At 44.3% G+C, this 71,668-nt stretch overlaps 2 protein-coding genes across 34 annotated transcripts in view; one reads left to right on the top strand and one right to left on the bottom strand.

Moving 5' to 3' along the window:
- Nucleotides 1-3,698, top strand: part of UROS (uroporphyrinogen III synthase) — a 23,177-nt gene extending 19,479 nt beyond the window's left edge. For 19 of the 30 annotated variants that reach the window (XM_043926050.1, XM_043926079.1, XM_043926072.1 and 16 more), the window contains 2 exons: nt 1,669-1,717; nt 3,172-3,698. In XM_043926050.1, coding sequence (XP_043781985.1) covers nt 1,669-1,717; nt 3,172-3,416 — 294 coding nt within the window. In that variant the 3' untranslated portion in view covers nt 3,417-3,698. The other 11 variants (XM_043926054.1, XM_043926051.1, XM_043926058.1 and 8 more) reach the window with 8 other exon arrangements.
- A 13,248-nt stretch (nt 3,699-16,946) lies between these two features.
- On the bottom strand, nt 16,947-48,276 carry EDRF1 (erythroid differentiation regulatory factor 1). 4 transcript variants are annotated; one of them, XM_043926188.1, is made up of 25 exons: nt 48,036-48,276; nt 46,366-46,574; nt 44,360-44,426; nt 43,600-43,725; nt 42,409-42,533; nt 42,012-42,168; nt 38,934-39,035; nt 38,541-38,662; nt 37,722-37,833; nt 35,865-36,012; nt 35,667-35,775; nt 35,250-35,361; nt 33,756-34,016; nt 31,435-31,506; nt 30,894-31,044; nt 29,074-29,262; nt 28,621-28,821; nt 26,976-27,194; nt 24,594-24,817; nt 22,875-23,033; nt 22,551-22,700; nt 20,990-21,143; nt 19,384-19,499; nt 18,204-18,355; nt 16,947-17,799 (listed from the first exon to the last, which is right to left on the bottom strand). In XM_043926188.1, the coding sequence occupies exons 1-25, from the start codon at nt 48,141-48,143 to the stop codon at nt 17,631-17,633; spliced, it is 3,714 nt and encodes a 1,237-aa protein (XP_043782123.1). In that variant the 5' UTR covers nt 48,144-48,276; the 3' UTR covers nt 16,947-17,630. The 4 variants fall into 4 exon arrangements, 3 of the variants coding, with proteins under 3 accessions (XP_043782123.1, XP_043782124.1, XP_043782125.1); XM_043926189.1 differs by having other exon boundaries at nt 16,947-17,796; XM_043926190.1 differs by lacking the exon at nt 38,934-39,035.
- Between the last annotated feature and the right edge of the window lie 23,392 nt (nt 48,277-71,668).

Below are 71,668 nucleotides of genomic sequence, written 5' to 3'. Positions count from 1 at the left end.
ACTCTAGGAGTTGGCAAGTAATCCCAGCACTGTAACGGGGATGCTCTTAAAGGGCCCGAAGGGGACTGGGGAAGGGGTACCGGTGTGACTGGGAGCCCCCAGCACAGGCCCCAGCACTCCTGGGGGTCGGGACTGTCTCTGCCTTATAGACTGGTTCCCCACTCCCACCCCACCCCCAGGGAGGTGCCCAGAGCCGGAACACTGGCCTTAGCGCTGGGCTGTTGGGGGCCTGGTGGAGAGTGGGCTGCCCTGCTCCAGGGGCCCCGTCCACAGCCTGGGTCCATCCCCGCGGGCCGTGTGGGTCCAGCTCCGTGGACTCTGTGGGTCCAGCCAGGCCCCTGGTGATGAGTCTCACAGCAGGGCTCTCTAGACTCCCCCCTGCTCCTGTGACCAGCCATTTCAGGGGGAAAAAAAGGCTCATGTGGAAATGTCATCTTGTGACCAGATTGCTTCTGCTGAAATTATGCCTGCTATTGGCTGGTTCCCAACTTCACGGTGTTTCTTTCTTTCTTTTTTTAATGTTCGTTTAGAGAAAAAAACAGCTTTATTGAGATATAATTCACACACCATGAAATTCACTTTTTATGACTTAAATATGTACCTTTTAAAGTGTGCAATTCAGTGGGTTTTGGTAAATTCATGGGGCTGTGCCACCATCACCCTCTCGTTGGGGAGCACTTTCATACCATGAAAGGAACCACGTGCCCGTGAGAGTCACTCCGCAGCCCCCAGCCACCACTGGTCTTCTCCCTGTCGGCGGATCGCCCCGTGCTCTGGCCTTCTCGTACAAACGGAGTCACACCATGTACAGTCTGCGGTGACTGGCTCGTTTCACCTGGCCTGATCGTTTCAGGGCTCACCCGTGTCGCCATATATCGGTTCTTCATTCCTCTGTGTTACCAGACAGTCCATTCTGTGAATATACCACCTTTCATTTATCCGTTCATCAGCTGATGGGCATTTGGATTGTGTCTTTTTTGAGCCATCATGAGTAACAGCTGAACGCCTAAGTACACGTGTGTGAACACATGTCTTCATTTCTCTTGAGTGTACCTATGAGGAGAGTTGCTAGCTCATATGGTGATGTTATGTTTAACATTCTGAACAGTTGCCGAACTGTGTTCCAGAGTGGCTGTACCATTTTGCAGTCCCACCAGCAATGTATGAGGATTCTAATTTCTCCATATCCTTGCCAACCCTTGTTATTTTTTTTGTCTTTATGATTACAGCCGTTCTAGTGGGTATGAAGTAGTTTCTTAGTGGTATTGGTTTGGATTTCCCTAATGACTAAAGACACTGAGCATCTTTTCATGGGCATGATGGCCGTTTTGATACCTCCTTTTAAAAAAAATTTTTTTTAATTTATTTTTTAAAATTTATTTTATTTTATTATTATTTACTTTTTTATTTTAGAAATAAATATTATTATTTATTATTTTTTAATTTATTTATCTTTGCTTTACAATATTGGTTTGATTTCTGTCATACATCAATGTGAATTAACCTTAGTGAAAGTGAAAGTCACTCAGGCATGTCCGACTCTTTGCGACCCCATGGATCATACAGTCCGTGGAATTCTCCAGGCCAGAATACTGGAGTGGGTAGCCTTTCCCCTCTCCAGGGGACCTTCCCAACCCAGGGATTGAACCCAGGTCTCCCACATTGCAGGCAGATTCTCTCCCAGCTGAGCCACAAAGGAAGCAGTCTCCACCAACACGTATGTCCCTTCCCTCTTGGATCTCTCTCCCCCCTCCCGCCCCTTCCCACCCCTCTAGGTTATCACAGAGCGCCAGTTTGAGTTCCCTGGGTCATCCCATTTTGGTATCTTCTTAAGGGAAGCATCTGTTCACACCTTCGCCACTTTTTAACTAGGTTATTTGTCCTTTTGGTGTTGAATTGTAAGAGTTCTTTTTTTTTTTTTGGAGGCAAGTCCCTTATTAGATACATGATTTGCACAAACTTCTTCCCATTCCATGAGTTGTCTTTCTACTGTGTTGATGGTGTTCTTTGAGGCACAGAAGTTTTTTTTAACCAGTGTTTTATTTTGCTGCTTGTGGTTTTCATCATGTGTCTGCGTTGCCTCGTCCACGGTCATGAAGATTCACTGCTGTGTTTTCTGTTGTAGTTTTAGCTCTGACATTGAGGTCTCTGATCCGTTTTGATTTGAGTTAATGTTTGTGCATGGTGTGAGGTAGGGGTCCAACTTCATTCTTTTGCCTTAGGGAGGTCTCTTAAGGGGTAGCTGCTTTGTGGGAGGGGTGGGAGTGTGGGGGCTCCAGGAGCCCCAGCTTCTGTGCGAGCAGCCTCCTTCCTCGCCCCCCACACGCCCCTGGAGAGGAGCGTCAGGCCACCGCGTCCTCAGACTGTGTGAAGGAGGTGTCTCGTCCTCTCTCCTGCCAGCCTGCCTGGGGAGGGGCGGATGGGGGTGCCGGGCAGGGGCTGCCATCATCAGGGGGCTCACTGTCACAGACGACTCCCGGGCAGGTCCCTGTCCGTGTGAACGCAGAGGGGGGTGGGAGGAGCACCTTCTCTCTGCCTGAAGTTGTCAATCTTCCCATTTCACCCCGCCCCCCGCCCCGAGCTAGCACTGAGAGGCAGGGTGATTGAGCCCCTTTCACAGATGAGAAAACTGAGGATCGAAAAGGCTAAGTGACTTGTAATGACAGCTGGCAGGGGCCAGAGTCACAGCAAAAACGTGGCCCAGGCCACTGAAGCTTCTCACCTAGGATAATGATGGTCCTGTGACCACCGACGGTCACGCGGCGTGGCTCTGTGCCAGGCACGGGCCAGGTGGTTACACGTGTTGCTCATCTAATCATTGGAGCAGCCAGACGAGCAAAGCTGTTAACCTTTCTGCTTCATGGAGGGGGGCGGAGACCCAGAGAGGGTGGGTCACCCTGAGGCCCCTGTCCTGTGGAGCTGCCACTTGCACCTGACCCCTGGCTCCAGGCCCCGGTCTGGACTGCTCTGCCTCCATGGGGGTCCCGGCTGCCGCCCCTGCCGCACGGAGAGCCCCTTCCCAGGCTTCGTTCTGTGCTCCCACCACGGCGGTCCCGACTGATTCCAGACATCATCCTAACAGGGTGTCCGACGGGCCCTGCACCCACCGCCCCCCACGTCCCCCCGCGAGGCCTGTGGCTCCGCTGAGACCCCTCTGTCTTCTCCCTGCAGTTCGCGGCCATCGGCCCCACCACGGCCCACGCCTTGGCTGCGCAGGGCCTGCCCGTGAGCTGCACCGCCGAGAGCCCCACGCCACAAGCCCTGGCTGCTGGCATCAGGACGGCGCTCCAGCCCCACGCAAGCTGAGTGCAAGGCCCCAGCGCCCTGCCCGGGCTGGGCTCTGCCTCCAGGCAGAGCCAGGCATTGGCAGGGCCTCCCGGGAGGCCGCCGCCCTCCTGCTTCTGCCTCCTGCCTGAGGAGAACACCCCCGGCCCTGCCCAGCACCCGGGACCAGACAGGCCATGGGGTCAGCATCAGGCCTGCAGGCACCTGGCGACCCCCCCAGGGAGGCCAGCGCGGACCCTCGCCTGGCGCACACGGCTCCTCCGGCGGCGGGAAGGAAGCCAAATAAAGCTCGCTGGCCACTCGGGCGGACCGTGTGTTCTTGTCACTTGGCTGTGTTTGGGGAAGAAGCAGATAAGCCTTCGTGCTGAGAACTGACAAACCTGGCATGAAGAATAAAGTTTGCTGTGTATGAAGGAGTTTTATTCATCTTGTACCCAGGTGGCGCTAGTGGTAAAGAATCCCCCTACCCATGCAGGAGATGCAGGAGATGTGGGTTCCATCACTGCGTTGGGAAGATCCCCTGGAGTAGGAATGGCAACCCACTCCAGTATCCTTGCCTGGAGAGCCCCATGGACAGAGGAGCCTGGCAGGCTACAGTCCATGGGGTCGCAAGGGTCAGACACGACTTAGCGACTCAACCACGACCACCAAGGGCTAGTCAAGACGTTCAGGCAAGGCTTTATTGGGGCTCCGGGGGCTACAGGAGGGAGCAAAAAAAACCAACAGTTTCACTTGCTCGCTCCCCGAGGTGGGGACGGGCTGTTGTTTATATGAGGGTAGGGGTGCGTCCAGGGGTCAGGCTGCAGGGGTGGCTTAGGTGACCTGCCCACCCCTTTGGGGGTGTCCAGGGCAGGGGGCACGCTCGGTACCCTGTTCTTGCTCCTGACACCTTGTTTTCTGTTCCTGGCTCTTCAGAAATGGCAGTTGGGGGTTTTTTGCATCTCGTCCATAATTTGCCCCAGCTGCGCATGCATGGAGTTTTTAGTGCCTTAGAGTTTCTTTGTATTTTGTTGCCCAAGGACACGTTTGTCCAGGTGCAGGCACTGCAGGAAAGAGTCCCGCGTCCCAGGCCCCAGCCTCCGTGCCACAAAAGATGGTCGTGAGGGCTCAACAGAACCTGGACTGGGTCAGCCGGTCCTCTGATCACATGCTTGAGGGACAGAGCAAGGCCCAGTTGCTATAGAAGTCTCTTAACAATTCTGTACTTTTAGCTAAGGCAGGGTTGCAAGCATAAGCCCTTAGGGTTATAAGCGGAATTTTGAAAATTATACCTAAAACTCCTTTTAATATTGCTGAACCACAGGCGTCTGCCTTAGTACCTGAATAATTGCAGTGAACAGAGTTTTCCTTCCCGTCTTAATTTTCTCTTCTCTTTGTATGTTCTCGAGGGTGGAAGCCACTGCCGTGGCCCTCGGAGTCTCTCTGAGACCAGAGGTGCGAACAGTGGAGGAGGCAGAAGGGAGTCTGTTGTGACCTGGGCGGAACCCCGTAAACACCTCACTTGTAAGTGAATTTGTGCAGGACAGTGAGGTGGGGCGGGAGTGGAGGGTGGTGGTCGCTGCCTTTCCATAGAAACCAGGGAAGAATTAGACAAAACTGTTACCAACAGTCACTTCAGGGTTCTAGAAACTGACCTGAGTCAGGCAACAAATTGAGAAGCCTTTATTCTTTCTTTAAATTTTTAAAAAAATACTTGTTTTTTCGTTATTTTGGCCGTGCTAGGTCTTCATTGCTCTGCAGCATGTGGGGTTTTAGTTTGCCACCAGGGATCAAGCCCACATCCCTTGCATTGGAAAATGGGTTCTTAACCACTGGACCACCAGGGAAGTCCCAAGAAGCAATTTATGCTTGAAAACCTGCTTTTTGGGTCAGAGCAGCAGGAATGGTCTTGGGCAGCGGCCTAGAGATGCTCCCTGCCCCCGTGCACCCCTGTGGGGACCAGCAGCCTTGCCGCCCTAGGTTGGGGTGGCAGGCAGAAATCCAGGGCTTTTTCAGCTGAAGGCAGTGAACCCTGCAGGCAGTGAATGGGGAAAGGCTTCCCCACTGCTGCTTTGCTGGTCTGAGCTCTAGGTCCCAGTTGGGAATCGAGCCTGGGTCTCCTGCATTGCAGGCGGATGATTTACCAACTGAGCTATGAGGGAAGCCCAGGATGAGCAGCAGACCCGTCAGAATGTAATGGGGGCCTCGTGGGGACCAGAGCGCCCCAGGAGGGCTGGCTTAACCACTGGGGTCGGGGGCGTGCCCGTGTGCCCCTGACACAGACCAGGGGGACTCGCAGGGTGAAGGGCGTGTCCTAAGACTGATCCTGGCGTTGGTCGCACAGACTGTACACTTGTCCCTGAGGACTGAGTATAATAATTTAGAGGACACTGCCTCATACACACGTTTTTCTCTATAATGTCAAAGTGAAATAGATCAGACCCTGAATCCAGAACCGTGGCTGCACGTCAGAACTACGCATGGTGCTTCTGAAAAGGGAGCTGCTCCCTGCCCCCTGCCCACTTCTACTTAATTGTTTCCTAGGGGAAGGGCCAAATCACAGGCGGTTTAGAGCCCTCCAGGTGAGTCCCACCTGCAAGCACGTCTGAAAACCATCACACCTGGTCGGGGTGCGGTCCCTGGCAGACCTAGAAGCTGGGGGAGTCTGAGACGGGCACTGAGCGATGGAGGAGGAGAGGAGACAGGCATCTGAAGGCAGACGGGGAGACAAAGGCGAGAAAGTTCTGGGTCGGGGGGTGGGGGTGCTGCCAAAGAAGGGCTGCGGAGCGCGGAGGGTCTGGGGAGGGTGAGAGTGGGGGTGGGGGCAGAAGACAAGGATTCGCTAAATGCCTTCTGTCCACATGACAGCCTGATGTGACCTTTTGGAGAGGAGGTGACCAGGGTTTAAGGTGAGGCAGGACAGGTTGGGTTAAAGATGGAGATGGGTTCAGGGTTAGGAAGGGTTGCAGCCGACCTGATCCATCAGACACATGGGAGCCAGGCAGCGAGGGTGCGGGTTCCCGGCCGGGGCTGTGAGCGGGGAACCCGTGTGTTGGCTGCTGGGCTGGAGTGGGTCTCCTGTTCACAGTTTAGAAGGTGAGGGCGGAGTAGGCAAACGTGAATTTGTAAATGAGGGGGAAGGACCCGGATTCCACAGATATTGGGGGCGGCAAGAGTAGAAACCCAATAACTTTCAACTCAGGACAGTGAAACCCAGAGAGGCCACACACGGTCCCACTGCCCCTTGCCCAGGGGGTGACCGCTCCTCTTGAGAGTGACCGCACCCAGGCCCAGAGTTATGCTGGGTCATCATCTGTGGTCTGGTGGCTGGGAGAGGGGAATGGCAGCCTCAGGACAGGAGCTCGCCAGGCACAGGTCTCATCTAGGAAGGGTCAGCATTGAGGTTGGGGATGTGTGGGGCTCCTCCCAGGCCCAAAGTGGCAGCCAGGAACGGGCATGAGGACTGCATCCCACACAACCCTGATAGAGTTCCCGCCTCTAAGCTCCCCATGTCCTTAAAGGTCAGAAAGGACAGAACATGGGGTGGGAGAGGAGAGAGCAGGGGAGAGGCTTTGAACACGGGCGCTGTGGAGGGTTTGCTGTATTGTGATCCCCCCGGACATGGGCTCTCGTGTGCCCACCCCAGCCAACTCCCAGAGTGTTGGTGAAGGAAGACCTTTGAGAAGAGAAAGAGCATTGGGCAGGAATCTATGTGCTGAACTAGGGCTGGGCCCCCGGCCCCGGTGGTCAGCAGTGAGTTGAAGATATTTCCTTTGGACCTCTTAGCTGAGCTCCTAATTTCGGGATGTGTTCTCAGGCACCATTCCACATTTTAGGGGCTTTAACTCATTCGTTACATATAACAACTCACTTAATGAGTTAAAATAATAGCCCCGTGCCAGCTATTACGTTAAATGCTGATGCAATTATGTTCAATGTGAGTGGGTGGTAAAATAAAGACATTGTGATATATATGGGTTTTCAGAAAATAAACTAGCAGGAAATTATTTTACTAAACATTCTAAGGCGTAACATACTGTTACCAGTAAGCAAAATTAATGCTATTCATGATTTACTGCTGTGTCTGAGAGGTTTATCTGGCGCAAAGGTGACAGGGGGTTATTACCCCTGACACCTAAGGAGTCTGGGCTGTGTGCTGGGACCCCGGGGTGAGAGGCGGCTCCGACCCAGAGGAAGTGCAGACACTGAAGGGACCAAGCCAGGAGGCAGCCGGGCTGACTGTACTTCCCGAGGCAGGACTGTGGCCGGGAGATGCCGGGGTTACACCTCTCTGGACTGAGGGCCCCCAGGGCATCTCTCTCCGAGACTCTGTCACCGGGGCTTTGACGCTGGAATTCGCGGAACCTCAGGTTGACCTGCTTCCAAACCGGGTTTCTTGTCTTTTGTGTCAGCGTCATTGCTTGTTACATTTTCCTTCAGAGATTTTATAAGAAACATTCGATTACTTAAAAAAATCCATTTCTTGCAATCATCAGAGGTCCTCAGCTAGGCAGTGGCGACCTGTGACACCAGCCCTCCACCGTACCTCTCTGTTCCTCTCCCGAATCCTTACCCCACCCTGTCCTCCTCCGGCATTTTACCAATGAGAAGCGGCGTGGCACAGGTCTAACGGGTCTGACCCGACAGTGTCTACATGGGCTCCAGGCAGGAGACGCAGGCACGATGCACGGGGACCGCCACGCAGACACCCAGCCTGGGCTCTGGGGTCCCCCCGTCCTCACAGGGGTGACTTCCCCACACTGGAGACGTTCCTTTTACCTGCTGCAAAAGCGCTCCTTGACTCCAGATAAAGTGAAAACCGTTTTGCAAAGACCTGCACCCCATGGTCAGATCAGCCGGGATCTCCACAGAGCTCAACACCCCCAGAGTCCTGTAGGCCCATCTCACCATCCCCAGGGCCACAGACGCCCCCAGGGCTCACCGACTCAGGCAGGAGGAGATCAACTCAGCCCATCCTCCCAGTAAGCAGAGGCAGAGAACTCATCACAGCCACCCTGACAGCCCCTAGTCTGCAGGGCCTGGACAGACAGGATGGAGGGCAGCCAGCCAGTGTGGAATCAACCCGCTGAGCGTTAACCTGATGGGGCCAAGTGACAGCAAAGCAGCGCAGACCCAGCGGCTGAGAACATTCCACTTGTGAGCTCACAGCCCCAGACGGGAAGGGGTAGAAAGCCAGATTCTACCCTCCCCACCTTGGTCCTCTCAAACCCTCCTGCCGTTCCTGACCTCACCCAGGGCGCGGCCACAGGGCCGGGGATGACCCCTCTCAAGCACGAGCTGCAGGATCCCATCTGAGGGTTGGGAGTGGGGGGGAGGTATTAGCTGTTCTTACCTTCTTCTCTTCCTTCACTGACTTTGCCACTTTGTAGCTAAGACAGATGATAAAGCACATCAGCAGGCTGGCGGCCATCAGGAGGCCCCCCGCAACAGTGATCATAATCTTGAAGTCAAGCCTCTCAAGTATCATCTTGTGGCCAAGCGCACACCTGGGCAGGAAAGTGCCGGGAAGTGCGTGAATGCCCCCCACCCCAGCCACTTAGCAACCTCCATGGGCTTCCTTCAGTGGAGGGAGAGTTATCCCAAGCCACAGAGCCTTCTGCGTGTAAAACGTGGTTGGATCTCCCTAAGCTGGTCCAGGGTGGGTGGAAGGTTTACTCTAGACAGAAGGAAGGACCCCCGTGGGAAGAATCTCTCTCTCATGGGCAGTAACGTGCAGCTCCACATGACAAACAGGCTGTCCTTGGCCCACGGCTTTGCTCCCAAACCCTGCATGCATCCTAAGTCGCTTCAGTCGTGTCCAGCCCTCTCTGACCCTATGGACTGTAGGCTCCTCTCTCCATGGGATTCTCCAGGCGTGAATACTGGAGTGGGTTGCCATTCCCTTCTCTGGGGGATCTTTTCAACCAAGGGATTGAACCTGAGTCTCTTAAGTCTCCTGCATTGGCAGGCGGGTTCTTTACCTAGGAAGCCCTTGAAATTCATTGAACTTTCAGAATCAGGCTTACAAATCCCCTGTGGGAATAACTAAGGGAATGTCTCCCCCTCCCCCCAAATGTTATGTGTACACTGCTGAGAATACGTGAACCCATTTTGTAAATGAATTTTAGGGGGGGAAATGTCAATTTTCCCCACTGACAAATGGGTCATGCCACCTCAGTATTTAAGGAGATTCTAGAAACTCCCCTCCAGACCTTCTGCAGGCTCAGAGGTGGAGAGTGTCCTGCACAGAGGAGCCGGCCTCTCCAGGAACCAGGATCCCCCATCCCTTGTTCTGTCTTTATTGTCGACTACACGCCTCGCTTGGCTCTCTTTCCTCCGAAATACAACTGAGTTCCTCAAAATCCAGTTTACCTGGAATGAGCAATTTAATCAAACGCTCTGAGCCTTAAGAAGTGGGTCCCTTCAAAGGCTTGGTAATCCCTGGAGAGAAGAGAAGTGACTCCCGGAGAAAAGCCAATGATTCGAATGGTAGCAATGCCTCCCTGAGTCCAGGCGTCCTGAGCTGTGTGAAGCCAAATAAAAGCAAAATGAATCGTCGGGAACAAGATGCTTCAGTAATGAATCCCCCCACACCCACTTCTGTGATTCTTGGAGGGAGCTTACTGTCACCACAAGGAATACCTGACTTCCAGACGCACCGTCTTGTGCCAGAGCTCAAGGGAGGGACAGGTATGTTCTGGGGCTTTGAGACCCATTGGGCTGTGTGACATCAGCCCTCAGAACACCAGCTTCTGGTCACAGAGTTCTGAGTTCTGTCCCGGGTTTAGGTTTATTTTCGCCTCCCAGGAAAGACTGTCTGGATAACAATTTTCATCATTTTGTTCCAAGTCCAGAAGCTTTGCACGTTCTTGTTTCCCCTAGAGAAAATGTTTAGGGTTTCTCTTCTAATCAAGACATAGTTTGAGATTTCAATAAAAAGCTGGAAGAAAACCTACCATGTACGGAGGTCAACAGTGTCCTCAGACCCAAAGAGTTCTGGCCACATGGTGGACAACTCAGATCTGTGTTCACTGACATATATTGATCTAGTTAAATCAGTTGATAAATGTAACTGACATAGATACTTGACATATGTAACTATATACATAGTTTTATAAATGGCTGTATATAAATAAAACATAGTTGACATACATGTCAGAGTTTTATGTATGGTTATGTATGTTGTACAGAGAGCATACAACAGACAGTATAGTTAAGAACTGTGTACTGACATTAACAACGTGCTGTGCGGTGAGAAGACACTAGAGTTTGGTTCTGGTCCTGATCGCATTTCTCTGATCGCAAGGCAGGGAGAGCCTGCCAAGCCAGTTCCGCTAGAAGAGAGGGTTCCTTTAGCTACAGGAGGCATCTCGCAGAAGCCCAAGGGACAGGAAGGGAGTGGGGTGGGCCTCCCGGGCACAGCTCCAAGGCCGTCTCCCTGGGCGCCTGTCTCTGTGTGAACGTTACTTGTCATAGTCACGTGGGAAGTATGTGACTACGAGATGCCTGCACGCATGACACTTTATGTAGCCTCATTCCACCTTTCATCTTCGTACTTTTTGTTTTACTGCAAGTTTTTAGCTTCCAGACAAAAGCTAATTTCAAATTTAATAAAGAACGAGGCCACAGTTGAAAATATGAATGCCATCTGGGTAAATGTGATGATGATAAAGGGTTTGAATTATGGTACTGGGGAAGACTCTTGAGAGTCCCTTGGACGGCAAGGAAATCAAACTAGTCAATCCTAAAGGAAATAAACCCTGATATTCATTGGAAGGACTGATGCTGAAGCTCCCATACTTTGGCCACATGATGCAAAGAGCCGACTCATAGAAGTCTCTGATGCTGGGAAAGATTGAGGGCGAGAGGAGGAGGGGCAACAGAGGATGAGATGGTTGGATGGCATCACCGACTCAATGGACATGAATCTGAGCAAGCTCTGGGAGATGGTGAAGGACAGGGAAGCCTGGCATGCTGCAGTCCATGGAGTTGCAAAGGGTCGGAGACGACTTAGCAGCCGAGCGGCAACAATAGTTATTGCTAAGTTTTTTTTTTTTTAGGGGAGCACAGTTATCTGGTTTATTTATTTATTTTTTTTAATTAGTTGGAGGCCAATCACTTCACAACATTTCAGTGGGTTTTGTCATACATTGATATGAATCAGCCATGGATTTACACGTATTCCCCAGCCCGATCCCCGCTCCCACCTCCCTCTCCACCCGATTCCTCTGGGTCTTCCCAGTGCACCAGGCCGGGTCAGACGCTTTTCTTTTTCTTCAGTTGGTCTGTGAGGGAGGTGGGGAGGGGGTTGGCTGAGGTTGCGGACTCAGGAATCCGAAGGAAGGCCTCAGGTTTGGCTGCCAGAAGCTGAGCCCTGGGTAGGGACGCCAAGGCCCTCACCCCGGGTGAGGCGGGTTGGAGATACAGGTCAGCTGGGGCACGTGGAACTCCAGGGTCGGGGGGCGGTGGGCTTCATGGAGCAGGATCTGCTGCAGCTGCCAAGCAGGGAGGAGCAGGGTTGTTTTGCGGGGCGGCAGGAGGGAGGGAGGTGGGGGACCGCAGTGACGGAGAGAAGGCCGCGGGAGCCTTCCTAAGCCCCAGTGCTCAGGGCAGAGGCAGGCTACGTGCGCACACCGAGGGCCCAAAGTCTAATCGCCACCACGATTTTGTGGTCGCCGCTTTTACCCCCCTGGACACCCAGAAATAAGTCGTGGGCCCATTCTTGGTCTGAAGCCTAGTAATAGACCCACATGGCTTTATTTTTAAGTAACTTTATTTACTTATCGGGTGTGCTGGGGGTTTGTTGCCGTGTGGACTTTTCTCTGGCTGCAGCAAGCAGGGCCTACTCTCTAGCTGCGGTCTGCAGGCTTCTCACTGCAGCGGCTTCTCTCGTCGTGGAGCACCAGCTCTAGGGCGCTGGGGCTCAGCAGCTGAGGCTCCTGGACTCGAGAGCACAGGCTCAGTAGTTGTGGCCCACGGGCTTAGCTGCTCCTTGGCCCGTGGGATCTTCTCAGATCAGGGATCAAACTCATGCCTCCTGCATTGGCAGATGGATTCTTTACCACTGCACCACCAGGGAAGCCTCTCTATATATTTTTTAATATTTACTATATTAATACTAATGTTTATACATAATATATTATATACATAAATTTATGTTTAAATTAAATACATTTATATATAAATTTATATATACTATATAAATTTCAAATTTATGAATTATAAATTTATATTTATTATATAATTATATAATTTATCATATATAAAATATAGTTATATATTATATATTAAATTTAATTATTAGTTATTTATATTTAAAAATATATCATTATATAATATTGTCTTAACATTTATATTAATATTTAATATCTATTTTAATATTTATCTATCTGCTACATCAGGTCTCAGCTGCGGCTCCAGGGGCCTCTCACTGTGGCGCACAGACTCTCTAGTTGCCGTGTGTGAGCTTAATCTCTCCCCAGGGCATGGGATCTTAGTTCCCTGACCTGGAATCCAAACCTCGAGCCCTCGAGCCCTGCATTGCAAGGTGGATTCTTAACCCCTGGACCACCAGGGTAGTCCCAGAACGACGTTGCTTTAAAGTGCTCAAAAGAGTTTAGAGGCAGGAGCCGAAACCGGAAGAACTTGCATGCAGCTGTTGGCCCAAAGAGCCACATGTATAAATCTGGTCTTCCTTTTCCTTCACAGCACACAAAGGAAGAATTACATTAGTTCAGTGACATAGAGAAATGGTCTCAGGGTGGACTTTTATGGTTTGGATCTTTCGAAGTTGGGAGCAAATCTTTGGGCACCTTAGTAAGTCCAGAATTTATATTGGCAGCACTCAAAGAACCTCAGAGATAGAATTAGGCCGTCACGGGGGATTTCTGTAGCACAGCTGTTTCACTCTTGGCGCTTTGGAAACATCTTAAATTTAACTTGTTGTGAATACTCTAAATTCAAAAGTCATCCCAGTTGGAGCGAATTACACCTTTAGCCAGACACGTGTCACACTCTTCTCAGTGGTAAACTGTTCCAAATATATTGCATATTTCGTCGCGGAGGGATGTAACTGCTTTTGATGTTTTGTGAGTTGTGAACTCAAAAGTGTTAGTCTCTCAGTTGTGTCTGACTCTTTGTGACCCCGTGGATTGTAGCTTGCTAGGTTCCTCTGTCCAAGGGATTCTCCAGGCAAGAAAGCTGGAGTGGGTAGCCATTCCCTTCTCCAGGGGATCTTCCCGATCCAAGAATTGAACTCAGGTCTCCCACATTGCAGGCAGATTCTTTATCGTCTGAGCCACTAGGAAAGCCCCCAAACTCAATTGGATTTATTCTATTGATGCTGACATTATACCAAATATTCAGGATGAGGAACTAATAAGCACAGCTTAAAACAATCCTGTGCTGTTTCCGAGCATGAAATTAGCATTTGGATCTTGAAATGAAATGAAGCAAAATTACAAAATATTAATTCATAGGACTGTCACTTGGGTGGAATTTCAGAGTCCCAGTCCGGATCCCTTGTTCAACCTAGGCTATCTAAATTGGGGTGAATTGCTTCAACTCTATTCTGGCTTCTTCATTTGTAAAAATGGAGCTAGTGGTAGATCTAGGTGATTCTAAAACTCTGGATTAAAGAAGAATCCAATAATAAGCATCATGATTTTTTTTTTCTTTAAAAAGAGAGGTTATATTGATCAGGATAGGAAAATGATTCATGACAACCCATGGGCTCCTAACATATAGAAGAAAAATCTTTAGACTACAAAGGAAGGAGAAGAAAAATAAGATATTTATGTGAAAAAGACTGCATGCTTTTTGTTGTTTTTGCTTTTGATAAGCCGTCATGGGCTTGGAACCAGTCATACCCTAACTGCGCCGAGGACACACAATAGAGTTGATTCCTGGGGCCAAATCCAGAGGAGAGTCAAGACCTGAGGGACCACTCAAGAGGCTTCCCTCAGCCAGGTGCTGCAAGGCCTGCTTTCTCTTGGAATCATGGCAGAGCATCATGGTTGGCTGAGCCGTATTGAAGTTGTCTCTGTTGTTTCCTGTGACTTAACAGTAATAAACCACATTAAAACTTGTTTGGCTCTCAGAAAACCAACACTGGAGATATGACAGTGTTAAGGATCAGGTCCACTCAGAAGATGAACGAGGGAGAAACTACTCCAGATTGATTTCAGAAGGATTCCCTCACATCCCAAATCCCTGGATGTTGCCTTTTATGACCGAAGAAATCAGTTCATTGACTTCTTCAAAGGGTTCTTCATAATAAAAGACTTTACAGTCTGGTGTTTTCTGTTGTCCTTGACTGGAATTTGTCAGATGACCACATTCTTAGTTAGAAGCTGTCCTCAATTACCGCGGATCTATATATACGGCCAGCTTCCCAGGTGGTGCAGTGGTAAAGAATCTGCCTGCCATGAAGGAGACATTAGAGGCACGGGTTTGATCCCTGGGTCAGAACATTCCCCGCAGAAAGAAATGGCAACCGACTCCAGTATTCTGGCCTGGGAAATCCCTAGGACAGAGGAGCCTGGCGGGCTACAGCCCATGGGGTCACCGAGTCGGACATGACTTGGTGACTGAGCACATATGTCTACGGCCATGGCAGACGATCCCATCATATGGAAAATTGTGAAGAACTTCAAGCCCCCAAATCTGGTGCAGCCACAGGTGCAGCAGTGCTTACCTCACTGCTATAAATTAACCTAAACACCAATGATTTCCAGAAAAGCCAGCCTTAACTTTCTTTCCAGGTGTTTGCATTGATGTGAATAGGAATCATGTCCTTGATCCTTATCCAGTGAAGATTACTGAGGTTTTCCCCAGGAACAGAGACACAAAACCGTGCTATTAATCTAGATTCAGCGGACTACTCCTACAAGACTCACCACTCAGTCTTCTTCCTTGAAAGCAACACTTAACTGAAGAGTTGAGGACAAATAACAGATTCCTGATTCCCTTCAAATGGCATATTTCTGTTTCAGAGCAGTGGCTTGACGTTTGTGACGTCAGCTCCTCCGACCTGAACTCGTAAGGAGAAAAACAGGCAAATGGAGAGACAGGGGATTTCTAGGAGAATAAGTCTGATTTATTTTACAAAGAAAACAAACCAGATTTTTAATAACTGAAACAAATATGGCTCCTTAAAACTGAATGGGAAAAGCATTACAGGCTTTTCTGTCCATAGGATTTCCCAGCCAAGAATACTGGAGTGGGTAGCCATTCCCTTCTCCAGGGGATCTTCTTGACCCAAGGATTGAACCTAAGTCTCCTGCACTGCAGGTATATTCTTTACCACTATGCCACCTGGGAACTCATTAGCCCCCAAATTAGGTATAATCAATGTATGTGTCCAGGTTTAATCAAGAGTCTTATTCCATGTGTGCTTATCACCAGGGGAGACAAAGTGACAGCTGTCCTGCTATGAAACATTGTAGATTCTGTACAACTGCTTTACAATTTAGGCCGAATTTGCAATGCTTCAATAATTCATTTTTGAAAAACTGATGTGTAAATCTGTCCTAAGGACAAAGCAAACTAAATAACTACAAAGGGAGCTTCCCTGGTAACCCAGGGGCTAAGAATCTGCCTGCCCATGCAAGAGACATGGGTTCAATCCCTGCCGGGAAGACTCCACATGCCACAGGGCACCTAAGCCCCTAGAGCTATTGAGCCTGTGCTCTACAGCCCAGGAGCTGTAGAGCCCGCGCTCTGGAACAAGAGAAGCCACTGCAGTGAGAAGCCTGAGTACAGAAACTAGAGAAAATGCCGTGCAGCAACGCAGACCCAGCACGGCCAAAAATAAATAAATTGTAATAAATAATTACAAGGAAGTGGGAAAACAGCAAGTGATAGTTCTACCAAGTTACGACAGATGTCAACTCACCAGTGAAAACACCTGGAAATCTCAGTGTATGAAAAAGCAGTCTACAAAATTCAGCTTGAAAGTCACTCAGTCGTTTCTGACTTTGCGACCCCATGGCCTATACAGTCCATGGGATTCTCCAGGCCAGAATACTGGAGTGGGTAGCCTTTCCCTTCTCTAGGGGATCTTCCCAGCCCAGGAACCAAACTGGGGTCTGCTGCACTGCAGGTGGATTCTCTACCAACTGAGCTATCGGGGAAGCCCTAAACACAAGCTTATTCCAGACAGTTTTCTAGCCCAGTTCGGATTCCTCAGAGGGGTGTGGCTGGCGAGCAGAGGGGCAGCATGGTGAGACTCACACACAGATGCTGCGCAGGGCGACGGGGAAGTTGGCAACAGCACCTCCTCCCGCCCTCGGGCCAGGCCAGCAGAGACATGGCGGCCGGGCAAGCGCTTGTCTACAGGGGCATCACACACATAAATCCAGACCGTCAACCCCACAGGAAGGAGTATATGCCTGACTTATGTATCACATTATCTTTCTCGAAGCTGAGATCAGTTAACTATGACAAGGAAAGCCTTGCATGCTCCAGGCACTGGAAAAAAAAGAGTGTGTTTTAAGCAACTGGACAAGAGCCACATAGCAGCAAATAATGAGTATAATATTCTAGTGAGAATTCAGGGGGTGGCAGAAATTTTACTTATTATTAATGTTTTAATCGTCACTTTGTAAAATGTATTAAGTAAACCAGTTCAAGTCAAAACTCGGTGTGAAGAATGTGAAATGGAAAACTACAGAGACATTTTAAATAAATAATTTATTTATTCAAAATAGTTTTCTTAACCTTATTCACAGTTTCAAGTTTAAAGTGAAAAAAAAAGGGGGGGGTGGGGGGAGAGGGGGAGGTACCTATCCTTGATCAACTGTCATACAAAGTCAAAGTAAAGCAGATCTGTTCAGAACATGCACTAAAGACAGACTTGCACAATGGCTGGTCTTCTAAAAATCCTGTACTGAAGCTTAAAAAGGGGAGGCTTTTTCTGTGTGACTGAGAAGGAAACACTGTGGATGCACCGGAAGTTTCTTTAACCCACCTGAACCACTGAAATCATTTGGATAAAAGTTCCCTTGACCAAAGCAACATTTATCCAAGATAATTATCTCTTAAACCCACGTAGCTTAACATACTTCAAAAATAGTTAAGTGTTAACTGCCTCACAGCAAGTCTATTAATACTGAGGTACCACGTACTTCTTAAAAGAAATGAACGCGGGAACTCTGACTGTGATGCTGGTGCCTCTGAAGAAGCAGCCAAAGAACTCTGCCATGGTTGTTTGTCGTGGGAAATGAGAACTCTGTGTCTCCACCGCTGTGCCTGTTTTAAGTGGGTATTTCCCTCATATTTAATGACACGGAGCACCGAATGGAAACGCTAGTACCGAGTGCAGAAGGCACGGACAGCATCTCTGCGGATGCGGCCCCAGGCGGGAGTCACTGGACAACGGCGCTGCTGCCTCCGCCGCGAGCCAGCTGGTCCAGCAAATGGATGAGGAGGTCGACTCTTTCCAAGAGAGAGGCGTTTTTGTTCGCAGTGGCTCTCAGGAGCTGGGAGTAAACCTGCCTGTTGGTTTTGAGGACTACGTCTTCATCAAGGTTACTACTGGGTTAAAAAAAAAAAAAAAGAGAGAGCAAGAGATGAGGAAAGAGTGACGCCCACCAGGAGCTGTAAAAGAAACCCAAGAACTAAACATTGACAGCCCTGTCGTCACTTTTCATGGAAGCAGGGATCCTGTTAATGCCAACCTCATACCTACTTTCCCAAATCGACTGCTCATGGGCCTGTTCTTAAACACTTATTTCAAAACATCAATTAAAGCCAATGATTATTCTTTTCATAAATATTCGGGTGTCTACCATGTACCAGGAACTGCTCCTGGTCATGAGCAAAACAGACCTGGGTTCCCAGCCCTCATGGAATCTGCGTTCTACTGAGGAAAGGCTGGGCTAGTACCCACGTATCTGGGTAAGGCGTGGGGGGAGGAGCTCCCACATCATTTACTTTACCTCGTTTTCTTTTTAGTTGAAGACAGCAGCTTGATGGACTGAAGGAGAAGGAACGACAAGCGTGATTCAAATATACTGAGCAGTTTTGTCACTTCTTCTCGATTAAGACTAGGAGAAGAATCAGCAGCTGGAGGGGTCTCTTCACTCTTAGGCTAAAACCAACAAAAAGTGATTTCAGCTCAGCCACCCCACAGTTACTGCTTCATACTGAAGTGGTGGCGGCCACAGTTGAGTAATCCAGCAAACGTGTTAACCAAAAACAAAGGCAAACCTGAGAGGACTTTGTCCAAGGACAGCCCTGTTGGCCGCCTTGTCTCGGCCTCCTCTGCCTCCCTCCCGCGGGAACCTTCTAATAAGACTAAATCACGTGAAACAACTGCCTCAAACCTAAACGGCACGTATGTAGAAGAAACTAAACCTGAACAAAACCCTCCTGACTTTCCAACACCACATGCTCAAGGAGCAGATGGAAACCGGTCCCGTGTGGTTTGAGAACCAGAACCTGGAAGGTTGTAGGATGGAGGCGTCATCCTATGGAAGCTTTCAGCCACAGAGAAGGTAGCATGAATGCACGGATGCTGGGCAAACCGAAAAAGCCTTTCTAGAGAGCCTGCTTAAGCCCACTCACCATTCAGCTACAGGCAGTTTAGTGGAAATTATAAAAAAAGGTACAGAATTTTTTTTCTCTTTATTCCCAGGGCCTTATTAATTAACCAAGGTCTATGTGGTTATTTAAAGAAACAATTTTAAAATATAAAAGATACACTTGCAAATTAAAGAAGTGTTTAATAATTCACCAAAAAAAAATAAATCAGTTAATGTGGTTTTATGCAAGTGTTAGTCGCTCAGTTGTGTCCAACTCTTTGCAACCCCATGGACTGTATCCTGCCAGGCTCCTCTGCCCATGGGGATTTTCCAGGCAAGAATACTGGAGTGGGTCACCATGCCCTTTCCCAGGGGATCTCCCGACCCAGGGATCAAACCCAGGTCTCCTGCATTGCAGGCAGATTCTTTACCATCTGAGCCACCAGGGAAGCCCCATGCAAAGCATATATATTTATGTGTTTGTATACATATACACTATACACACATGTGCATGTATATGCCCACTGTACACACTCACAATGTAGCATTTACTTTAAGACACACAGAAAACTGATAAATCTTTTTTTCCATTTACCTGATCAAATTCCTCCGCAAGCTCCTTTCTGATAAGCTGGAATGCATGCTTAGTTCTCACCATTATATCAAGTGCCCCAGATAGTGTTTTTAATTTTCCAACATTGCTATTCTGACCTAGAGTGGCAAACACAAAATGATCATTCCTTTAAATATAAATAGAGAAACCCATCCAATGTATTAATGAAAATTCTGATTTTCCAAACACTGTGAAGGTAGCTCATGAAAATCCCAAGAAATCTAAATCCAACTTCTGCTTAGTAATTATCCCTAGAGAAAAATAGTAGAACTAGTGAAAGCAATAAACAATCATTGTTTTCTTATCTATCTGGTTTCATACTCAAAAGTAGTAAACATTTTTTTAAAAAGGAATTAACTATACTTATCATCACAGCAAATTTGTTCCCAGTATCTACTTTTAAAAAAAAATAAAAATGAATCCTACTCATTCTAAGGAATTCAAACGTGGAAAATTCAAAGACACAAACTACAAAAGACGACCTCCCCAGACGACCCCCAGAAAGAGCTACTTGCTGTTCAGCTATGCATATACTGCCCAAAATTTTAAAAGATGCTTTTAGTAAAAGGTATTTCTTCCTTTTTAAAGATCTTTTTAATGTGGACCATTTTTAAAGTCTTTATTGAATTTGTTACAATATGGCTTCTGTTTTACGTTTTGCTTTCTTTAGCTGTAAGGCAAGTGAAATCTTAGCTCCCTGACCAAGGATTGAACCTGCACTCTGCACTGGCATTGGAAGGCGAAGTCTTAACCATTGGACTGCCCGGGAAGTCCCCCTAGTAAAAAGTATTCCTAAAAACTGTTTTGAATAGGTAAAACATTCTTAAAATGTGTAACATTCACGTGGGCATACGTGGAAAGCCACCCCGCCGGTCTCCCCAGAAGGGACAGTGCCATCAGTTTCGTGTCCATCCTTCCAGAGATACCACATAAACAGGTGCATGTACGTTATGTATTAAATTCATTTTAATTTTATAGAAGAAAATAACTGAAATGAAACCAATAGAATTGCTGTATTTCAAATAAATGTTTGTTTCTTTACCACACAAAAGATACTTCTCACAAGATGCTTCTGCAGAAAGGGAACGGCTGAACAAGGTAGAGGAGTGAGTTTAGAAAAAAACACTCAGTGGTGGAGACCTAGCCCATTCCAAGCTGGGGAAAATGACAGAACAAAACATCTCACTTTACCCCTCCTGCCCTCCCATCTCATCTCATTCAGGCTCCGAGGTTACCATGCAGAGGGACTCAGTGAGGCCACCACACCTCCACCACTGCTTCTCCACTCCTACCTTGTTCATGATGGTCAAAATCTTTGTCTAAAGTAACTTGTCACAATTTTTTTTTTTTTCAAATAAGACATCCTGGCTGTATTCCAGTATTTCTAGTCATTAAACATAATCTAACACATTTATGTTTTAAAAAGCATTTCAAAAAAAAACGTCCCTATCCAAAGACATTAACTATGGGCAAATTCAAAAGAAGACAGCATTACTTACATCCAAGAGCGATCCACAGGTCTGCCTCACTCTAAGACAATCCAACACTAAGCCAATGCATACAAATCTGAGAAATAAAGAAGACTTACTGGTCATCTGAAATTCTGCAAAGGCTACTCTTTCTAACTGTACTCTAAGGAGTTCACACGGAGCGTCTTTCAGAAGCTGAAAAAGCTTTCCAGCTTTGCTGTAATGAAGGTCTGCCAGCACCCGGTGCTGCTTCCTAAGCTGCTCATCACCAACCTAGAACCAAAAATAAAATACATCCTAAGGCTTGGGCTTCACAGTAACCACTTCACCAAATCTCTGGATCACTAACTGCTTTTCAGCGTTTTGTTAAGTCCCAGAGCTGTAGCTCTTACATCTGGGTCTTTCTTTGGTTTTTGTGTGTTATGTGAGGGAGGAAGCCCAGCTCCATCCTTCTGCGTGCACGTGTCCAGCTGTCCCAGCGCCAGGGAGCTTCCCTGGAACCCTCTCACGCTGGCATCTGCCGTGAGGATATTAGGCCATCTGGACAAATTTAAGTTTAGGTTGGGGGCCTCCTGTGGCAAGTGAAAGAGTCTAGGGCCAGCTCAGAGTAGAGAGAAAAACCCTCTCCAGGTTAAGCTGGGCCTCAAAGGACAATATTCTCAGGATAAAGGTAACCCAGAAGCAAATCCACCCCCAAGGGACTGCAAGGTAAGCTGTCTTAGTGCTAAGGAAGGGAAAACAACAAAACCATTAAAAAAACATCCCTGAGAAACTATATAGGCACAAGACTCCTGGCAGAAGTCACGCTCTCTGAAGGAAGCCACCTCAACCTCAGGCCTCAGATTATTCCCAGAAATACATGGGTATTTGAGCACCAGGATTCATGTACAAGACTGTTCATAGTATTGTTTCTAATTAGCCTCAAACGAGAACTACCCCAAAGTTCCGCTATCATAGGATGGATAAATAAACTGATATATTCATTTAATGAATCCTACTGAGCTAAGTAAATGAACAGTTACACATCCACCTGGAAGAATCTCCAAAATGTGATGTTAACTAAACAGCAGTAAGTCACAGAAGAATATATACAGTATGGTTTGTTCTATCAAGTTCAAAACCAGATAAATTGTAAACATACTGCTTAAGTGATAAAACACAGAAAAAGTACAGACATAATAGAAAACCCGGGACAGTAGTTAATTTGGGTGGGTACTGAGAGAGGCTCAACAGGGGGAAGGGGCACCCAGAATGCACCCGAAGGACTCTTCCACTCCTTAACCTCGAGGTGAGGTACACAGGGCTTTCCTCTGTTATTCCTTAAACTGTACAAGTGCTTCACATGTATCTTCTGTGTCCTCTGATACGCATGCTCTATTTCACAGTAAAAATTTTTAAAACTGGGTGATGGATACTTCAAAACTGGCACAGAACCATTTCTATAAAGAGTAACTACATTAAAAAAAAAAAAGATTAAATAATACACTCAGGCAAATATCAAATTTTGCAAACTAAGGCCTTATCAATTGTAATGGAAAAAAATACACAACATGGGGAGAGGGGAAATACCTACCCTCCAAGCTTTTCTGAAATGGCTACAAGAACAGATGGCGTTTAACATCTATACAGAATGTAAGAAAAGCAGCACTTCTAAGTGGACTGGAATCGGAATGGCAATACCTGGTTCCTCAGGCAGCTGTGGTACATGGACGCCAGCCTGTGATGGATGGTTGCAGCTCGGTACTGACAGAGGGGCTGTCGGGCGGACACAGATTCCACATCGCAGTATTTCAGCGACTTCATCATCGCCTCACTGACTTCTTTCTCAATCTATGTATTTTTTTTAAGGGAAAGGGAAAAAATGACCATCTCATAATCTTACATAAGAATTTTTAAAAACAAATACAGGCTTTTCCTTGACAAGCAGTAACAGATGCTGTGTATCTGTTAAACAAAGGAATATATAAGGTTAATACTTCTTCATGATCCAGCAAATATTATTACCTGCTCTTGAGCTTTTCTAGATAATGGAGCATAATCTTGCTGTAGAGTTGCCATCGTAAAATAAGTAGTGGACAGCTCCCAATTTACCGAGTCCCAGACAGCTGGGTGTATGTCCCGTGTTCCCAAGGACCTTAGAGCTTTCAGATAGTAATCAACAGCCTGTGAGGGAGCAAAGAGGGCCGCTGTGACTCAGCTTAAGTACACGCCTTAAACTAAAACATGCCTCAGTCACCCCAACAGCAACTTCACACAGGGCAGTGTCATGATGAAAGGGAAAAAAGTAAATCAATGACACTTTTCAATGAAGGAGGTGATTTCAAGTGGACTGCATGCCGCCCACCTTTCCTCTCGAGTTTATCATCAGCCAAGCTGTTTTACGACTTGTGTGAACCATGAGGATGCATATCTTCCTTCGTTTTTTTTTCTCCTTTCTAAATGAAAATTATAGCTTGTATAATTAGCAAACTAGATAAAATATTTTTTGACAAGTCTGTAGATAGAACAATTTGTTGGGTTTGACTGTATAAAGAAGCAATCCTTCCCACCTCTGTGACCACAATGCTGAAATGCATGGTCATTGTATTTACCCAAATAAAATCTCACTGAATTCCATCACCCACCAATAATTTCTACATTTCTGGTGTGTATTTATCCACTTTTTCTATGAATATGTAAACTTAAGAAAAATAAGATCACTTTGTTTTAAAGCTCAATATGCAATGAACATTACTCACTAAATATAATTTAAACAGATTCAAAGTTCTTGACTAAATGGGTGTTCTTGAGTTCTTATACCTCCTCCAACACTAGATTATCACCATTTGCCAAAAAAGTTTACAATTTGATAAAGGACACTCAGTTTAAAATTTCATAAAACTTTAAAATTTGAAATTGTTCTTAAATATTAACCAGTTTTTTTATTCCACATTATTTGTTCTTTCTTCTACTTGGGCAGTTTATTTTCAATGATTCTTAGTTGTTCTTTATATAATAAGGGTTTATTAACCTCTGATCTGTCATGTGTGCTTTATTTTCCCTAGATTTAGACTACTTTGCAACTATGTTTTCTATCATGCATTTAAAAAACAATTTTTATGCATCTGAATATCCATCTTTTACTTTGCGATTTTTGCTCATTGTGTTATGAAGGGACAGTCCCATCTCATCAGATAAACATCTACCTGTATTTTCCTTCGAGATTTCTACAGTTTCACTTCTCCACGTCGATCTTTCATCCATCTGACATTTGCTCTGGTGGTGGCTGTTGTTCAGTTGCTAAGTTGTGTCCGACTCTTTGTGACCCCATGGACTATAGCCTACCAGGCTCCTCTGTCCACGGGATTCTCCAGGCAAGAATACTGGAGTGGGTTGCCTTTTCCTTCTCCAGGGGATCTTCCCAACCCAGGGATCGGACCCATATGTCCTGTGTCTCCTCACTGGCAGGCAGATTCTTTACCACTGCGCCACGTAGACTGGGGTGGCTTTAATCTGGTTACACCAATGCAATTAACTGAACGATCGTGTTTTCCCTATCAATTCAACCTGTTGTCTCTGCACTACTGAATTCTTAGTATTCTTAGGCCTGTTGCTGATGTCTCATCCTGTGCTATCACCACAGTTAATTATTTTAGTTTTATAACCTTTTAGAGGAGCTACAGCAAAGTATAAATGACAATCAAGTGTAAACAGATGAAGCCAATGTGTAAGCAAGTGTGTTACCTTATTGTAATACAAGCCTTCTTCCGGTGAAAATTCACGTTTAAATTCATCACCTGCGCCACAGTGTGCCTGTGCACAAATCCGCATGAGTCGTCCCGTGTTGCACAATAAAAGGGCCGCATTTGTGGCATCGTCGATTGACTCAAAGTTGTGAATTCCCTTTTCAAAACAAGAAAAGCTTTTTTTCCACAACTGTTGCTCTGCAGTGGACACAGTTTTGCTCACTTCACCAAAAAAGAAAGAAAACAATTGCGTAAGCAGGTATCACTGTAAGCCCACCAGCGTGTCTCGATGAGAGGAGTGTGGCAGTGACAGGATGTCCAGGGTAGCACCAGCCGCCTGGATCAACTGCAGCGCACTGTTCTCATCACACCTGTTATATTCTCTCACACCGGTTATATTCTCTTCACACCGGTTATATGCTCTCACACCGGTTATATTCTCTTCACACCTGTTATATTCTCTCACACCTGTTATATTCTCATCACATCTGTGTTCCCCACCACTGAAACTTATGTTGAGTTCCTAAGCACAAATGCAATTCATTTAAGGTCATCTGTTGCTGTTGTTCAGTTGCTAAGTTGTGTCCTCTTTTGTGACGCCATGGACTACAGACCACCAGGCTGCTCTGTCCATGGGATTTCTCAGGCAAGAATACTAGAGTGGGTTGCCATTTCATACTCCAGGGAATCTTCCCAACCCAGGGATTGAACTCGTGTCTCCTGCATTGGCAGGCAGGTTCTTTAGCACTGAGCCACCAGGGAGATCCATAAGGTGGGACTCTGATCCAAAAATGACTGTCCTCATAAAAGAGACAGATGCCAGCAATGTGCACAGAGAGAAGGCCAGGTGAGAAGATAGCAAGAAGGGGGCCCCCTGCAAGCCAAGGGGAGCAGTCTCACAGAAATCCAGCTTCGGACTTTTAGCTCCAGACTGTGAGACATAAACTTCTGTTGTTGAAACAACCTGGTCTGTTGTATGTTGTTGTTTTTTTTTAACTTTTTATTTTGTATTGGAGTACAGCTGATTAACAATGCTGTGATAGTGTTAGGTTGACAGCAAAGGGACTCAGTCATACATGCACATGTATCCATTCTCCCTCAAACTCCCCTCCCATCCAGGCTGCCACATAACACTGAGCAGGGGTCCCTACCATATCCCTATGCTATGCAGTAGGTTAGTCTGTCTATTTTATTATGGCAGCCAAGCAGGCTAAAACAACACTCTGAACCCTCTTCTCTATTAATAAGCTGGTATTAAAGCAAGCAAGTAAGAACACCTGAGCAAAGCACCCTTTTATAAAGATTCTAGAGACATGGCCCCATGCATTTTAGGAGGCACAATCTGTGTCTTCTCTAATTCTCCTTGCTGATTACCACTTTTCATATGCCTTTACTGACTTCCTCCTCCAGAGGTACCTTAAATCGCAATGTAAAAAAATATGCTATGTATGTATAAATAACTAACAGAACAGCTCAGGCTCTCCCAGCAGCGGGGACCCTTGTGCCCTGGTGCCAAGCGCAGCTCTCAGGGCACAGGCACACAGTAACTTGCTTATGCACCGTCCCCAGTTCCTCAGCCCCTTTTGTTTCCCTTGCTGTGTGCACAGCCTCTACAATTTCACCCATTCTCATGGGTTCAACTACCACCCCAATGTGAATGGTTTCCAGCCTAAGCCTAGCTAACCCAAAGAGCTCTTGCTAACCCACACATTTCTGACTACTAAATCAGACCATTCACTCACATGTCCACTGGCCTCTCACACTCCACATGGGTCCAGAGGAATCCAACGCCCTCTGCCTGAATCACCGAAGACCACTCGTTGCTACTCCCAACACCCACTGACACCGCATCTCTGGCTCTTTCCTCCTGCCTACTCCGGTCAGGACATCCCACCTTTCCCACATCTGCCTGCTGACGCCCTACATGTCACGTGCAATCTGCCCAAACTAAACCTTCTTCCCACAAGCCTTTCAAAAACACACAACTCGAAGAAACGTCTCCTCTCCTCACTCCTCTACTGTACTGCATTGGAACTTACAGCATTTTTCAGAGACTTGTATTCCTATCTGGCTTCCCAACTCGGAGCACTATGTCTTAGCCGATTTTATATCAAGCACAAAGCCTACCACATGGCTGACAGTCCAACTCACTTCTGGAATGATCACGTGGAGGACAGAGGACACTGAAATGATAACTCCCAAGGGAAAATAATGTCTCTTCCTACTTTTATTTCTTGAGGATTTAATAATAAGAGATAAACAGTGCATCCCTTTATGACATTAAACCAAATGCCACAGTTCTTCACTTTAACTATGTAAAAATCAGCATGATTTACTAACAGGATAGGTGATAAAGAGAGGACTCCAAAAAGATACTCACCTAGTCTCTCACTCTGTAATGCAGCAGCCTGATTCATGTAAAAGACACCGATTTCATTTCTAATGTTTCCCATTCTCTTCAATACTTGTACATAGTGTTCTGGATTTTGACTTTTTAAGTCACTAAACTGCAAGATTTCATTAGCAGCCTCATAACATTTACAGCTAACTGAAAGTTGACTTTCTAAGTCTGTAGACAAATCAGTGGCCCATGCAAATCCTTGAAAGCAAAAGAGGAAACATTACCACAAGTCATATGAACCCTTCTTCCTTAGTATCTAAGTAATCTAATACTTTTAAGACAAAAGAACAAATAGATGCCATATAGTGTAAACATATTAAAATTCAATTAATATCACTAAAATTTTAAATTTCAGAAGTAAAGGTCTCTGAATTTATCTAAACAGCTGTATTTTCTTGAAACATTAACATCAGATTAAAAGAAGTATTTTCCTGCCTAAAAATATCAAACAATTCCCCACATCCACATTTTACCGGATGCACTGCTTACTGGTACAGACCTAAAGTTGTCCACTGACACAAAGTAAACAAATTTTTCTCTTTAATTACTGAAAACTATTCTTGAAATAAATTTCTGACTGCTACCAGAGGCTAGTTATGTACATTTCCTTCTCCAGAGGATCTTCCCGCCCCAGGGATCAAACCTGGGCCTCCTGCATTGCAAGCAGATTCTTTACCGATTTAGCTATGAGGGAAGCCCCATTATATTAGTAGTAAGTTTAAGTCACAGAAGAAGCTAACTGATAAGCTCTAAAGACTTAAACCTGCCATCTAGTGGAGACTGGAGTAAACTCAGGGGCTGGGCCCAAAATCTCAAGGGAAAAAAGGGCAGTACCCTGCTGCTAACTTTGAGGGAGCACATCACTCTTACAAAGAGGTACCTTAAGTGAAACTAACATGATGGGAGCTGCAAAAACAAACTACAGACTTTCTCACCGTTTAAAATAAAACGGTCATCTGAGAAATTCAGACAGGGAGGAAGGGAAAAAAGAGGGCCAGAAACCCCCAAGGAAATAATACATTTCCTCCCTCTGTGTACTCTCTAGATGTTAACAGTCCAGAACTTTTTGGGATGTGGGTATCAAGTGATATAAGCTCAAGAGCATAATAAACGATTGCATGATACGTTACAAAAGCACCTTACGTCTCATTTACTGCCCTAATCACAGGTGCTTATATCTACTGGATAGAGCTAAGAGAAGGAATACTGCTGCTGTGGGCTAAATTCTCCCATCACCCAGGTTTAAAATCTGACAACTCCAAAAACAGACAGCTGTGAACCACATTTAAAATATAATGACCTTTATATCTCAGCCCCCAGGAACCATTCAGAAGGTAACACATTCATTTTTACCCACAGCTAATTCCTTTTCAAAAGAAAATCATGGGTTGGTCAGTTGACGAATGGGTTATTACAGAAAGACAAGTGTAAATGGTCAATATGATCGTCTCCAGAGATTATTTTTAGTTAGTTCCGGTTGTATAATGAGTAATTACAAAATACTTCAAACCATTTTATACACAAATACACAGGATTGAGTTCCATGTTAACATTAAGAAATGATGAAACACTGACATTTCTGGCACTTCTCAGAACCAGAGTACAAGTCCCCTCCCCCGCATACCCTGACAACTGGACTCCCTGTGGAGGCTGTGCAGAATCTCCTGGTCCTCTTTCGTTTGGTAATTAAACTCTTCAAGGTGTGCCGCCCTGTTGTTTGCATTCTGGGCCAGCATTAGCTGGATATCACCGCAGAGTGTCAAATATTGAGAAAGAAACAGCAGCACTTCAGAAAGCATATTGGTGCAGAGGCAGCAGTAAGTATCTATGTGGGAAGAGCAGGAAGGAGAAAAAACGCAGCACATTAAAAAGGAAGGAGCACAGTGAAACTTAAGGTCTTTCACGTGTTTCATAATGAAGGGCTGTTACACCAGAGTGGAAAATATTAGGAAACACGTAAGGTTAGAAAAAAATTTTTACATTAAAATGTCACTGAGTAAAATTTCACTGTGATTCAGATGTCTTCTCTGATCTCTCCTCCCAATGCTATTAAACATATTCATCTGCAGTGACTTACCGTGGCTCTGCAAAGCTAATTTAATGTATCGTAATGCCCTTCCGTATTTCTGAAGACTCATGGCAGCATCAGACAAGACGTAGTAGGCCTTCGATGACTTGAGAATCAGCTGGAGCTTCATTTTATGTTGCCAAGAACCAGGGATCATTCCAGATTGACTGGAATAATTACCCTTCTGAAGGGACCCCACTACGAAATGAGGGGGAAAAGACGCACATTTTATTTGAATATAAGTCTCACTGTACAAAAAAAATTGTTTCTTGATATAACCAGGCTTCAGTACAATTAACAGCTACAACAAAACTGGTAAATACTATACTACTTAAAGTATTAATAGAACAGCAGTGTTTCAATACTCTTGAGATCTCCAAAGCCCTGCTTCCATGCAGCTGTCAACTCTGTCACTCTCTTTGGGGGTCACTGACATCACTGGGTTCATGACTGACATCTACTTCCCTTCTCTAGACTATGGGTCAACCTGCCCCAAAGTTCACCCTCCTAAAGTGCAGCTTTAATCACAGTAGAACTCCTGTTCTAAACATTAAAATGGTTCCTCACCACTTATTATGTCATGCTCAGCATCTCCCAGGTTCAAGACTTCTCGTTTTTTGATCAGCTCTGTTTGAGTCTTTCAAACTACAAATGAAAATTATTTAAGTCTCTTTCATGGTTTTATTTGTGCCTGTATTTCTTTTTCCTCTGCTACTGTATGCATTTTCGATGTGTGAGGCATTGTCAGAGAACCAAAGTTGAAGATGAAATTTTGCTCACAAGCGTATTTGTGTATGTATGTAAAACCATTAAGCACAGCTGAGGATGAATAAGGCAGGCTTCAAGAAGTGCTTACAGGACAAAGTGGTGAGGGAACCAAGGAACTGTGACTCAGACAGAGGTGGTGAACACAGAAGCCTTGAACAAGAGCAGGATATTCAACAGTTGAGAGGGGGAGGAAGGAACAGACAGAAAAGGCATTTCAGAAAAGACAACACCGTGAAAAAAGTAGAGAGACAGGGGTCTCAATGCTGGTGTGTACAAGCTCAGGCCGGCACACAGGAGGCAAAACACTAATGCTGGGGAAGTGAGTCCTGCCACGCCCCAATTATGCTCATGAAGAGAAAATGCTTCAGAAAGCTCGGTACTGTTTTAAACATACGGGCTTTGAAATACAATTTAAGATTAAAATGAGAAACTCAGCAGGTTTACTGTGAAGCCCACATGTTCCCCATGAAGTGACATCCTTGAGCAGATCCACGCTTTGTAAGTACACGTGCAGCTTATTCAAGCGCTGTGAGGGACAGGCCGCCCCTGCTCCGGCAGCGCTGGTCATCACATGCACCGCTCTGAGCACACTGCCTGCACTAACGCACCCAATCCGTACAGCACCCCTTTAAAGGAGGCACCGCTTTTGTCTCTACTTTGGGAGAGAAAACAAGGCTCAAACAACCTGCTGCAGTGAAGCTGAGACCTGAAGCTGTGTGGTTTGGCTCCCAAGTCCTTGTGTTTAAGCCCTTGACTGCTCCTACTGAAGCAGGGCCTTCTCAGGAGAAGCCTAAGGGCTGAGGGCATTAGTTCCTCATAGTGGGTGACAGGAGGCGGCAGGTTCCTTACGCTCTTGTTAGAAATACCTACCAAGAATCGAAATCACCCTGCTTTATTTTACACTCTGAATGAAAGAGTATCTTCCCCTACTTTCCATTCATATGTACCCTTTATCTGAATTTCTTTCAGTGAAGGCCTTAATTGACCCAAGTCTGCTGCTGATAAAGGCCCAGTACATTATTCCATTGAAATGGCCTTATTTGCACTTCAATTCAACTTACTTTTGTCCAAAAACAAGGCCATCTGCTTCTCTAGGCCCTCAGGACCCCCTCTTGTGGATTCATCCTCATATTTTAATGGGATTGGGGTGTTGGGGTCAGCGGCAGGGAGGTCACTTTCTTTTTTGATGCTGCTGTCCACAGACTTTAAACCCTTTAAAAAAAGGAGAAATGTTTACTATACATGTCACTGAACATCAACTGGAAATGAAATATAACGCAGTATCTGGACAACCAGATACACTTAGGAGAATTTATATTTTGAAAACAGACTTTAAAAACTCCATTTGGCCTGAAAGTTAGGAAAAACTAATTTTCAATTCATGCTTTAAGGGGGAAAGAAATCACAGGAGAACGTCACTCAGAACAATGTTTGGCTGATTCGCTTTGCTGTGCAGCAGAAACTAGCACGCTGTACAGCAACTACACTCCCAATAAAGATTTATTTAAAAGAAAGATGGACATTTAGACACCAATACATAAGTGCCACGTGCACACCAAGCACAAGCTTTACTGAAACAGTGAAGTCTAAATGGAGACTTACCTCCAGAACATAGCTCAGCACAAGTCTACAGCGCTCTTCTGTGTCATGACAAACCGGAAACGCACAACTGGGCTTCAGAAACAAACATTAAAAATTACTAACATGCTGCCAATACAACAAATTCCATCTCCCAGGAATTACTAAAATTCTGCAAATCAATAATTCTTGAAATTTTCTGTGTATTCACCTTAGTGAGGTATCTGTTTCAAGGTTAGTGTATTGTTTCAATTACACATTAATCTTGTTTTACTTGCAGAGTAAATGGATATAAGCATCAACAAAAATCTTGTTTAAAAAGATCTTCCAGTATATGTCGCTTTAAGTACTTAAAATTTAAAAAAATAATTCTATTACAACAAAAAAAGCAAGCAAGAAATGTTTTAAATAAATCTATGCCTAACCCGATGGGTCAGCTCACTCCCAACGAGCCCTAGTACTTGCTAACACACAGTTCACAATATCATCAGTTTAGCAATAAGTTAACCAGTATTGCCCACGGTTCTCATGTATAATGTATACACTTAATTAGGAGCAGAGCCAGTTAATAACCTCTGCCTACTAAGTGATATGATGTGTAAGCAGTTCTGCGAGGCATTCTACTTGGTGAATCTTACAGGCTGGAATTACCGCTCTCATTATTCAGAGAAGTAAACACAGATGTTAGGTGCTGTGTTCAAGCTCACAGTGAGCGAGTGCTGAGTCCAGGGCTCTGGAGCCACACTGTCTGTACTTGAGAAAGTACTGAGATACAGCAGAGCTAACACAAAAGACATGTTTATATGAATGCTATTTCTGAGTGCTTTCAATATTGATAGAAAGTGCTCTGCTAAAAAAAAAAAATCTGTAAACACACCACTCACCAAATTTAACTGCATTCTGTTGACGAAGCACTTTCCCAACTAAGGTACCTTTTACAACCAATGATTTTGTTTACAGTAAGCAACATTTTTTTACTGTACTGGGAATTGCTCAAGCTGCCAAGTGCACTAAAATTCAGGTGGACAGTTAATGACTTTTTCCTGTGGTCATTTAGTCAAATATTTACTGAACACCAATTATGTGTTGTGGGCTTCCTAGGTGGTGCAATGGTGGTGACTCCGCCTGCCAATGCAGGAGATGCAGATCCTCTGGAGGAGGAAATGGCAACCCACTCCAATATTCTTGCCTGAAAAATCCCAGGGACAGAGGGGTCGCAGTCCATGGGGTTGCAAAGGGGTCGCAGTCCATGGGGTTGCAAAGAGTGAGACATGACTGAGCAACTGGGCACACGTGCACATTATGGGTTGTTGCCATGGAGACACGGGACAGCCCATACCTCCGGGGAGCCTACATTTCAGGCATGGGACACAGACACCCGAGGGTTTCCAGTACAGACTACCAGCCCCGTGAAGGAGAAAAAAACAGCATGGTTCATCTAAAGCAGTCAGGGAAGGTCTCCTAGAGGAGGGGACATTTCAATCAACTTAGAAAAGGCCAGTCACAGAAAGGTCTGGGGAAAGGGTAAGCTCTGAGCACAAGCGACAGTGATGCACAGGCCCTCGGGTGGGCATGACTCTGAATGTGAGAGACAGAGAAAAAGGGAGTGGGGCTGAGGTAAACGAGAGGAGAGAAGAAGAGGAGGTCAGAAGGACAGGCAATGTTTCGGAATGACAGAGAGATCCTCTAAAACCCTGGACATAAATTTCCATCTGAAAGTTAACATCAGAGCTTAAAGTAAGAGATTATCTATAAATAGGACTGGAAAGTAGTAATAATTCAGAAAAATGAAACACTGTCTAGAAAAAGATGGATGGTATGACAGTCAATGCAATCAACACCAACAGAAACCTAAAGGGCAGGACTGGGCCGTGACCAGTCAGGGACATGTCCAATCCAGCTGACATGGCCACAGTCACTGAAAGGCACCGCCCTATAACACAGGGACAAGTGCAGGTCTCTCCACACGTGGATCAACAAGCCGCCCATCCGCTCTGAGTCTACGTTCACCAAGCAACACGTACTGTCTCCCAGCAACACAGCAACTGGGAAGGGGTACCCTGGTGAGGAGAGAGGGCCGCACACTGGTCACTGGAAAGAAAAATCTCCCACGTGAAAATTAACATGCTAATGTGTCGTTTACACATCTGCCCACCGTCAGTTTGCATGTGGGTCAGTGATCCTGGGACAATTATAAAACTGATTTTCAGATTTCATAGAGCTAATCAGACCCTATATCATGAAGGATTAGTTGAAGTAATGCCATCTTTTGAGAGGCTAACTGTACTCAATTAATGGTTGTTTTTCCATTGATGAAATTTTAATACAAATGTCAACATGCTTACTCTGATTTGATGAATGGATTTGTATTTTTCTGGAACCGACAACTCTCCAACAGACTTAATTATCGCTACTGCTTTGTTATCATCTGATGGGTCAGAACCGGTGCTGTAGGATCCGTTTTCATCACTGTCTGGCATCTCCTCCTCCTCTTCACTGTAACTTTCATCAGAATTCTCATTTAATGGAGATTCTGAACTTTCTTCTTTTTTAGGTTCATCCAATTGAAAAAGTTCTGAAAGCATGTAATTGGCTGAAGCAATAATCTTACAAATAGAAAAGAATATATTAGTAACTCACCAAAACTGAGCATTCTAAAACGAAATGAACTTTACTACTGTACTAACAAATCTGAGGAGATCTACAGACAGGCATACACACAAGAAACATTCCTAAGTACCAATGCTCTGTACTCTGTAAAATCCTCATGGACTGATATGTTTATTTCCTGAAACTATCCATTCCCAACCTTCTCTCTTAAGAAAAAATTACAACTGTATTTCACTGGAGACAAGTTTTCACATGTAAAGTGTCACAACTAAAATATTAGCAAGCTATCACTCCATATCAACCAAGAAACTAGAATAGTAAATTACAGTTCTGGGGGAAAAACCTCCATGAGCTTAATGAGCAAAAAGTCCAGAAATTTCTGGTTACCCTTAAAATTAGCATTTACATATCAGCATTATTCTACTCTATGAAGTAATTCTTTATCACAGACATGCAACAGGCCTTAACACTATTTTCTAACTTACTAATCACCACCTTAATCTGCAATTAGATATTTAAGCCAAAAAGTGTTCTGCCACTTTTCTTTGAAAGCAGTTTCTCTTGGTTTGGTCTCCAGGAAAATCTTTTTCTCCAAACTGAATAAGGTGACAATTAAAATTAACTCCAATCTTTAAAAAAATCATAATGCTATGTATCTTTTCTGACTTAAACAGGATACAACAACTAGCCTTACACTGAGACATACAATTATCAAATTCAGACCACTGAGGTTTGTAATAAGGGTGATGTAAAACCACGGGGGGCAAGACTGAGGTTTCTCAAGAGATGCTTTTATATACTGAGGTACAGAATGTGGACCTTATTTATACTGACATTCATGTAAATGGGTCTTTCAAGACAGACTATAAAATGGTTTTCCACCTTCTAACAATGAAAATACAAAGGAAAAATGGCACTACTTTGTTAAAATTATCCAAGTTCTAAATTTATAGAACAAAATCTGGCAAAATCAATTTTAATATATTTGATTCGATAAACAAAATATTTCAATATGTAACGTGTACACATGTGCACACACAGACTCTTCAAATTCAGTGTGTGTTTTCCATTTAAAGCACATCTCAGTTCAGATTAGGCACAACGTGTGGTAACTGGTTAGCAAACCAGATCGGGCAGTTACGGACTATGCATTAGGTGGCTTTAATGTCTGGGCAACCATTCTCTATCAGAATGCCAGAATTCTTTTAGAGGGCGTGTATTAATCTTACTTGAGGATGTCTGCTTTTGTCCAGCAATTTAACACAATTCAGAAGCAGGGTTCGAACGGTCCCGTAGTGTTTCTTATTTTGATTCTTCTTCATCATCATGTTGCAAGCAACCCTAAAAGGAGTTTATATCAGCTTTACTGCCCATTCATCATTTTCTCAAGACTCAAGTCTAGGCATGCTCTTCTTTCCTTCCAGCAGAATAAGGGCCATAAGAAACAACAAAACATTGCGTTTTACACCCCTGCTCTTTTCCCTTTCCCTATTTATCTTACAACAGTATATAGATGTATATACATACACATTTTTTAAACTATGAAAATCTAAAAGGTATTTAAAACCTTGGCATAGATAGTGAGGCCATACACTTAAAACTTTAAATAAGGCTGCTTCTTCATCTTAACTTCTCAAAGCACTCACTTATATAAAAGAATAGCCACTGGCATTGTGAATGGATTTTGGTATTTGTCTTCAGTTTCTTCACAAAGAGTAGTGAGATCATAGAGCTTCACTATATCACTGCCACTGGCTGGGAAGAAAACAAAACAAAAAACCAAATAAACCTCATTTTACAGTTGCCACTCAAATCAATGATTATTCAGTCAAACATTAGCTTACCTTTAAACAGCCAATAGGTATGTCCTTCCTTGGTACAATTAGATTTCAAAAATGATAAAATATTTTGTGCAATGTCTTTTATGACTTTAGTAGAAAAATTAGAGTTTTCCAAATTGGGAATTTCTTCTGTCTTTATCATTTCATACTTCTATAAAACAGAGAAAAGACAGTTTGAGAAAAGCTGCACAGCAACACTTCTCTTATTAAAAAGAGACCAAATATATAAATCGTGCAGTTAGAGACCTACGCAGCATGAGAGTTTAAGGCATTGGTTTTCGGTCTTTCTTCTGCTCTGATACTCTGAAGGAATCTGACCCCTCCTTGCCAGCAATGTGGTGGTTTACCACAGGAATAATTCTTAAGGGAGAGTCATCACCAAACTTTGAACCACAGACTTAGGCACATCTCATTTCTGTCCCAACAGAATAAGTTGCACTGTACACTTTCTTCCATTCTACCCTCACGGTTTTCAACTGGGAAGGTGATAGATAAATCAAGGTAGACTTCACCCAGTAAGCTTTCTCAAAATACGTTATTTTTTACTTTTTCTTTCCCCAGACACCAGAGACACCTGGGCAGCATCTCCAGAGCACGCTACTTTCCCTTGGCGCTCTGGACTACTTCTTTACAGACTTCACCCAGTAAGCTTTCTCAAAATACGTTATTTTTGACTTTTTCTTTCCCCAGACACCAGAGACACCTGGGCAGCATCTCCAGAGCACACTACTTTCCCTTGGCGCTCTGGACTACTTCTTTACAGACTTCACCCAGTAAGCTTTCTCAAAATACATTATTTTTGACTTTTTCTTTCCCCAGACACCAGAGACACCTGGGCAGTATCTCCAGAGCACGCTACTTTCCCTTGGCGCTCTGGACTACTTCTTTACAGACTTCACCCAGTAAGCTTTCTCAAAATACGTTATTTTTGACTTTTTCTTTCCCCAGACACCAGAGACACCTGGGCAGCATCTCCAGAGCACGCTACTTTCCCTTGGCGCTCTGGACTACTTCTTTACAGAAATGGAGCGCCGGGGGTGGGGGTGGGGGGTGTGTGTTCGTGGAGGAAGCAGGAGAGAGTAAAGGCCGCACGGCTATTACCATCACAATAAGTGCTCCTCATTTTTTTTCTAGCTTGTCTTCTGCTCACACTTCCCTAAATGCCTCTGAGCATATTTTCTGAAGTACTCTAAGACTAGAAACTGCAATTCAATCGGAAAACAGACCAGATGCAAACAGAAGCGATCACACCCTTCTCTGATCATCCAGACTCTCATGCGTACACTTCTAACCCTTCACCCGCCGTTCCCTCTTTTCCTCTTATTTCCCATTAGATTACATCATTCTGAGTAGTGACCAATCTTATTGCTTTCCAAATTCCAACATTTCTGATGGGGACAAAGTCCCTCATAAATAGAAAACGCTCTATAATGATTTGCTATACAAGCTATCTACTTTATGCAGTTACTGCTGGGGCCTTTCCTCAACATTCTGCATTAAGTATTCATATCTGTTTACTGAATAACAGTATACAATACTGAATAAACACCTTCACTGTTCAGACACTTTGAAGTAATTACTATAGGTACTTGCCTTAAAATTATATTCTCCAGCTACAAATGTAGATTTTAGTATATTTATGACCTGCTCACAAATTACCTATAAATTAAACTCCTGTAACATCTAGAATTCTGACAGCACCAGCTCAAATGTAATAGCACTCTAATTTCAGTTTAGTCATAGTTATCTTCCTTGCCAAAATACACCTTACTCAAGGGTGTTAAAAACTTTAGTGAGGTACTTTCTGCCCCAATCTGTAGTTGAGAGATTATTTCAAAAGTCACGTTGTATCAGGCTTACCTGTACAATTCCATTTACATGAAAACACATGACAAGCTCTGGCACGTTGCATATCAAGTTGTCCAACCAATAGTCAATTCCAGTTAGCACATTAATTGGCTTGTTGTTATCCCTAAAAACACATTTCTGGTGTTATTGATTAATGAAGATGTTCCATTACAAATCATCTGAGACTTACTTCCCTCATTAGAATATTTTAATCTGTTCTTCCTAGTTGGAGAGTACCATTTATGCTTCTCTTCTGATGAGACATGCATACGCAGCTCATGGGGTATGTTGTACTTAACATCTTCCCATAAGCTTTGCGTGGACTCTTAATGGGTGTCCATAAGAGCTTTCAGAAGCAAAAGGAGGAACTATGACAAAGATGGCCGGTAGCCTACTGCACGCTCCTCACACAACCTGAGGTGAAGACTGACCAGCATACATCACAGTGTTCAAGTCAGAATTCACACAGAATAGATGATGTGAACACACACAGCTGGAACATTAAAAAATGCTTACACGTAGTTAACAGGAGGCTGGCAAACCACCTTTTCAACTGGTTATATAAACTATACTATATTCTCACAAGTTGTAGATTCAGACCTAAGACTCATTCAGTACAGCAGGTCTCTGACTCCACTACTGAGGACTAGAATGAAAAGCCAGCCATAGGGTTTTCGCACTTGCTGAAACACTCCTCTGTACTGCGGCCATTTCAACTGGTGGAGGAAGGAGGGAAGTGAAAAAAAAAAAACTAGAAAAAGGACAGGATGCCAAAATAAGCAGGTGAAAGCAAACTGGAACACGATTCTAAAGGAATATAAGTCTAGTTACCTGAGACGTAAGCTGACTGCTGGATATCGGCCACCTCCAAAGATAGGCATGTTGGAGCCAACTAACATGTGGATGTCTTCAAACGTCCATAAAATATTCCGAACAAAATCATTTTTAAGACCCTTTGATTTGAAATAAAATAGAGAGATTATACAATAAACAGGGGATCTATAATCTCCCCCCATGATCCACAAAAGACTAGAAGAAGGAAAAGACAAAGGAGAAAAGATAAATGAAGCCACAGAGCTAGAAGATCAGAGAGATGTTTAGAAAGAGATTTTTAGGATCAAGCGGATATTTTTTTCCCTATGAATTCCAATTTAAGACTAGCTCTTAGATGACAAAGTAGACTGGGGATGTGGTGTCTCGACTTGGACCCCACGGAGAGCATACCTGACTGTTCTCCCCGTCATTGAATAAAGGAGTCAGGTTTTGTTCTTTAGGCGCTGAGGCCACATGCCCCACTATGTATGAGGGTTCAAGAGGCTCACTTCCCTGTGAAAAGTGCAAGGACAGGAGTGATTCTGCTGTCATAACTTCTTACAAATGGCCTACTGTTAAAGAGTATCACCTACACATCAAGGCATACCGCTCAAACCTGCTCTTGTAAATTACAGCTGATACGAATCATTACTTCTCACGGGGTGCATACTTCAGTTCCTAATTATCAGTCACTATAATAAGCTAAACACATTCAGATCTTACTCAAATCAAGACTAAAGATATATTTTAAGCTTTCCAAGCTTCTTCTCTCTTTTTTTGGGGTGAACTGCAACAGCACTACTCTTTCAAAGCCTATTCCATCCCTACTGGATTAAAAATTTCCTAAGAAACCTCAGCCATATTTTTGTGACACTGGTCATCGGAGCAGTCCTCAGTTTCACACATTCTAATGTGTTTTTCACAGAAGTCTAGTCTTTGGGGTACTTGGTGAAAAATTCCCAGAGTCAGATCTGAAAAACACTGTTTACAAGGATTTGCTTTTGGAGAGTAACAATGTTTATTACCATAAAATGTTCCCGAGAGATCCTACACTGGAAAAACCTACATGATCTCTATATAATCCATTACTCCCAAATTTATTTATCTTGTAACACTTTTTATTCTTATTACAGATTATTTTTATTATTCTTTTAATTATTCTTAACTGTGGAATATATTTTGGAAAACACATAGAAAGAGGAACCTTTGACATAGTAAATGCAGTCCACTGATTTTCCAACCATTAGGGTAGCTGCCATTAAAAACCATTAAGAAACATTAAATCAAGACGAGAAAGCATATGTGTGTGTACACGTGAGCACCTAGGTGTGTTGCTTATTCCTATTTGTGTGCTAATAAGCTTAGCACCAGTTCTCAAAGAAAGTAGGTATGAAGTAAGTAGTGGGAGATCTCCAGTGCTTTTGCATGTCTTCTTTGCAAAGGTCCTTAAAGAACTTCAAACATCTACTGTATTGTTTATTGATACAGACAAGTTATCGACCTATGGATCAATTCCCAAAATTATATTTGCCAGGTATTGCTTTAGTGGGATTTATAGGTTTCTAGGTTATAATGTTCTTAATAAAAGTTTGGCTCCAAGGCCAGACCAGAGAACTATTTAAACTCTTTTTTGCTTAACACGGGCCTCAAACTTGCCAATTTAGCCTTGGGAGCAAGAATTCATGAAGTGAAGTTTAGAGATTTACATATGTCACAGAAAGTATTCTGTAAAAGATTATCCGTAAGCAGGGTACTCTGCTTAGGGATATGCCATTGCCCAGACAACCTGACTGCTCATAAGGCCCTTCTAAGTGTGTGGAATATACAGACACAGTGGAGTACTGCTGTGAGAACAGGCCTCTCATCAGAAGGACCAGGGTTTAAACTTCACCAGCTGTGTGACCACAGACAAACATCTACTTTTTATGAGCTTTATTTACTTATATGTAAAACAATACCATCAACATAATACATATGCAGCTAAAAGGATGAAAAATACACACACCATACATGGCATAAAGTATGTGGCATAAGAAGCATTAAATAGATTCCAGGTCACTTCTTCCACAGGCAAGTCTATAGATTCTCAAAAGCCTCCAAAGTTTTTCAAAGTAACCTTTAAAGGACAGAATGATAAGGCTGATACAGGGGAGAAGGGCAGCAGGAGACTAGAATTTTCATTATGTGGTCTTTTTATAATGTGTGCGTTTTGAAGTCAAGGAATACTAAATAATTTTTTAAAAACTCCTTCAGTAAAGTATAATCACATATTGTTACTGTTGGCCAGTCGCTAAGTCATGTCTAATTCTTTGCAAGCCCACGGACTATAGCTCACCAGACTCCTCAGTCCTCCACTGTCTCCCAGAGTTTGCTCAAATTCATGTCCATTGAGTCGGTGAAGCTGTCTAACCATATAATCAAATACAGAAAAGTACATAAACTATACAGAATACAGTATAATTACTAATTAGAAAACAAATTATCCATGTAACCACCACCCAAGTCATGACATAGGACCCTGCCAGCACCCAGCACCCATGTCCCTTCTCATTTCAATGTTAATAACTTCCCCACCTCCTGGGTTATCACTACGTGGACTTGCATGCTAATTACTCCCTTACTCTTCCTTACAGTTTTCCCAACTCTGGAAAAAAATTAAGTTCACTACACAGTTCAATGAGGCATATCTATCTGAAAACCTACTAAACTAAAATCAGGTTAAAGGTGTTTTGTCTCCTATGACCTTATAATTCGCGAGGATAGAAACAATCTAATAATGAATGTTCAGTGTGTTCAGTGTGTGAGAGCACACAGTCAGAGGAGAAATGCAATTTACCAAGTTACCTCAAGCTTGTCGATTTTCCTAAAAACCAACATGCACAACTTACATCTATGGAGTCACTTGACAGACACAATAAGGACAAAAACAAATGAACGGTAAGAAGAAACCAAGGATGTAAGAGGTAAAAGGGGTCACAGACCATCCTCTCTTCCTGTCTGAAAGCTTTGTAACACTAATGTAGGTTAAGTCTTAGCAACGCCACTGAGAAAATGTGCAGAGCTATTTCAGGCCTAACAAATCCGACGGAAAGTTAAGGTAGAAGGCGAGTATTTCAATTATAAACACGCCTGTGAGTCTCAATATCTGAAAGGCACTTAATATTTTCACAGTTTAAATACACCATATCTCCTTATGACTACAAGGAGATAAATCAGTATTGATAAACATATTAATAAGCTATTTTAAATGTGATAAAACTTTAAAAAATATCTTTGAATTATTTCTTGAAAAAAAATCTGATCTAGCCATTCATAATAACCCTTGTAAATTCCATACTGAAAAACTAAAACAAGGACTTTTTGTACCTGTGAAGACATAAATTACTAGAATATTTTTTATTCCTATTTGTCTCTATTTTTTATTGCTAGGATAATTGGCTTTGTCTCCTTAAATGATTTTGCTGAATTAGCATCTAAACAGTGTCTAACCTGACTGGAAGCACTGGGGTCTTCAGAGACTGAAGAAGGCATTTCAAAGGGGGCGGGCCACGAAGCTCCATCTGAATCATTGGTCTGATCAGAACTGGACGACTCCTGCTGTTCTGTGGCAGATGGGACAGGCTGAGCAGCTCCATCGCCATTGATACTGGCCAAATCAGAAGCAAAAAAACCCCACATTGTTACTTAAGTTAACTTTATGTAACAGCCCACCAGTTTTAAAAAACTAGATACTATAACCAAGCATAAATCTCATTTAAAAAAGGAATATAGGACAAATGTCAACAATAACAATAGCCAAACTTAAATTACTTTTACTGGCTTCAAATTTTTATATCAGAATTTCATTTTTTTCTCTTCAGATAAAAATAAACAAATAGCTAAGTACCTGTAATACAAAAACTTTGAAAGAATAGCCTTCTGATACCAGTGTTCTTTGCTTTTTTTCTTCCTCTGCCACTTCTGATCAATAAGTCTTTGATAAAACTCTTTTAACCATGTCCAATCACCAGTCTGGTAACATAAGAAATTGATAATTAGTGCCTGGGATAAGTCCCACTATGCAGAAAGCATTAAAATTATCTGTGTGTTTATAAGCTGCAAGGAAGCAGGACTGTGATTCTCAGGACCTTGCCCAGTGGCTAACACAGTCCAGACTGAACTGAACTGTGATCTTTACAAATAGAAAAACATTTACTATAAATGTCAGTTTAAATCACTGTAAATTCTTTCCTTTATCAAAGCATTGCAAGAATATTCTTTAAGAGTAGCCTATGGGAGTGAGTGGCAAGACCATGAGCTATTTGCAATCAAGGACTGTTTATAACAACAAGGTAAATACAGAAATGTAGAGTCAGCTTTCAGAAGCTGCAGCATTATTATATTTTACAAAATAATGGTGACTTCCCTTGTAGTTTAGTTAGTAAAGAATCCACCTGCAATGCAGGAGACCCAGGTTCGATTCCTGGGTTGGGAAGATCCCCTGGAGAAGGAAATGGCAACCCACTCCAGTATTCTTGCCTGGGAAATCCCATGGACAGAGGACCTGGCAGGTTACAGTCCATGGGGTCACAAGAGTCAGACACGACTTAGCGACTAAACCACCACCACAAAAAACTGGTGGAGGAGAATAGTCATTTACCACACACAGTTTGAGAAGCTCTGCTTAAAGAGAACCAATTAATTCTAATATAACTATATATTCAGAGGAATAATTTTTAAAATATTTTTCACATTTCCTGGCAGCCATGTTTCATGACAATCTCTTTAATACAGACATGAAAGGATTTTTCAAAAATTTAACCAGTCCCTTAAACTTCATATTTTTCATAACTTTCTTCACTTCACCCTTTTCCTTATAAGAATTCTGGCTACTAGTATCAATAAAATAAGTTTCTCTACTGTTCTCTTTTCTACCTTTTTCTTTATTAAAGCTTTTTAATCTTCAGTTAAACTTTTCATTTCTTGGTTGAAGCACTCAACCACGTTTTCACTTTGTCCTTTCTTTGAAACAAAATCACATTTCTAGTGCCCATAAGTTGTTAAAACAGTGCTTTTCTTGTTATTTCTCAAGAATTACCTGAGATGATCTCATAAAGAGTTCCTGGATATCTAGCTCATCTAACAAGAGAGTCCTTCCTATGCGGTGCACGGCCATGCTCACATGTGATTTGCTGTAGGGAATCTTCAGAAGCTTTTTTATGTTCTTAAAAAATACAAAAGGAAAAACAGTTTAGAAACACTTTTGCGGTATGATCTGGAATCTTTCAAATTTAACTCCACTCAGTTATAAAGCATAATAAACCTTATTTCCTTACGTTCATACAAACTGTACCTTAAGGAGCTACCTACAAACACGTGGAAGACAGAGCTTCAAACCAGAATCACCTACACTTTACCAGTCTCCCTGTGTTAATGTAAATAACAAGGATTTACTTTTACATGATGGAATTTCATAAAATATATACAGGTCACACTGCTGCACTGACCCAAGCTTTTAGCTTCTCAGAAAAAACAGGCCAACTAAGCATCAATAGATTTTACTACAAGTATCGTATCTAATTCTCAACCAGCAACATTACATAACCCAACACTGTAACTGCTTCCTCAAAACTGCCATCATTAAAACACAGCCATCAATACCACTGCCAGTATTTTGTGAGTTGCCCCCTCCTCTTTGAGGAATGATGCAGTGAACAGTGTTACTTTAATAAAAAAGGTGCTCAATAATCAGAATGTTGTAGCTTATTTCATCAATAATTTTTCCAGACTGCAGAATACAGCAGGCTATAAATCCCCAGCACGAACATCCCAATTATAGTCGCAAAGAGGACACTTACTTCAGAGTCAGAGACAACATCCACATCGTTTCCCACTGAATCAATAAAGTCGTATGCCATCCCAAAACTAACGGAGAAAACAAAGGTCACAAAAATCAAGTTCATGGTGGGGCAGGTGTTGTTACAATAGAATACTATATTTCAGCACTTCTTAGATACACATTTTCCACACTCTAACATCTCTGAAAACAGTATGCCTATCACCATTACAGTTGGCTAGTTTTTCCTTCTTAGTGGTACATAAAATAATGGGGTCACTTAACAGATACAGAAAACAAGACTTGTGGTTGCCATGGGGGAGTGCAGTTGCAGAGGGACAGATTGAAGTTTAGGATTAACAAACACAAACTATTATATACAGGATGGATAAACAACAAGGTCCTACTGTATAGCACAAGGGACTATATTCAATACTCTGTGATAAACCATAATGGAAAAGAATATGAAAAAGAATATATATATGTATATATACATATAACTGAGTCACTGCTGTACTCCAGAAACCAACACATTATAAGACAACCATACTTGTAAAAATTTTGCTAAAACAAATAAAAATAAGGACAACTTAAAATCAATGGCATCTTAAATTTGATACAAGACAGAAATACAATAATAATAGCAGCAATAATAGAAAATATTTAGAATAAAAACAATTACAATCATTTGTATTTTTGTAGTCATACAATCTAAAAAAATATGTAACAGAAAACAGTTTGGGTTATTCTTTTTAGATGGGGAGACAAGAAAAACAACAGAAACATTCGTAAGGATTTTAGTCTCTGGGATCATGTTCCCAGTGATATACACTTGTACCGTTTTAAAAAATGTATGAGAAAAAAAATGCACACAACACCAATTCAACCAGAAGGAGAAGAAATAGCTCACTGAGCACCACCAAACTTGTGCCAGGTACCACGTGAGGCACATCTATAATCTGCAAGTATGGAAAGCAGCTGCTGTCACCGTTTTTCATTGAGGAGGTGGCAGAGTCAGAGCACTTATTTAGGACTGCCTCACTTCAAAGTGTGCTGATGACTTACCACGTGGGCTAGGCAAGCTCTTAACCTTTCCAAGCCTCACTCTTCTGCAGGAAAGTTAACAGCACCCAACTCAAAAGGTTGACAGAATGAAACGAGATAAGCACATAAAGTACTCAGCAGTGTCTGTACACTGTCAATATAATCATCAGCCAAAATCACTTTATAACATTTAATTCTGCTTTATTAAGCCATTTTTCTAAAAGAAGACATGTGAACTATTTGCAATTTTTTTCTACTAGTATAAATAATGCTACATACAAGCAACATTTTGCAAACATAACTTCTACCTCCTGAGGCATTAGGGTAATTTCCAAATCACTGGCACGTAAGGCATTATCCATTTATTGCTCCTGCTGTATGTTATGTGGAAATACTTTAGGTTCAATCACTGAGAGGGAAAAAGGGAACCCCCCCACATTAAAAGGTCAACAAGAATATGGACATCAGTACATTCTTCTCTGTAAGACCCAGGCCTCTCTCTCAACCTTAAACACCACCAGCAGAATTTCCAGCAAGTGTCAAAGTCAAGGATATATATCTAAACATGCTGTGTTTTTACATCACTGTTGTTTCAGACCAGACAATCCACCACCATTGAATGAAAAATTCCACAGGACAGGTTAGGCAGTTTTAAGGATTTTCCCCCCGAGACTCGATATTCACATAATCAAAAGGTATGAAAATTGGCTAAAATGAAAATAGCTAATTGAATTTTAGTCGTCAAAATTCATCTTTGTTAATAACATGATGCAGAGTTGAAAGAAGCATATGTAATTGATATCTTCATATTTTAACAGAATCCTATTATTGTGAAAAAGCACAATGAAAGTCAAATATAATCTTTTTCTAAAGCAAAGTCTTGGCATGTTGATGAGCATTACAAATTATACTGAAAAGCAAGTCTTAAGAGTTTTAAGGTGGAAGGTTGAGGAACAGGTCAAAATGCCATTAATTAATATTTACCTGGAAAATGGCTTGCTTTTCCTACTATTGCCAAGAATGGTAGTTCCTGCCGGTCCTAGCTTGGCACTCTCTCGTAACCAGTTGGCAGGTGGGAGTTTCAAGTCTGTTTTCTCTTCGAGGCGTGCAAATGCTGTCCGAGGAGGGGCAGAAGAGTATTTCACCACAGCTCGGCTTTTCACTTCATTGCCTCCGAGAAATAAAGCTGATCCCTGATTAACATGTTAAATGAAACTTTAATGTACATTACTAGGAATAAAAAAATTAAAATCCCATCTTAATAATAATAATAAAAAAAACCCTATCACATCAGGCTTCCAAGAATATGCTACATGTTACTAGCAGCAGTTGATAAATGGGAGCATAAATTTGTACAATTTACATAGCTCCTTTTCACATAATTTCAAAGAAAAAAGGTAAGTCAAGGAGTATCATGGTTATGGTTATTAGCCAGGAAACAAGCCAATCAAACTGTCTTTTAAAACATTCATCAGGACAGAAGCAGAAACCAGGGAGTAAACAGTACCACAGTAACTAAACGCAAAATGTAATAAAACCTCTGTTCAATATTAAACATGTATTTTAATTTCAATAGCATGCATCACTTAGGAAGTGGCTTGTGGTAATATCCGGGCGTTCTTCATTGTTAAGTGTTTAGTAGTTGATCGGTCAGTCTATTACACAAATACCCTGAATGTCTAACTTCACAGCAAGGCAAGTCACTGGGGGATCCGCACAGATTTCACCCGCACACCCCCAAGAAGGCTCGGGGTCTGAGTTAACTCTTCCAACCTTCTCGCACACAGACCCTTTTCAGCAAGGCAAACAGTTTGCACCCTTCAAATATTAGCTTAGTCCCATCTCAATGAGCACGCTCTCTGTTCCCCTCCAGCTCTGCAAGGCTGGGTCAGTTTTGGAGCCACCTGTGGTGTTGGAAACTCTCAAGAGTCCCTTGGGGCTGGAAATCAGTTCTGAATATTCATTGAAAGGACTGATGCTGAAGCTGAAACTCCAATACTCTGGCCACCTGATGAGAAGAACTGACTCATTGGAAAAGACCCTGATGCTGGGAAAGAATGAAGGTGGGAGGAGAAGGGGACAACTGAGGATGAGATGGTTGGATGACATCACCAACTCCATGGACATGTGTTTGAGCAAACTCGGGAGTTGGTGCTAGACAGGGAGGCCTGGCCTGCTGCAGTCCATGGGGTCGCAAAGAGTCAGACAAGACTGAGCGACTACACTGAACTGATTCCTACCAGCGCTCCCCGAGAGAAGGTATCGTGTCAAACTCACCTGTGGGGTACCATGGACTGGGAAGCCAGGGTCACTTTTGACACGCACGACTTGCATGGTAAATATGTGTGTCCACAGGCACACGGATTTTGTTTCCTCAGGGGGCTCGTTGGGATGACTTGCATGGTAAATACCTGAGTACCTGTCCACAGGCACACGGACTTTCTTTCCTCAGGGGGCCCGTCGGGATGACTTGCATGGTAAATACCTGAGAACCTGTCCACAGGCAGACGGACTTTCTTTCCTCAGGGGACCCGTCGGGGAGCCGTGAAGAAGGCTCCACCAGCCGCCGGGCACCATGACATCCCTCCCAGGCCGAGGCGATCCGCCGCCCCCCCGCGGGAGCCCTGCTGGTCCCGCCCCCACGGAGGACTCACCTGTGCTGAAGGTTCCTCAGATTCCCCTTGGGACAGGAGGCTGAGCCCTTCCCGAGCAGCGGCCCCGGCCGGCGGAGCCTCGGCCCCGGCCTCCTTAGAGTCCGCCATCACCTCGTTCCAGGGGAGGCCAGGCGAAGCTCGACCCGAGGAGCCGAGACGGATGCCCGGGGCCCAGGGGCGCCGCCGGAGACAGCTGAGCGAGCGCTAGCGAGGCCCCGCACTTCCGGCCTCTGACAGGAAGAACGAGCGCGGACGCGTTCAAATCTCGCGAGCTTTGTGCCAGAGGCCCGGCCCCGCCTTCCCCGGTGGCGGCCACCTTCGCGAAGGCGGTAGAGATGGGGGCGGGAACTGTAGTGCGCCTGCGTCTGTCAGAGGCTCTCGGAAACTACGTCTCGCGGTAATCTGACTCCCAGGCTCCACCCCTTGCACGCCGGTCCTCTTTGTTGGCAAACAGTCCTTAGGACTTGGGCTCGGGATAGAGTCCAGGGTCTCCCCGGTGCCTCTCTGCGTTTGGGCGGGGAAGAGCTGCCGTAGGTATAACCCGCGGCTCCTGTTACGTAAAGCAGCGAAGCGGTAGCCCTGTTCCCTCCCCAGCTTCCAGGGCGCCCCACCCCTCGGCTTCCCGGCGGGCTCGCAGGCCCAGGAAGGGAAAGACGTGCCCAGGTGAGGGGCCGTCCACAGAGTCAGGCCCTCCTGGATTCGGCGTCCTGTCCGCTCATCACAATGCGTGCATGGGCCTCGTGGGCCCGCGTGCGGGGAGAAGGACGTAGAGGAGGCCCTCCGCCTTTGCTGAGGGGAGGGGATGGGTTTCAGAGGAGGTGGCACCCCCCGCCCCTACCCCCTACCCCCCACATCCCACCCCCTGCCAAAGGTGCAGTTTGCTGCTTAGTGACTTAGTGGAGCATTTTCGGAGAGCCCCCTTATTTATCGCGCCCCAGGGATCTCAGTTCAGTTCAGTCCCTCAGTCCTGTCCGACTCTTTGCCACCCCGTAGACTGCAGCACGCCAGGCCTCCCTGTCCATCACCAACTCCCAGAGCATACTCAAACTCATGTCCATCGAGTCGGTGATGCCATCCAACCATCTCATCCTCTGTCGTCCCCTTCTCCCACCTTCAATCTTTCCCGGCATCAGGATCTTTTCCAATGAGTCAGGTCTTCTCATCAGGTGGCCAAAGTGTTGGAGTTCCAGCGTCAGTCCTTCCAATAAATATTCAGGACTGATTTCTTTTAGGATCTAGGGACCTAGCAAAGGGTATTGCTGTGGTTCAGGGCCTTCTCCAGTCTGAAAAGGCCCAGGAAACACCTGGGGATTTAGTTGGCATGCAGATCCTGATTCAGTTGGTCTGGAAGGAGCCTGAGATTCTGAATCTCTACCAGACCCCCAGAGATAATGCCAGTGCCTTGAGCCGCAAAGAGGTGGAGAAACAGCAAAACCAAGTTTGAAGGTGCGGGCCCTCTTAGCTTCTGAGCCAACACTCAATATGGTGATGGTTTAGTCGTTTTAGTTGTGTCTGACTCTGCGACCCCATGGACTGTAGTCTGCCAGTCTCCTGTGGCCATGGGATTCTCCAGACGAGGACACTGGAGTGGGTTGCTGTTTCCTCCTCTAGGGAATCTTCCCAACCCAGGAATTGAACCCAGGTCTCCTGCATTGTGGGCAGATTCTTTACCAACTCAGCTATGAGGGAACACTCAATGTCTATCCTATCAAATGTAGTTAAATGGAGCTACAGTCTTCCTTAAAAATGTCTGTTGTATTTTGCAGTAAAATGTTGGAAGTGGTTTTAAAAAATTAGTTTTGCCTTTGCAATTATTTGTCTCAATTTGTAATTTACATCAGGTGCTAAGAAGGCACTAATCATCTGCAGATTTAGAAGTCCTTGTGTCTGTTAGCAAACAATTTACAAATTGTTTTCAATTATAACAAAACATTTTTATGAATTAAATATAACTGAATTTTATAGTACATTTTGTAGACCCTTAAATCAACGAGTATTGGTTTTGATATTTACAATTTTCTGTTTGGATTTTGCAGTCACTGCTTTGTGTTTTTGCAGGTAATGCATTGTTATTTTACATTGTAGTAAGTTGAATACAAATGTTTAACATTAGGAAAATGGTTAAGTCTACTTTTGGTACATAATACCATTAACTTGTGCAATAATTCACTTATTTTTCAAGAACATGTAAACTCCACAGGCTCTGTTAAAGATGCCTGTACTATAAAATTGTGCATGATGTTAAGTGAGAAAAAGACTTAAAGCACACCTGTGATGAGATCTTGATTTTACAAACATCTGTTTCTGTGTCAGTGTCAATTTAAATGTATCTCTGAGGAGTAAAATGAAATGATTTAATATTCTTTAAAGCTTCATTTTCCTATTTTTCTTTCCTATTATGCATTATTTTATAGTAAAACATCATTAAACTTTTATACATACATATTTATCTTCTAATGATTCTTAAGTTCTGTTATTTTATTATATAGTTCTGTGTTTGTAAGAAGGGATTTCCTGAGGTAACTGTAATTCTTTCTTTAAGACTCACATATATTGCATGCCTCTTGAGAACTACTCTGGAGAAGGGAAAGGCTACCCACTCCAGTATTCTTGCTGGAGAATCCCCATGGACAGAGGAGCTTGGCAGACTTCAGTCCATGGGGTCTCAAAGAGTCGGACACGACTGAGCGACTAAGTACTTGAGAGCTAAGTGCCTGAACCCTTGTTGATGATGCCTAGGGAGAAAATGTGCTGGAAACAGCCTGTGAAAAGGCAAAGAATCAAACAGAGAGAGCCAGGAACTCAGCACAGAGAGAGCCAGCAGCAGAGGGGACCGTGAGAGCCGGCTTCGGGCTGGGGGAACGGAGGACGCCCAGGAACTGTTTGTGGAGGGAAACCTGAGGAGGGAACCAGGTTTCTGGGGTCTCTTAACAGGGCAGGACTAGAGAGGTTTAGGTACTAAAGGAGGAGGATCCCTGATGGCAGGAGAAACTGAGTGTGTCAGGTTACATAAAGTTTATACATTCTGCTGGTTCTAAGTGCTTATTATTTTCTTTTCCCTCTTCAAAAACGTTTATGTGCTTTGGGTTTAAGTTACTATCATTTTTAATGCGTGTGATTGAAATATAATGTGGGAAAACCTGGACCACTACTTCCAGAACTTGACATTTTGAGACATGTATGTTCATTTTCCCAGTGTCTGCCTTCCCCTCCTTCCCCGCCCCCAGCGGCCAGCTCCTCCAAGTAAGCTTCATCCTCTGAGGCCCGCTCTGCCCCGCAGGAGCTGCGTCCTGGACCTTGTACCCAGTCAGCGCTCTCACCAGTGCCTGATACCATCACCACTTAAGAGACCTTGCTGCTTCAGCCACTTGTCCCATGAATCTGTGTCTGCTGGTGATTTTCCTTTGCCTGGAATACCTTTCCCTTCCTCTCCTGGCTAATTTATTCCTAAAGACTCACCTGTCGCATGAGTCATCCCTAATAAGTCTCTCCTGACACCTGGCTCCCTCCCCTTACCTCATGGGGTTTGTTCCTGAAGCTTGTGTGCAGCTTTATCCAAAAATTGTTATTTTTGTCGTTTCTTTAGTCACTAAGTTGTGTCCAACTCTTTGCGACCCCATGGACTGTAGCCCACCAGGCTCCTCTGTCCATGGAATTCTCCAGGCAAGAATGCTGGAGTGGGTTGCCATTTTCTCCTCCAGGGGATCTTCCCAACCCAGGGATCAAACCCTGCGTTGGCAGACAGATTCTAGACCTCTGAACCACCAGGGAAGCCTATAGAAGTTACTTATTTGTATCTGCCTCCCTTGCTGACTGAGCTCCTCAATAATGTCCTGTCTGATCATCTCTGTTTTACCACTACCAGAGTAGCATCAGCCCATGAAAGTGTTTTAGCCCTTAAGCTAATGCAGATCAAACGACTGGTGCCAACAGGCTTTTAAAATGCTTATTGAAATGTTTCAGACATAAAAACCTTGTTGGCTCCAAGATATATATAATCTCGCAGAAAAAAAGCTAAAAATGTTAATGAATGTGTGTCTCCAATATATTGCAGTGTCAATGTCCTTAATTACTAAAGTTAGTATTCACACAGTTTGTTCCATTCTAGAATAATTGGTACATTAGATTTTCTCTGCTTACAAAAATCCTCCCGGCCCATATGATGATTTCGGAGATATGTCAATCAATCATAAACTCATTTAGTTACTTGTAGGACACAGTATTTACCAAAGCAAAATTAGAACTCTTTCACCAGGTTTTTACAGTTACATGTAAGGCAGGTATGCCTAGGGCCCTAGGAATTCCTGAACAGCCACGCCTACACAGGAGACTTCCAGGGAGCGCTGAGATGGGCTTGGGCCCTTCTGTTTGGCAAAGGTCCCGCCATGACCTAGTGCTTACACCTCCCCACTCTCACGGTGTCCATTGCCTGCTGGACCTTGGAAGGCCCTGATTTTCGGACTTCCACTTCCTGGACTTTGAACTGGAAGAGAGATTTGAGATGTCTGAGTCAGTCTCGCTCCTCTTTAGATGAGAGCAATGCCATCCAGAAAGGAGAATAGAATTGACCCATTGAACATCATACAAAGCTAGTGTAAATAGCAAAAGCAGGACTAGTACCCAGGTCTCTGAGTACTAGTTAGTACTGTTAGCCTTTAAAAAGTTAAATTGCAAGCACCAGCCAGTGGAACATTAATTTGCTTTAGAATCACCTGAGGAATTTAAGTGAGCAGATCCTCTACCGTCTCCAGATTCTAAGATGGTATCACTGGGGCAGTGCTGAGGCAGTGTGTTTTTAGTGAGTTACTGGCGTCTGACTGTCTTGTCCTGCAGACCACACCTTAGAACAGTGATCTCATAAGATAATTTCCTGGGGTGCAGGAAAAACTATGGCTTCTGCAATGTTTTTTTTTAATCTGAAAAGTAAGGACAAACCTAATTCCAAGAACAGAGGAGCCTGGCAGGCTACAGTACATGGGGTCGCAAAGAGTCAGACACGACTGAGCGGCTATCACTCACTCACAAGCCTTGCTATTTTGGGCTTCCCTGGTGGCTCAGTGGTAAAGAATCCACTTGCCAATGCAGGAGATGAAAGTTTGATCCCTGGGTGGGGAAGATCTCCTGAAGAAGGAAATGGCAACCCAGTCCAGTATTCTTGCCTGGGAAATCCCATGGACAGAGGAGCCTGGCAGGCTATGGTCCATGGGGTCACAAAAGAGTCAAACACGACTTAGTAACTGGATAACAACAACAAAGCCTTACTATTAATATATTTAATATACAAATTGACACAGTTGGCCTTCCTGGGGCTGTGGTCAGCTGCTGTATCAGTCCAGTAAAATTGGGTCTGCAGCCAAAACAATATCCAAACATCAGTGACTTGCAACCCAGGATGCCAGATAAAACAAATTTCAGATAAACAGTGAAAAAAAATTGGGGTGAGAATGCCCAAATATTTGGTAGAGGCATCCTATGTGACATTTGGGACATACTTTCTCTAGTCCAGGTAGTTTTTGCTCCAGGACCCAGGCTGATGAAACAACCTGGACCTGGAACCCTGCCAGTGGGAGTGGTAGAGTGGCAGAGAGATTGGTGAACCATCAACTAGCTCCTAAAGCACCTGCTCAGAAGTCACAAACATCACCGCCACTCACTTTTTTTTGGCCAAAATGATACATTTTGGCAAGCTTAGCATCTGGGTGGTGGTAAAGACTAATGGTCCACTAAAGAGGGCCATTGTGTGTCTGTGGACCATTGTGCAGTCTACCATGGCATACGGTGGCTTGGGCGGGCCACTTGATGCCATCCACATGGTAAAATTTGATGACAAAACAAGGCCTTTAGGAGAGGCTTTTCAGAGTTTTGTGATAAGGTGAGGGGTGACCTTGAAAATCTCACGTACCACACAGACATCACAGGATTTATTGTGGCAAAACACTTAAAAATCGAATTTGTGCTTTTTTTGGCAAAAACTATTTCACATTTCCTCATCTTTTCCGTGATGACTGGTAGCTGTCATGAGCGTGCTATAGGAGAGCTTCACAAAAATAAACAGACAACCTGTTCCTTCAAGATAACAGTGATGTTTTAACAATGAGTGAGAAAGTCATTGGTTTTCAAAAGAACTGAATCTCATGGAGAGAGCATTTTTGAAAAGAGAGGTTTGCAAATCTTTCCAATGTTTGTGATTTTGTTGCTGAAAATGGCATGTATCGCATATTTTAAAAAAAACTAATACCTGCACAAAACTTACAAACTGAAATTTCTCACATCTTTTAAAAAATCTCCCAGATGGAGAGTTTTTGGATCCACATTTTAATTGTTTTCTTTGATACTGCTTGTCGGCCTACTCACAACACGCAGACTGATCTCCTTGTCAGTCTCCAACTGATCTGTTTACCCCAAAATGTGCCTGTAAGATTCACTATTCCCAGCTGCCAGCAGGGTTTTCCCTCTCTCCTCTCTTTTATACATCCTGTTTTTAATTGTGTTCCATGACAACAGTCAATTGACCTTTCTTTTTATGCACAAGTAAATGAAGTGCACGTGAAACAACTAGCTAAGTATATCTGAATTATTCCTTGACATTATATAATTGGTTTTTAAAAGGAAGATTGATAGACTTCAGAGAAGCTGGAAATTTAGCCAGATTTCAGTTAAAACCTTTGCATAACTTGTGGATACAACTGAAATGAGCAGTTTGACTTGGTAAGCCATGTGATTCTTCCTAGTTAGTTTACCTCCTGAGATATTTTAAGCGATGACAGCCATTAAAGCCAAGTTTCAAAATAAACTGAACTTTAGGACACTTCAAATTGTTATGTCACAAAGTTTTCAGCCAAGAGTCACAAAAATAAACCTATCTGACCACTTCACTCTCTTTAAAAAATTGTTAGGGAGAACAGAACTATTAAATAGTTTGTAGTCACTAAATAAAATTAAAAATTTTTTTTAGACTTTAAACATTTTCTACTTTTGTTTTATGCTAATATATTACTGCTAGTATATTATTTACAAATAAATTTATATGCCTATATGGGGGCTACATGTTCAGAATTTTTTTCAACTAATATAGTGTATGATAAGAAAATTTAGAGCCTTCCCTGACGGTCTAGTGCTTAGGACTCCACACTTGCACTACAGGGGGCGCAGGTTCAACCCCTGGTCAGGGAAATAAGATCTCACATACTGCCTGGCATGGCAAAAGAAAAAAAAGGTGAGAGAGAGAGAGAAATCTACAGTTAAAAAAGCTTATAGACCACTGCTTTTAGAACCAAAAGTTGCATACTAGCTACTCTTTAGTTCAAGAAACAGTTATCAATCAAGCAGTGATCTGTATTTTCCTTTACACTTTAATTTGACCAGAGTAGAAAATTTTTAGAGTATAAGATAATGCAGACCTTGTGCAATTGATCAGTGTAATAGCAAGGCTAGCTCTTGGTTACAACTACAGGATACCTTATGTCATTATTCTTGATAATTATTTAATGGTTGTTCTGTAGACTAATAACGTTCTTGAAACTATTTGGAAATCATTTCAACTGCATTTGGAGGAGTTCCTTTTCCAGATACTCAATGCACTCAGATTCATTCCTGAGCTGTTAGGCTTGACTTCCAGAATCCAGTGCAAGTGATCAGAGGGCCAGGTTGTCTCTGCAAGGTATTACTTTCCCAGCAGAAATGTCCTCAGGGTCTTGGTGAGTTTTATCCTCTGAAGATGATATTACCTGAAATGAATCCTAGGAACAGGTCCAAAGTTACTAACAACTGCTCTCCAGGCCCCTCGGTGGTGGCCGGAGCACTGCTGGTGATCCATGCTGTGTGCGCATCTTGTGCGTGCTAAGTCGCTTCAGTTGTGTCCGACTCTGCGAGCCTGTGGACTGCAGCCTGCCAGGCTCCTCTGTCCATGGGATTCTCCAGGCAAGAATACTGGAGTGGGTTGCCATGCCCTCCGCCAGGCGATCTTCCTGATTCAGGGAATCAAACCTGCGTCTCATATGTCTCCTGCATTGGCAGGCAGGTTCTTTGCCACTAGCGCCACCTGGGAAGCACCTTAAATAGAGGGTAAGAAGGGAATTCTTAAATGAATCTTCAAGTCAATCCCTCAGACAGGCCCCCGCCTTTCCAGTTAAGGGGTTGGCCTTTGCAGACCCTACTGAATCATTTAGCCACTATGCATTTCCAAGCAAGCGTCCAGTGGAGAGAACAAAAGGAAGGTATTACTTAGTGCAGAAGTGTCTGGGGTCAAACCCACTGACTGGTTGTTTTTACTAAACATTTCTCTATTGGTCTGCCTGTGGGCATATTGAAGAAATCTATTTTACCTTCTCAGTGTAATACAGCCACAAGGCTGTACCCAGGAATGGAATCCATTGCAGGAGAATGTCGGGCAGAATGGTAGCTACTGGATGGACCATGGGTGTTCTCTACATGTGACAACTTCTTACATATTTGTTTACATTTTCTCTCTGGGAAATGAAGCCAGAATCCACAGATGTCATTATCCATCTGCCCACTTTTGTTTACTACCCAGAAGGCGAGAATATTGCATTTTAAAAGTGTCTGGACTCTTGTTCTTTCTTATCACAAATGACTTGAGAAGCTTTGACCATTCACAGTTACCTTGAGTGGGAGTGCCCGTCAAGCCTTGCTTCCTGGAGCGCTCTGAGATTCGGGTACAAAAGGCATTTTGTAAGCCCAGAGTGGAAAAGTATCATTTATATTCATTTGCTGCTGTGGCATTTCTCTCTGGAATCTTCCTCTTGTCTGTCAACTTTGTGCAAAGGAACTGGCCTCATCTACATTACAAATATCTCTAATGGTCTGGAAGTAGCAGAGGGACTGCATAAGAGTGAGCTCTCCTGTTGGAGGGCCTCAGGCTGGTTTTTCCCCAATTATGGTTGGACATAATTGCTGTGGATGTCGTGAATTATTTTGGAAAGACCTAAGTATGAGATCAACACAGTGCTTTGTGCATATTGGCTGCAATGAATGTATCTTATCTGCAGTGACTCACAGGAGAATCACAGCCATAGGGAAGACCTTCTGAGGGGTCATTTAGACTGGAGCCGTTCTGGCCAGAGGGCGGTCAGTTCTCTACTGGCTTCTGGAGTGGAGAATTTCCACTACCAAGATGGCCCTTGTGACCCATGGCAGGTCCTTTCTTTAGGGGCTCTGTTTGCTGTGATTTAAGAAAAATCAAGGGCTTCCCTGGTGGCTCAGATGGTGAAGAATCTGCCTGCAATGCGGGAGACCCACGTTAGATCCCTGGATCGGGAAGATCCCCTGGAGGAGGAAATGGCAACCCACGCCAGTGTTCTGGCCTAGAGAATCCCATGGACAGAGGAGCCTGGTGGGCTACAGTCCATGGGATTGTAGAGTCAGATACGACTGAGCGACTAACACACACATGAAACATCAAGAACTTTCTGCCCCAGAAGATCTCAGTGTGTGACATCACACACATGCCTGAGGGTTTGCCAACTGTAGCAGTTGAAGTAGAGCCTGGCTCTGAGGGGCTCCCATGCCTACCTGGGAATGTTCTAGAACAGGGAGCATTAGCCAAGGGACTGAGCCTGGGTTAGTGTTACTTGAGTCAAAGGTCTGTGTATGGGGGGGGGGGATGTAAATGAGTAGTGGGGGCCATGTTTAGATACAGGGGGAAAGGTGCTTGGAAGGCAGGAATGCTACCACCAGGAGGGATGGTTCTGAAACAGAGAGAGACCCATATCCCAGACCCTTCTCTTATACCTCCGCCCAGGTCCCCTCTGAGTCTGCAAATCATGTGCTGCCTCTCCTCCTCCTTTGCCACCTTCTTCATATATTTTCATCACAAACATTTCAAATCCATACCTAAGCAGCGCATGTGGCGTGCTAAGTCACTTCAGTCGCGTCTGACTTTGCAACCCTGTGAACTATAGCCCGATAGGCTCCTCTGTCCATGGAATCCCCTAGGGAAAGATACTGAAGTGCGTTGCCATTTTGTTCTCGAGGGGATCTTCCTGACCCAGGGATCAAACCTGTGTCTCTTATGTTTCCTGCTTTGGCAGATGGCCTGTTTACCACTAGCGCCACCTGGAAAGCCCATTCCTAAGCAGAAAGTGAAAGTGAAAGTCACTCAGTCGTGTCCGACTCTTTGTGACCCATGGACTATATAGTCCATGGAATTCTCCAGGCTAGGTTACTGGAGTGGGTAGCCTTTCCCTTCTCCAGGGGATCTTCCCAACCCAGGGATCAAACCCAGGTCTTCCACATTCCTGGCGGATGCTTCACCAGCTGAGTCACAAGCAGAGAGAACAGCAAAGCAAACCTCCATGCGCCCATCACCATTGTCCTTCTTGAAAAGGTATCAACACCATTCTGTCTCCTTGCAGGGACCCTCCTCTTCCTCAGATGATTGCTGAAATTAGCTCATCCTTAATCATTTTTAATTTAATGCTCCCTGTTGCATTTTTCTGGTCATTTTCTTCTGTCAACCACTGTCTTAAGTCAGTCTGCTGTGTTGGCTATGACTCCAGGGAGTCGTAAGCTGTTCTGGGAGAAATGTTGAGATTGACCAAAAGATGTAGGCTTAATTCAGTTCCACCCAACAGACACGTGTATAGTCCTACACTCCACAGTGGGTTAAGGATCTCAGCAGGATGGGTTTCCTTACCTGAAGGGCCTTTGATCTAGTTCTGGGGAGAGAACAAGGGCTATAGCAAGAACTCAGTTTAGGAGGTGATCTACAGTGTGACCGATAGTGTGACCACGGAGGAAGGGAAAAGACCAGGTGTGGGGGACGTTCTAGGTTGCGATGAACACCCTGAGCTGGAATGGGTGAGGGTTCCGGGAGGTCAGGAAGGGCCGCGCAGCCTGAGGTGTTGAGGAGGGACTTGGAGGGTTGGGTTGCGGGGTGGGACAGTGAAGGAATAACACTTGTCAAAACGTGGAGGTGGGAATCGCTGAAGGCTACGTGGATATAAGAGTGTCCTCCGCCTGGGTGGAACCCAAGAGGCAAGGGGCTTGGTGGGAGGGATTCAGGAACAAAGGGTGGGGGGGGAGGGGAGGAGAGCAGCTGGTTCTTCCTAGGTTAATAACTGTTTTTGTTTAGTGACTAAGTCATTTTCGTCTCTTTTGCAACCCCATGGGCTGTAGCCCACCAGGCCCCTCTGTCTGTGGGATTTCCCAGGCAAGAATACCAGAGTGGGTTGCCATTTCCTTCTCGGGGGATCTTCTCTACCCAGGGATCTAACCTACATCTCCTGCATTGGCAGGTGGATTCTTTACCACTGAGCTACCTGGGAACTAGACAATACTCACTTCTAAATAAGGGAAACCAATACTGGATTTTTATTTATTTTTTGAAATTATTTTATTTTGGTCACACTACACAGCATGAGAAATCTTAGTTCCCTGAGCAGGAATTGAACCTACTCCCCCAGTGTTGAAAGCGCAGAGTCTTAACCACTGGACCACCGGAGAAGTTCCAAAACTGGATTTTTAGAGCGTGGCTAGGAAAAGCAAACTCCAGGCCACCTAGGAAATGGAAAGAAATCAAGGTGGGCTTCATGAAGTTTAGGCAGCAGAAGTGGTATGAGAAAACTCCGGGAGCTGCATGAAATAAAGCGGAGCCTGCTTCCACTACCCAGGCAATGCATTTTTTAAACTTATAAATGAGGCTGATAGTGATTCCCCACTACATAAATTGTAAGTATAACTGCAGTATTTTTCTGCTGAGTTCTGAGAAAGTATGGTTGTTTTTTTTTTTGGTCTCTGCCAGTGAAATAAATACATGGACAGAAAATTCCAAGCATTGCTTCCATGGGAGGGATTGCAAAGGAGATGGTGAGCTTTGGAAAAATGTTCATGTTTTGTAAATGAAACAGAATAGAAACTTGATTTTTCAAAAGAATAAAATTCTCATTACAAACATAGGACCATTTATGTTGCAAAATTCAAACAATAGCAAAGTACACAAAGGCAAGAAAATGTATTGTCCCACTATCCAAAGAACATGGTTTTTAATATTTTGGTGTCATATGATTTTGGAACATGTTTTCGATCCTGAATGACGTGACTCATTCACCCCCCGCCCCCATTCATTGTGCTCTCAGGGTTGGGGTTAGTATTTCTGTCTCTGTTGACTTTCAGAGTCAGTTCACCTCTGAACTCTGACTGCAGATAAGAAAGGAGATCGTCTTGATATTAAATGAGAGGAAGGTTTATTCTCAGATACGCTTGAAACCAGCCCTAGGCTTGCTTTTTGATTTTTGTTTTTTGTTTCTTTTGTTTGCAGGGCTGGGGGAAGGCTGTAAATGGAGGTCTATATAGCATATGGCTAAATATCTAAGGTATATGTGTGCTAAGTCACTCCAGTCATGTCCGACTCTGTGTGACCCTATGGACTGTAGCCCACCAGTCTCCTCCATCCATAGAGTCTCCAGGCATATAACAGGAGTGGGTTGCTGTGCCCTCCTCCAGGGGGCCTTCCTAACCCAGAGATTGAACCTGCATCTCTCTTACATCTCTTACATTAGCAAGTGATTCTTTACCGCTAGGGCCACCTGGTAAGTCCATCTAAGGTATGTATTAAGCCAACAAACTATTAAATGAAATCCATTCTGTCTTCCTTCCTTGACTGATCCACCTTTTATTGTTCATTCAGTCGTGTCTGACTCTTTGCGACCCCATGGACAGCAGCACGCCAGGCTTTCCTGTCCTCCACCATCTCCTGGAGCTTGCTCAAACTCATGTCCATAGAGTTGGTGATGCCATCCAACCGTCTCATCCTCTGTCGTCCCCTTCTCCTCCTGTCTTCAATCTTTCCCAACATCAGGGTCTTTTCTAATGTCAGCTCTTGGCATGTAGCCAGAGTATTGAAGCTTCAGCTTCAGCATCAGGCCTTCCAATGAATATTCAGGACTGATTTCTTTAGGATTGATTGGTTTGATCTCCTTGCAGTCCAGGGACTCTTAAGAGTCTTCTCCAACACCACGGTTCAAAAGCATCAGTTCTTCGGTGCTCAGCTGTCTTTATGGTCCAACTCTTACATACATACATGACTACTGAAAAAGCCATAGCTTTGACTGTATGGACCTTTGTTGGCAGAGTAATGTCTCTGCTTTTTAATATGCTGTCTAGGTTTGCCATAGCTTTTCTTCCAAGGAGCAAGCAAACATCTGTTAATTTCATGGCTGCAGTGATTTCATTTGCAGTGATTTTAGAGCCCAAGAAAATAGTCTCTTGCTGTTTCCATTGTTTCCCCATCTATTTGCCTCAAGGTGGTGGGACTGGATGCCAGGATCTTAGTTTTTTGAATGTTGAATTTTAAGCCAGCCTTTTCACTCTCCTCTTTCATCTTCATCAAGAGGCTTTTTAGTTCCTCTTCACTTTCTGCCATAAAGGTGGTGTCATCTGCATTCCTGAGGTTATTGATATTTCTCCCAGCAATCTTGATTCCAGCTTGTGCTTCATTCAGTCCGACATTTCTCATGATGTACTCTGCAGGGAAGTTAAATAAACAGGGCGACAATATACAGGCTTGACATATTCCTTTCCCAATTTTGAACCAGTCTGTTGTTCCATGTCTGGTTCTAAGTGTTGCTTCTTAACCTGCACACAGGTTTCTCAGGAGACAGGTCAGCTGGTCTGGTATTCCAATCTCTTTAAGAATTTTCCACAGTTTGTTGTGATCCTGACATAGTCAAAGGCTTTAGCGTGGTCAATGAAGTAGAAGTAGATGTTTTTCTGGAGCAGCCACCCCTTGGAATCTATTAAAATGTGCTGTCATCTGACCCTTGCACAGAGGCCCTCTGGCCACCCCTTGGGCACAGGGGTGAAAGCTACAGGTCTTCTGGGAGCCAGGTCTGGGAAGCAGCCTGTGTCGGCCCTGAAGCAGGCTTGAAGCCCTTAGGGCAGGCTCCCTGGAGCTCCAGATGGACCTGTCTCCCTGCCAGAGGGAAGCCAGAGCGGGCACTCCTCTGGCCTGGTGTTGAGTGAATCATTCCACGGTTTTATGTACAGGTGGAGTGCTGGGAACACAGAGGTGAGCGAAGACAGTTTGGTGGGGGCATGCAGAAACTTTCAAATATGTTCCCCCCTAAATGTGAATTCACAACTATGAATTGACCCAGTTGGGAAAGTCAGAGAGAAGGTAACTTGGCAACAAGGGGAGAGAAGAGAATTCCAGGCAGTGGGAAGAGGCCAGGCAAAGGTATCAGTGGAGAGAGGCCCAGAAAGGTGGTGGTGAGACTGGGACAGGAGCCCCAGGGGCTCCAGGTGAGTGATGGGGCTGGGGAGGCAGGCGAGCACTGGCCAGGGGAGGGCGCTCTGACCTTGTTAAGAAATTTCCCAGTATCCTCAGTGAAGAGCTTTGGTGAGGGTAAAGGAAGATACGCCATCTTGAACTGGTCCAGGCTGGAAATGGTGGTCCTTTGGACCAGTGGGGTGGTGATGGAGATGGAGAAAGGCAGACAGGCTCCAGGGAGATTTAGAAAGTAAATGGCCAGGACTTTGAGGGGATTGAATCAGCGGCAAGTAGGAAATAGGTATCAGGGTTACCTGTTGGATAAATGGGAGGGGTGAGCTGGAATAACAGAAAAGACAAGGCTGGAGAGGAGGTCGTGAGTTGTCTCTGGGACGTATAGGCTTGGGACATTCAGGAGGGCCCTCAGCAGGATGCAGGGTACACCGCTCTGGCTGTTAAAAGGGATCAGGGCTGCAGACTTCGGTGTGGGAGTCATCTCTCCATGGAGGTGGTGAGCCAACCTAAACCTTAGGGTCAGGGTCCATGGATGTGATATCTGGGGACACACTGCTCATCTGGTAGGAATTAAGCAACCCAAGCTTTCCAACGCATATGAGAACCTTAAGGAAGAAATCAGCCCAGCAGTGAACTGTAATGAGAAAGAGAAACCTTCGGGCCACCCTGCTCGTGACATTTGTTACTGTCAACAGGCTTGTTGTGCACAAATCACCTGCAACACAAAGAGGATTATGGATGACTTGGTCATTGTCGCACGGAGTCTTTCTGTGCTGGTGACTTTAAATCAGATTCTTGTTACTTGCACACCATTTTGCCATGTGTATTTGTAAATATATCTTGCTGGCATATTTTATGCTCCAGTTAATTTAGTTGACATCTAATTTAGTTGACATATAAAAATAAAATCAATTTTCAGACAAAATACCCATAAAATAAGTGAAATGCGATAATAGGTTTCAAGAAATTAAAACGTAATATATTTAGGCTTCTATTCTAAAGCAATCTCATCTGGAATAGTAGATATTGTAGATGTAATTTTTTCCCGAATCTCTGTCAATTACACAATAATAAATGTTGCCACTATATATTCAGAAATTTACTGCTTGGAGTAGTTTGTCATGAAAAATGAAAAATTTTTGTTGATGTTTCCTTTAAAATGTCAAAAAAAAAAACAAAACCCTAAATACGAATACTTTGTATGTTGATGTTCAGCTGTAATTAAGCCACGACAATGATTATTACTTTGGATATAAACAGTATCAAATTTTCATTGGGTGAATTCTTTTTTAATTAATGTTGTGTTATGTTCTGTTTATTATCCTTTTTGCTTATGTTTCCTGCCATTTTCCATTTGTCTGCTTGAATTTTCTTTTTAAATGGTGAGTTAGCAACTGATAATGTGTATTGATTTCAGCTTTGCTTCTAATTTACATTTTTATCTCTTTGGTTGATGTATTTGGCTTAATCATTTTATTTTTATAAGCAGTTGTACAATTTTTTAATTTAGCTAGATGATTAAATTTGGCTTTTAAAGAAAGTTTGTTTTAGAAACTGGTCCCCAAAGCAAATTAGCATTTGGCATTTCCAGCATGTCAAAGGGGCTGGTCTCTTGAAGATAACTAGACACGTTAACGCTAAAATTTTAAAAGCGGTTCATTGTTTTGAAACCTCTGACTATAGAGAGCTGTGTATTCCAGTAGGTGGTGCAAATCGACTCCATTTCAAATGGAAATGTAATTTAAAATTGTGATGTAACTGTTTTCACTGTAAAAGTAATAGTTCAACATGTTTTCTAACTGTAAACTTATTTTCCTCTATTTCTAAAGGAAGCTTGATGTACTGTTTCAGTGTTCATTTTTCTTGTGTTTTATTCCACAGGTACTGTTATGGCCATACTGGGACAGGGGAGCTGAGAGAGAAAATTGGGGGGGGGCTGCAAAAACCAGGGAAAGCTGGTAAAAATTATAACACAAAGACAAGTTGTTTGCTTCTGTGCTTCAGTTCTGTAATGAAATGAGCATAATGTCAGTGTTATTTGAGTAGTTTTATGCTCACACGATGAACTGAATGCCTTGTTTCATCTTTCATAGAAACTGGGGGTGTTTCACTCCCAGGAATCTGATACTCTCACACGTAAGATATGTATATAAGCATATTTTTAAATTAGTTTTTCACTCATGTCACGGTAATACGCATGCACGAAAGGCAGCAAAGTCAAATGATTAAGAGCAGTGATTCTGGAGCCAGCCTGCCTGGGCTGGATGCCCCCTCCCCGCCTCCCTGGATCTGTTTTCTTTTCTCTAAAATGTGGAACAGACTCCCAGCTCATAGTGATGCAAGGATTAAATGAGCATATACAGAAAGTATGTGAAGCAGGCCTGGAGCACAGTCAGCACTGCAGGAATGTTAACACTAGACTTTTTACAGTAAAACAGTGCAGAGAGAACTGTAACGCAAGGGAACTGTCTCTTGCCACATCCCTCCCATCCCCTCGTATCACTTCCTAGTGGCGAGCAGCTATTTCTCCTGCTGGTTGCCGACAGAACTTCAAATAGGATTCTTTAAAAAAAATAGACTTATTTATTTGGCTGCGCCAAGTCTTAACTGTGGCATGTGGGATCTTTAGTTCCAGCACGTGAACTCTTAATTTGGGTGTGTGGGATCTAGTTCCCTGACCAGGGATCAAACCTGGGTCCCTGGCATTGGGAGCATGAACCAGCATGAACCACTGGACCACCAAGGAAGTCCCCCGATATTATCCTTACACAGGTGTTTCTTTTTGTCCATTTTGCCTATTTTTACGTGTGCAATTCAGTGGCATTACGCACATCCTCGGTGTTGTGGGACCATCCAGCTCCAGAATTTTTTACCTTCTCAAACAGAAGGAAAAAGCACAGAGGGAAGCTCTGTGCTCATTAAGCAATAGCTCTCCACTCTCCCGCCCCCAGCCCCTTGTCATCTCTCTTTTCTGTCTCTATGAATTTGCCTGTTCTAGGTATCTCATGTAAGTAGAAGCATATTTGTCTTTTTGTAGTCAGCTTATGTCACTGAGCATAAACTCTTCAAAACACACCATGTTACAGCATGTGTCAGAACTTTCTTCCTATTTAAGGCTGAATGATATTCCACTGTGTGTCTATGCCACATTTTGTTTATCCGTTTATCTGCTTGTGGACATTGGGTTGTTTTCTACCTGTGGGCAGCTGCAAATATGCCATGAACATGGGTATCCAAATACCCATCAGAGCCTCTGCTTTCAATTCTTCGGGGCAGCTATTTCTTGATTTATCAGTTTTTTACATTATCTTTTAATTTCCAGATATGTTAAATCAGACAGGTGGGGACTTAATTATAACCCACTCCCTCTCTTTCTACATACTCCCTATCCCTACCCCACAGAGTTTCGGTTAAATAAAACACCGGTGTTTTCTCTATTGTAACTTTACACATGTTGTCAGCTGCTGAACCAGACGTGCTGTAGTCCCTGGTTTACTTTCTGGAATACTCACTTTTATTTTTTCTGGAGTTAACAGTGACATCAGCTTTACATTTGCTCAGTTTTCTATGTACTGTCATCACTACATTATCTTTCACGCTCTGCTACACATTTACCAATAACAAGCTCCACTGGGGCAGACACAGGAGTTCTTTTTGTTTTGGTTTTCTCCTTTCTGCTGAAGCCTAGTATCCTCCTGTCTAGAGTGGGCTTTCCTTTGCACCATGGCATCCTGTGTCTGTCTGTCTTTCTTCTGCTGCTTCCCTCATCCCATCTGTGTTGTCCGAAGTACATTTTTCAGTGGTTTCCCGAGAAAAGGCACATGGGCTATAACACTGTTGAGTTCTTGCATGTGTTAAAAATAACAGCAGACGAATGGATAAGAAAGCTGTGGTTACATATACACAGTGGAATATTACTCAGCCATTAAAAAGAACATATTTGAATCAGTTCTAATGAAGTGGATGAACCTGGAGCCTATTATACAGAGTGAAGTAAGTCAGAAAGAAAAACACCAATATAGTATACTAACACATGTATATGGAATTTAGAAAGATGGTAATGATAACCCTATATGTGACACAGCAAAAGAGACACAGGTGTATAGAACAGTCTTTTGGACTCTGTGGGAGAAGGCGAAGGTGGGATGATATGAGAGAATAGCATTGAAACATGTATATTATCATGTGTGAAACAGATCACCAGTCCAGGTTGGATGCATGAGACAGGGTGCTCAGGGCTGGTGCACTGGGATGACCCAGAGGGATGGGATGGGAGGGAGGTGGGAGGGGGGTTCAGGATGGGGAACACATGTAAATCCATGGCTGATTCATGTCAATGTATGGCAAAAACCACTACAATATTGTAAAGTAATTAGCCTCCAATTAAAATAAATAAATTTAAAAATGTATTTGCTTTCCCTTCCCTATTTGGGTAGACAGTTTGGCTGGGAATAGAAAGCTGGATTGAAAAATCGCCCAGTATCATATAGGGCACCCTTGTTATTGGTTTTTGCTTCACTGCCGCTGCTGAGAAATGATTGTGCTACTTGGATTCTTGTTTCATCTTGAAAAATTTCAAGCCCACTGTAAAAAAAAAAAAAAAAAACCCTGAAGAACAGAACAAAACACCTGAATACTCCACATCTAACCTCATTATTGTTTACAATTTGCCACATCAATTTCCTCTGAATTTATCTTTCTTTCTCCTGGTCAGTCAGTCCATCCATCCATCTATATTTGTATCTATCTTTCTGTGTGTATATTCACATATATATCTGTATGAGTATAATTTCTTTGTTGAATATCTGAAAGGTATAGGTATCACAATGCTGCCATCCTAAATACTTCAGCATAGCTCTTCTCAGAACAAGGACATTCATCTATATTTGCATAGAGTTCCCTGGTGACTCAGTTGGTAAAGAATCTGTCTCCAATGCAGGAAGACTGCCTGTAATGCAAGAGACCTGGTTTCAGTCCCTGGGTTGGGAAGATCTTCTGGAGAAGGAAATGGCAACCACACCAGTATTGTTACCTGGGAAGTCCCATAGACAGAGGAGCCTGGTGAGCTATGGCCCATGGGATTGCAAGAGTAGGACATGACTTAGTGACTAAATCACTACTACCACAGCAAGATATTCAACCCTGATAAAATAAAATCCAATATAGAGCCTGCATTTGAATTCCCCAATGGTCTCAAGTCATCCTTTATAGCTGCCTTGCTTCTTTTGCTGACCCAGGCACATCACATGTGTCCATTGTAATAGACTTTGTTGGGGCCCCGCCCATGTCTTGAGACCATTCAGTGAGCTCTGGCCAACTTGCAACTGCCAGAAACTGCATCCCTGTGCAGGATCCCCGCATCCCTAATCTCTCCGGATTAACTGTGAATTATCCCCCTCCCACTGAACTGCATTTTCAGTCTTGTGCTTCCACACCTTCATGTCTCATGTCAAGGATGAGCCTCTGCTTGCCTGCTGGTGATGTCAGAGTGAAGACGGGCGTAGTTGCTTGGCTAAATAGGGTGGGAAAGGGGCAAGGGGCTAATCCTTCCATCTACAGATTTTCAACCAATTCTGCCTCCAGCCCCTGTTTTGCCCTGCCCCCACTTTCCCGAGTATTTGTGTCTCTGAGTCTTGGGGTCCCCAGTTCTGTACGTGTCACCTAGTCGACCTCCTACTGGCACCTGCGATATAGCCACTGCTACCTGTTGCATCGGCTACTGCTTCCCCATCTGTTTTGTATGTTCCAAAAAATATGCTGAACTTTTCTTTCTTATTGTCTCTTCTTTAGTTCTCTTCGTTCTTATGGGCCTGCACCTTTGAAAAGTTCCTTTATTGGTGGGATTCCAGAAGGAGAGGAAATAGAAGCATGTGGTCAATTGGCCACGTTGACCCAGAAATTTCTCTGTAGCATAATTTTAATAGAAAAAAAAAACCCTACTGTTTAAGACTATTGAGTACCTGCCACGCACCTGTACATGGGGGTCAGAGCAAAACCAGAGATAATTCCTGGGTTTACGGAGCTGATGGTCTAGAGGAGACATGTTAACCCATGACCCATTACCAGCTGTAATAGGAGCTTTGAAGGAAGGTTCAGGTTTCTCCACTTTCCTGGGTGAACTGACTTGATCTAGAGAATGTGATGTTTAAGATCTGAAAATGAATTGGAGTCAGGGAGAAGATGGGGCAAGGTGGATGGGGGGAAGAGCAGTTGCACAAAAGCCAGTGAGAACAGAGAGTAAGGTTTGTGGGTGGAATGCAGAAAGGGAGGGAAAGAGGGTGAGAGATGCTGCCAGAGGCAAGGGCAGGGGCCATAGGAGGCTTTGGACTCAGTAAAGACTGTCTTTGTTGTTAGCACAATGAAGGCCTCTGAGGGATTTTAAGAGTTGGCATGGTCTGATTCAGGTTTTCAAAGCCCACAGGATGCACGATGGCTTGGTGGGAAGGGCAGGGTATATGCTGGGATTCCTGGAAGGAGGAAGTCACTCAGCTGAGAAATAGTGTCAGTTACATTAGGGTGTTGGAAGCACACACTGAGAGAAGTGGATGGATTAGAGAGATATGCCAGGACTAAGGGATGGCTTGGATCTGGGGAGCAGAGAAGAGAATGGAACAAGTCTCCAGTGTGTGGAAATGAATGGATGGTGGTCCTTTCACAGGGACTGGAAACTCTGCAAAATAACTAGATATTAGAACTATCAGGAACAAATGAATTGGCCATTAACAGAAGAACAAGCGAATGGATTGTCAGAGAGGCAGAGTTGGAGCAGCTGTGACTTCAACCAACCAGGAAAGCCAGAAAGTCAAGCAGACTAAGGAGAAAGAACATGGGTCGTGATTTTAGAAAATAGGGTCATGGTCATGGTCAAGGAACGGCTGATCAACCAAAGGTCCTTGATACACTCCTGATCTCAGTTTTAAGAGGACAAGATTAGACAAGGGGTCTCAGGAGAAGGAAAATTCAAGGATGTTGGGTAAGTTGCCTCTTTTAAATGTGATTACTTCATTTCCAAGGGAAGTTGGTTGTCCTAGGTGACCACAAGGAAGACATGGGTTGGCCTCCAACACAGGATTGTCCGGGTGGGTTGTACCTGATGCCACTGGTCTGGAGGCAGGCTAGGCAGAGCCAAGGGGCTTCTACTCAGAAAGGAGCAGTGGGCTTCCATCAGATCTAATGAGGAGCTATGCTCTGAGTGGGTATTGAGCTGCCTCTCCATTTAAACAGCCCCCCAGGACCCCAGCTCCAGCTCCAAATTCAGCCCCATCCTGTTCCACCCTCTATCTGCCAGGCTTCAATGGGAAGCAGAGCTTGCTCCAGACAATTTAGCAGCAATGCTTTATGATGACACTGCTCATGGAGGTGTGGGCAGGCTGCAAGCCCACGTGGGAGGACAAGACTTCATCACCACCACGGGCGACTGAAGGTCCATGGGATGGAGTGGTGTCCTGGAGCATGGTGAAAACCAGAACCAGGGCGGAGGTAGAGGGGAGTAGAGGCTGCCCGAGAAATTGTGCCCGAGCAAGAAGGAAGCAGGGAAGAGACATCCCGGGTTTTCTCTTCTTTCTCTTCTCCCGAGTCCTTGTGCTCAAACCTGCCAGGAAGCCAGAGGGCAAAAGAGCTCAGGTGATACCGTTGGCAGGGTCAGTCTTCTGGACGGGTCAGACGAGAATGGAGAATGGACCAGGGGCAGAGGGGCAGGTGCAGAACCCCTACTGAAGGGCCTGCATTGCCTCCCGTACTCTGCAGGGACCCCGGCCACGCTGCTGCTGCTGGGAAATGCTGTCCCTGAGTGCAGCCTCATCCTAGGACGCGCCCAGACCCCACGTGCACCCCAGGTCTGGCAGAGAACCTCGCGTACACCCACACTCAGCCTGAGCGTGGAAAGTTCTCCCGAGGCCAAATGGAAATGGCTTTCGGATTACCCACCATTTGGCTGGATTATCTGCACCATTGCCTCTGTCCATTACTGGGGAGAGCCAGGAGGGGTCTGGACCGTCCTTGGAGTTCCAGGATGACCTTGTGGAGAGCTGATTACAGTCTGTGTGCGGAAAAAGAAAATGTTTGACTGTCATTTTTTCCCCTCACTCTGGTTCAGTGAAGCTTGATCTCTGGCCTGTGGCTGGATCCCGTATTGAAGAGCCTGTCATCACTGGGTGATTTTTCTTGGAAGACCTCAATTCAGACCGAAGCAAGGCTTTCCATTAGCAAAGCTGTAGAGTCCGTACTTGCCTTTGAGGCTTCCAGACTCCGGGTGGGGTGCTTGGGGTGCCTCCTGCGCAGTACTTCTCAGCCCCCTCACAGACCCACCACCTCCAAGTCACGAGAAGAACAGATGCCAACACAGCCGCCGATCTGATGTCTGAGCCAAGGAAGAGACGGAGGCAGAAGCCACGGTCAGGGCCTGGGGGAGTCCCAGAGGAGCCTGGGAATTAGGATGTCTTCCGGGTGGGCTTTTCAGGTTGGCCCGGAGAACACCTGCCTCCGCCACAGTCTTCTTCACATTCAGAGCCCCTACTCTCTGGACAGACTTCCAGAACCTCAGAGCAGGTCCTTAGCTCTGGTCCTGCCCCCTCTGACTTCCTAGGCCCCTCCTCCTTCTGCCCTCATCACCACTGAGGTCCCAGGGGCCTCTTGACAAAATTCATGCACTTTGGGGGACCAGTAAGATGTAGTCACAAAAGAGCTAACATTTGTTTACACCTAACTACATGGCAGGCAGGCTCCCCTGGGGACTCAGTGATAAAGAATTCACCTGCTAGTGCAGGAGACGTGGGTTCGATCCCTGGGTCAGGAAGATCCCCTGGAGAAGGAAATGGCCACCCGCTCCAGTATTCCTGGGAAATTCCAAGGACAGAGAAGCCTGGTGGGCTACAGTCCATGGAGTCGCAGAGTCAGACATGATCTAGTGACTGAACAACACTATATTTCTAAGTGTTGGGATTTTTGTCCTGCAGAGAAATATTGAGAATATTGAGAAATACAGGGAAATATTGAGGTGTTAGCATTCACGTGGCTTTTGCTTTAAAGTTTGACTTAGAGACCAGACAACCAGTAATTCTAGTACACTTCTTTTAAAAGATATTTTAAAATGTGGACTATTTTTTTAAAAAGTGTCTTTATTGAATTTCTTACAACATTCCTTCTACTTTATATTTGTTTTTTTGGCCACATATGTGGAAACGTTAGCTTCCTGACCAGGGATCAAACCAGCACCCCCTACACTGGAAGCGAAGTCTTAACCCCTGGACTGCGATGGAAGTGGTGCACTTCTAGATGCACTTAAATTTTTTTTAAAAACTCTGCTTGACTCCAACTGGATTGAGTTAGAATAGAGGTTGGCAATTTTTCCAGACCAAGGAGTCCAACCGCACTAAAATCCAGAAAACATGGT

This window comes from Cervus elaphus, chromosome 15, assembly GCF_910594005.1.
Source record: "Cervus elaphus chromosome 15, mCerEla1.1, whole genome shotgun sequence".
Classification (NCBI taxonomy): domain Eukaryota; kingdom Metazoa; phylum Chordata; class Mammalia; order Artiodactyla; family Cervidae; genus Cervus; species Cervus elaphus.
Note: the sequence above shows the minus strand (reverse complement) of the source record. Positions and strands in the feature narration are given on the sequence as shown.

What these genes read in the sequence shown, in the direction of transcription:
- EDRF1 (XM_043926188.1), bottom strand. Translation starts at nt 48,143, where the DNA reads ATGGCGGACTCTAAGGAGGCCGGGGCCGAGGCTCCGCCGGCCGGGGCC. An exon ending in TACCTATTGGCTGTTTAAAG is followed by an intron (nt 35,776 to 35,864) that starts GTAAGCTAATGT and finishes TTTTCTTCCCAG; the next exon opens with CCAGTGGCAGTGATATAGTG. An exon ending in ACAAAAGCAGACATCCTCAA is followed by an intron (nt 34,017 to 35,249) that starts GTAAGATTAATA and finishes TCTATTTGTAAG; the next exon opens with ATTATTGCTTCAGCCAATTA.